Below are 72089 nucleotides of genomic sequence, written 5' to 3'. Positions count from 1 at the left end.
TAAAGAAGATATGGAAAACCTGGAGCCCTCATACATTTCTAGTGAGAATGCCAAATGGTGCTGCCACTTTGGAAAACATTTTGTCAGTTTCTTAAAAATATAAACTTACATCATTGTTGCTAGTTCCACTCTGAGATATCTATCCAAGACAAATTGCTGTACCATGATTCCCACAGCAAGTTCATGGCTGCCAAAACTCGGGAAAAAAATACAAATGCCTATCAACCGGGGCTTGGATAAGAGAAGGTGGTACATCGTAAATAGCTCTGCAGTTCTAATGAGGTAATTTCATTCAACTAACTTTCACAGAATAAACAAGTTATCCGTGTATGGAAAAATGCCAAAGACTGAAGCAGGCCCCGGGTCCCCCGCCGCCCACGGGCCCCGCGAAGGCAGCCCCCAACCACACAGCGGGAGCTTTGGCGGCCCTGCAGCCGGGCGCGTCCTCAGCGCAGCGCGGGGATGGCAGCTCGCCCGCTTTTCCGGGCTGCCGGCGGCCCCCGCAGCCCCGCGCCCCCTGGTGGGGTCCGCACACGTACCGGGCTCCCGGCCAGGAGCAGGCCGGCATCTGAGAAGGGACCGTGCACTCCGCCTGAGGGTTCCGGGCCGGTGCTCGCTGCCCGGCGCGGAGCCTCCGCCAGGCCCAAGAACTAGGACACCGCCGGGACTGGAACCCCCGGGACTGGAACCCTCGAGGGTCTGAAAGCTGCAGCCGCTCCGCCGCGTGCTGGGCGGGGCCTCAGGGGCGGGGCTGAACAGCCAGGGGCGGGGCTGAGCGGTGGGGAAAGCGGCTGCGCGGCCAGCGGCGGGGCTGAGCGCCCGCCACGCCCTTGACAGAAGCCCCACCCCTGCCGCGGCCCCAGGCTGGCCCGCGCACTTAGGGCTCCTGCGCGCTCCGGTCCCACTAGACTTCGGGGCCCCTACCTGCGTCCTCCGGGAGGAGGGTCTCCCCACCCCTGACATCCGGCCAGCGCCTGGCAGCCACACAGATCCTCCTAGCCAGGTATGGGGACGCCTCCCGGGAGGAGCTGTCAGCCCCAACCCCCCTTGTGAGATAAATATTCTTCTTTGTCACAGAAGACTGAAGCTCAGGGTGCAGCGCAATAAAGGGCAGCAGGAGGTGCACTGGGTCGGGGGGAGCGGGGAGTCTCATTGTAAACAGATGGTTACTGGCCCCTTTTCAACTAACAGGTCATGATTCTAGAACCCAAGATTATAAAAATAGTTAAAATGAACAGAATTATTGTAGTTTCCCAAGATACACAGGATTTTAAAGTGGAAAATCTTCAAGGGAAATTAAGACCTATGAAATGCTATGGTTATAAGTGAATCAACACTTGGAATATTTTGGAGCAATACTTGGCACAAACTACCAGTAATTCATCTTTTGGGACTTGTGTAATCTCTCCAAATAGATTATTCCTGTAATGTCAAAAAACTATCATATAAATGCAAACTTTAAAAAATTTTTTATTTAATTGCCTTTTTTTAAGCTACCTTGAGCACAAATGTTACATTAAAAATATGAGGTTCCCACCCCCCTACCCCCCACTATACTATGCAAATAAAGAGAGACAAAACGAGGATTAATGGCTGGCAAGGGTTGAGGGGAGTGGGAAAGGTGGAGTAACTCCTTTTGGGTCTATGAGATTTCCTTCAGAATGGATAAAAATGTTCTGAAATTAGATAAGTTTGATGCGCAACATAGTGAATATACTAAATGCCACAGAATGTACTGTTAAAATTGTTAATTTTATGTTATGTCGCTTTCACCTAACCAAAAATATACAGATAATGTGAAGTGGAGGAAAAAGAAACTCTCATAATTATAATGCTCTTATCGTGCTTGAAAGAAACACTTTCTTACTATATCTCTCACCTGCACAGTTCTGAGTTGTCACCTGCTGATGGTAGAGTTCCATGCCATCCAAAAGGACAAGGTGTGCCTACACTGCAAAGGAGCCACAAAAATCCTGACTGGTTCCTGTACAAGGAATAGGTTTCTCTAGTTCTAAAAATGGCTAAAAGCTAGGGTATTAAGTTAAACAAGTGTTATCAACACAGACATACTCAAGATGAATTAGGAGGAAAAAGGAATTTTGCAATTGAGCAAGTCTCTTGCTAGACTTCATTACTAGAACCAATTGAAGCATTTTTCTTTTCTGCTGTAGTACAGAACCTGGTCAGAGGGTTTTTCTCCTAGCTCACTTAAGCTTCCCCTCTTCTATTAGTGCCTTTGCAGGGTCCTCTCTGACCACATGAACCTTCCCTGGCATTCTTTATGTCCCATTTCTCCCCTCCTCCCTCCAGTTCCTCCTCCCCCTCCTCCCCCTCCTCCTCCTGCCTCTTCTCTCTCTTCTCTCAGGCTTTTCTAAACCACAAGAGGCAGTGGCCTCATTTCCATTGTCATAGAACCCTCAAATCCCAAAGAACTGCAGAATCACTCATCAAAGTTTGCAAGTTTTTTCTTTTACTTGTGTAGAGGACATGATCATTTTTGGTTACTGTTAGCATGGAGTATCTTTTTCAAAGATTTCATTTTCAGGCAGTTTTTATCCTGGATCTAAGGTGAGTCTCTTGTAGGCAGCACATGGATGGCTCATGTTTTTCCATCCATTCTGTCAGCCTGTATCATTTTTTTTTTAAAGATTTATTTATTTATTTAATTTCCCCCCCTCCCCTGGTTGTCTGTTCTTGGTGTCCATTTGCTGCGTCTTGTTTCTTTGTCGGACGGGAAGTGTGGGCGGCGCCATTCCTGGGCAGGCTGCACTTTCTTTTCACGCTGGGCGGCTCTCCTCACGGGCGCACTCCTTGCGCGTGGGGCTCCCCCACGCGGGGGACACCCTTGCGTGGCACGGCACTCCTTGCGCGCATCAGCGCTGCGCATGGCCAGCTCCACACGGGTCAAGGAGGCCCGGGGTTTGAACCGCAGACCTCCCATGTGGTAGACGGACGCCCTAACCACTGGGCCAAAGTCCGTTTCCAGTATCATTTTTTTTAAGATTTATTTTATTTATTCCTATCCCCTTCCCCCTCCATTGTCTGCTCTCTGTGTCCATTTGCTGTGTGTTCTTCTGTGTCTGCTTGCATTATCTGGCAGCACTGGGAAACTGTCTCTTTTTTTTTGTTGTTCCATCATCTTGCTGTTCAGCTCTCCATGTGAAGTGCCACTCCTGGGCGAGCTGCACTTTTTTTCACATGGGGCAGCTCTCCTTGTGGGGCACACTCCTTACACATAAGGCACTGCTATGCAGGGGCACCCCTGCATGGCAGGGCACTCCTTGAGTGCAGCAACACTGCACATAGGCCAGCTTACTGCACAGGACAGGAGGCCCTGGGGATTGAACCCTGGGCCCTCCATGTGGTCTGCTTCCCAGCCTATATCTTTTGATTGGGGAGTTTAATCCATTCACATTCAATGTTATTACGGTAAATGCGTTATTTACTTCTATCATTTTATTCTTTGGTTTTCATATGTCATGTCTTATTTCTGTCTGTATTTTCACTCTCTTGATTATCCTTTCTGCTATTCTTTCTCCTATAATCTCTTCCAAACCTCTGTATCCTGTCTTTTCCTGTCAGGTGGTAAGGCCTCCTTTAATATTTCCTACAAAATGGAATCATTTTCATGAATTCTCTTAATTTCTGTTTTCTTTGTATTTTAAATGCACCTTCATATTTGAAGGCCAATTTTGGTGGATAAAGATTTCTCAGCTGGCAGTTTTTCTCTTTTAGTATCCTAATTACATCATGCCATTGTCTTCTCTTCTCCAAGTTCTGATGAGAAATCCACAAAAAATCTTTCTGGGCATCCATTGTATGTGATAGTTTGCTTCTCCATTGCTGTTGTTAGAATTTTCTCTTTATCTTTGGCATTTGGCAATTGGAGTAGTCCTGTTAGACCTACTATGAATCTGAATAGACCTATTGGAGTAGGTCTATTCACATTTATTCTGATTGGGGTACACTGTGCTTCCTGGACATGCAAGGTCATTACTTTCATAAGGGTTGGGAAATTTTCAGCTCTTATTACCCCAGATACTCTTTCTGCCCCTTTCCTTTCTCTTCCCCTTCTGGAACTGACATGACATGCATGTGGTTGTGTTTTCTATTATCACTCAACTCCCTGCTCAATTTTTCACATTCTTTTCTCTTTCTGTTATTTTCTCTCTTCCATTTCTGCTGTTCTGTCTTCTGCATCACTTATTGTTTCTTCTGTCATTTCAAACTTGCTGTTGTATGCCTCTAATGTTTTTTTTTTGTTGTTTTGTTTGTTTCCTCTTTAGGAGGTACTGACAATTGAACCCAGGACCTTGTGCTTTGTAAGCGGATGCACAACCACTGAGCTACATCTGCTCTGCAGTGAGAGTTCATTTTTTCATTTGTTGTTTTTAGAAGGTGCCAGGGATCAAACCTGGGACCTTGTACATGAAAAGTAGATCCTCAACCACGTGAGCTACAACTGTTCCCCTCTAATTTGTTTTTTATCCCACTATGGTGTCTTTCATTACCATGAGTTCTGTTACTTTTCTATTCAGGCTTCCAAATTCTTCTTTGTGCTCACTTGTCTTCTTGATATCTTTTATCTTTTTATCCATATCATCTTTCAATTCATTAATTTGATTTTGGAAGTTTGTGTGCATCTCTTTGGTTAGTTGTCTGAAATCCTGTGTCTCTTCTGGGAACTTTGATAGATTCCTTTTTTTGGGTCATTTCTTTTCTTTTCTCAGAATGACTTGTAACTTTTTCCTGATGTCTAAGCATCTGATTTGAATGGTGAGTTTACTCAGATGCTCACTTTCCTTTCATAGGGATTTAGTGGCAGGAGACTGTGCATTACTGGTGCTCTTGATTCTTGGTTCAACTTGTTCTGGGTCTTAGGATTGTCCCTGTTAGTTGCTCAGATCTGGGCCCTGAGCAGAGTAATGTGTTGCAGACCTGCTTCCTAGGCCCTTGGGGAGGGAGACTGTAAAGACCAGAAAATGCCTCTCTTGTTTATTTGTGTTCCTTATATGCTTTTCCTTGGTCCAGCAGATGGCACTCTTTGTCAGCCTTCTCAATTCAAAGCCTGGTCAGAGTGTGTTTGCATCCACCATACCAGATCACTGTGATAGAGGATCCTGCCTGGAGGCTAAGAGCCCCCTAATTCAAACCTTCAGTCCTGGTCTATAGAGAGGGCAATTAGTCCCCTGCTAGCTTCCAAACAATAGCAGGGCCCCACCCAGCATGCTGGAGCTCAAGGGCACAGTCGGCCAAAAGCAGCCAGCCTTAGGCTGTGTTGCTCTCTCCTACTTCTGAGAGGTGGGTCCTGGTTTGTAGCCAGTGGCCCTGAGGCCTGAGAATTCAAAGTGTCTATATGGTGGGGGTGGATACTGGCAGCTGCAGCATGTACTCAGAGTTTTGTCACCATGGTTTTTTCCATTGCCCCTCTCTCTGCTTGGTGGTGTCCAGCCTTCTCCTGGGGTCCTGACCCCTAGAAGTTTCTTTCCAGGCCATTTCTGCCTGTCCTCTAGCTATTTTTCTGGAAGAGAAGAGAATCCTCTGTCTTGCTAATCTGCCATATTCCCAGAAGAGTCATTGTAAAGTAATGGAAGCCATTTGAGTTAACAAGATTTCAATAAAGATAATAATAATGTATTCAGACTATTTGTACCCCATCTTTCCATAATGGTTTTTTAGTATATGCACAAATATATATTTATAGAAATAATTATGAAATTCTCTTGAAACTAAAGCCCCAAAGAAGTTAAAGCTATAAAAAAGGCAAAAGTAAACATTCTCACAAAGAGAGTTAATACAAATTGCATCAAATTTGACTAAATTAGTGTTCAGAGCAAAGTGAGAATTGTGGACATTTGAAATACTGATTTCCAAAGTGATTTTTCACTTAATGATTTTTTGATTGCTTTCTGGGTCCCATTGGAAAGGTGAGTTGTCAGAGGGTATCTTTGGTGTTGGGGATTGCATAATGTCCCCCACAAAAGGTATGTTCAGGTTCCAACCCCTGGTCTGTGGGTGGGAACACTTTTGTAAATAGGACCTTTGAATATATGGGCCTTAAATCCAGTGTCGCTGAAGTCCTTATAAGCAAAGCAAATGGATGTGGAAAGGAAGCTCTGGGAGCAGCCTGAAGCTGGAAGTCAACAGAACCCAGAAGAGAAAGGAGAAGATGCAGCCATATGCATCAGCACATGACAGAAAAGCCAAGGAGCACCAACATGGCTGGTGAGTTCTAAGTACTGACTCTGGGAGGAAGCAAGCCTTCTGGCCTCTGAAACCTTGAGTCTGTAAATCCCTGTTGGTAAGCCAACCCATTATACAGAATCCGTTACAGCAGTGAGGAAATTAATGCAAGAGTCATGGAGGAAACTGAGAGTACACAGTTCTGACCCTCAGCCCCTTCCATCAGGGCAGCCATGCTTTTATCATTTTTGTTAAATAGTTTCTCAGGCTAAAAAGCAACTACATAAATGTTTTTCACAGAGAAGAAAACATACCATTCTTAAGAAAAAGTTTTCCTGATGCAAGAATGCTGAAAGTGATAGCTTTTACAGGGATAATTAAATAACATATAACTGTTATTAGAGACAATGAATAAAAAAGAATAATAATAAAAAAGATAATTTTTTAAAGCAAATAAGGACCCTTTCTTGGTAAATAAAAAACAAAACTATAAAGACATTGTGGCAGGAGGTTAAACTGTGGTCCAGGAATATAATATTTTAGTGGTCAGTGGAAAATGAAGAAGCCAATATATATGACTTATGTCAGGGATTCTGAACCTTTCAATTATTAAATTCATTACAGTCTCCTAACAGAAAGGTTCAATCTTTATTGTACATGAAAATCTTGTAGGAAACATATTTAAAATACTATTTTCTATACCTTATGCTCAGATATTTTTATCTGTGATTTGGTGTGGAGAACCAGAAATCTGCATTTTATTTAAAATATATTAGTTTTCTTGATTAGATACATGAACATAATGAAAAATATCTATCTAGAATAATCTCATGATTACTTCTGTCCCATCAGCCTAGTTTACTCCGCCACTCTTTCAAATTATTATTATTATGAATTTCTTAACTCTATCCAGAAAGTTTGTCCTAAGGTAACAATTCATTTTAAACACAACCCTTTTTTCCTACTATTATATGTATTGGATGTTTTGAATTGTACCATATTGATTGCCTTCCTTTTCCTATATGGATATATTGTCATTTCCTTTTCCTGTGTTTTCCATGGGGTTAAAATGCTGGACAGCTCTCCTTATGGGGTGCACTCCTTGTGCATGGGGCTCCCCTATGTGGGGGACACCCCTGTGTGGCACAGCACTCCTTGCACACATCAGCACTGCATGTGGGCCAGCTCCACATGGGTCACGGAGGCCTGGTGTTTGAACCATGGACCTCCCATGTGGTAGGTGGAAGCCCTATCCATTGGGCCAAGTCCACTTCCCTGATTGAGTTATGATTAGGGCATTGAGTCCCCACACTTTGGTGGTTGAGGACTCACAGATAAAAGGTGTGGCAAAGAACAGAGTTGAGAATTTCTGATGTTGGAGTTTAATGCTGAAGACTTAAGCTGAAGTCCCAGGAAGTCAGCATGCAGAGAAAAGAGAAGCCAGCACCAGGAAGAAAGGAACCTTGAGCCCAGAGAAAAGCCCCAGGAATGTAGGAACCCAGGAAGCCTGAACCCTCACAGACATCAGCAGCCATCTTGCTCCAATTAGACTTTGGTGAGGGAAGTAATTTATGCTTTATGTCCTGGTATCTGTAAGCTTCTACCCAAAATAAATACCCTATAAAAACCAACCAATTTCTGGTATTTTGCATCAGCACACCTTTGGCTGGCTAATACATTTTCCAAGGGCAGAAAAAAACACTTAGAATGAGCCTGCCAGGCTGTGGGTATAGGAGTCCTCTATTTGTGTGACTCCCACCATTGTGCCCTGACATGCTCAGTGCAGGGCAGGGATGAGGTCAGGGCACTGCTTGATCCTCTGGGCTTGCTGTAGGCCCAGGTGGGGCACAGAGAGGCCAGAGCACAGGGGCTGGTCTCCTTTGCCTGACATCAGCCAAAGGACTGATTAATGCACAGAACAATTAGCACTTTCTGTTTATACAAAGAGCAAAGCTCGAGAGCCTTGTTGTATAGAGCCTTGCTGGTCTCCCCCATGATGCCCAATAACAGTCTTCCCTGGTGACATCTGGACAGTGTCAGGACAGCTTCCTTGAAGACCCCAACACAGCCTCCTCTGGCTGTCCTTTCAGAGATAAGCCCCTTAGAAACAGTCCCATGCAGTCCCTCTCCAGACCTATTCATTTCTATTTCAGCCCTCTGTGTTTTTCAACTTGCTGAACCCAGCCAACCACTCCAGTGGAACAACTCTCCTATGGGTATTCCAATTACATTCAAATTCTCACATGAAAGGCCACTTTCTTTATCATTCTTGAACTTTCCTTCCTGATTTTCTGTAGTGTTAACAGATTTGATTATGTTATTCCCCTTCTGCTATCTTGGCTTCACCATATTTACCTCTTGGGGCTCCCTGCTAATTTTCTTTCATACATCTCAGTGTCCTCTTCCTCTGTTAACCATTTACATGTTGATGTTCCACAAGGTTCAGTCTTCTCACTTTCCTTCTCATTCACCATAGTCTATTTCAGTGACCACATCCAAACCTATTGTTTCAAGCATGATGCCAAGGGCTCTTAACTTTTCATATCTAGCCCAGATCTCTCTCCCGAGTCCCAGATGTGAACTTCTCACTTGTTTTTCATAGATCCCTCAAACTAAGGCTGTTACCCCACAGTTCTACACCCTTTTCTTTTTCAGTATGAATGTCACCACCCCTGCCCAATTCTCTAAGCCAGAAACTGGAAAATTTCCTATATATCTCCCACTCTATCATTCTGAAATACAATTACTCTGAAGATGTGTCAATACTACTTCCTAAATATATCTTCTCAATTCCACCCTGCCTCCCCATTTCTCATTGTAGACTTAGTCCAGTATTTCATCACTGATAGCCTGGATTATTGTCACAAGCTTCCAAATAATTTCTCCACTTCTGGTCCAGCCTCCCTCAACTTTATCTTCTACATTGTGGCTAGCACATGTGTAAAAATGCAAAATATTTCTTATCTAAAACCATTCAATTATTTATATAGTTTGCATAATAAAATTCAAGTTCATCCAGCATTTTAGAATGGAAACCTCCAAACTGGCCACCACCCACCTCTACGACTCATCTGCAAACCACCCAACAGAATTATCTTACACTAAAGGTCAGCATATTCTAAACAGTGTTCCAAGGAGCACTTCTTTCAGATATTAATAAAATTCTGGTCTAATAAGTTTGTGAACATGGGGAAATGGACTTAAACACCGTGATGGGCAGGGAGTTAAACTACAATGTAAACTATAATACACTCTTAGTGGCAATGCTCCAAAATATGTTCATCAATTGTAACAAACATCTATGAATTATAACAAATATACCAATTGTAACAAATATATGGAGGATGTTGCTAATGTGGGAAAATATGGGAGAGTTGAGATTGGGGCATATGGGAATCCCCTCTATATTTTTTGTAACATTTATGTAGTCTAAGTATCTTTGTTAAAAATTTTTAAAGTATTTTTAAAAAATAGACACTAAAATGGGCATTGGGCATATTCAAATAAGGAACAGAGAAGATAAAGTTTGAGTACTGAACTCCTGTTTTTCATTGAATAGCTATTAACATCTCAAGGCATTCAGTTTGGGGTATGTTACTGAAGGCATTTGGGAAAACCTAAAGTTTCAACAATATGCTCTACTCTCTTACATCTTCACCTCTGCCTGGTGAGCCATCCATTCAGGCATTCATTTGCTCATACATTCCAAGACAATCATTGGAAATCAACTAGTATATGCTGTACTTTCAGGGGGACAACATGTTCTTGGTGAGCCAAACTTTATAAATATATGATTAAAACAATCAGGATGAGTGCTCTGAATTTTGGAGCATAGTGCAAGGACCCGAATTTGGGAGATCAGTAGACATCAAGCTTTCCCCCTCCTCCTTGACAGGGGTATCCCTCAGATAGGTGTCAATTTTTTTTTGCTCTAGGTATTAAATGGAATCTTAGGTGTTAAATGAGCATATATTTACTGGTGTCATATCTTTCCCTTAGGTTGATCCTTTCATTGTTACAAAATCTCCCTGTCTGTAGAGGCATAGGTAAAGTATATGTACATGTCATGAAAGTTAAGTTCATATCAAATGAAATAGGATTTTATATATTTAGGATGTTAAATTTTGACCCCATGGAAAACAGAGGAAAAAGAAATGACAATATATCCATATAGGAAAACGAAGGCAATCAATATGGTACAATTCAAAACATCCAATACATATAATAGTAGGATAAAGGGCTTGTTTAAAATGAATTGTTGTTTCCTTAGGAAAAACTTTCTGGATAGAGTTAAGAAATTCATAATAATAATAATTTGAAAGAGTGGCAGAGTAAACTAGGCTGAAGGGACAGAAGTCATCATGAGATTATTCTAGACAGATACTTTTTATTATGTTCATGTACCTAATCAAGAAAACTAATGTATTTTAATTAAATGCATATTTCTGGTCCTCCACCCCAAACCACGGATAAAAATATCCAGGTATAAGTTACAGAAAATAGTATTTTAAATATGTTCCCTACAAGATTTTCATGTACAATAAAGATTAACCCTTTCTCTCGGGAGACTGTAATGAAATCAATAATTGAAAGGTTCAGAATCCCTGATATAAGTCATATATATTGGCTTCTTCAAGTTTCCACTGACCACCAAAATATTACATACCTGGACCAAAGCTTAACCTCCTGGGGCCCTGCTATTGTTTGCCAGGGAGCCAGCAGGAGACTAAAGAGATCCAGGACTGAGGAGATCTGACAATCTCACTCTCTTTCTCTACTGACCAGGACTGGTTGTTGAGGACAGAGAAGGGAATGGAATTACTGCCTACCTGGGATGAGGGAGAGGACTACCAGCACAGCCTGAGGAACTTTACGCCTTTGAGAAAGTTTAGGATTCTCTATCACAGTGATCTGGTCTGATGGATGCAAACACACTCTGAGCAGACATCAAACTGAAGGCCTGACAATGAGTGCCATCTGCTGGTGGACCAAAGAAAAGCATGTGGGAAGACAGACATAAATAAGTAAGCTACTTTACTGGAAGTGTAGTTGGTGCTGGGGTTTAAGATATATCTAGGGGATTTGAATCTCTGGACTGACAATATGATAGCCAGGCCCTGAGCCTCAACAGACTTCAACTCCTACACTCTGATTTATTGGACTTACCCCACTCAGCTAACATGGAGTTGAAGAATGTCAACCACCACACCATGGAGCCTAGAGGGCCTACAACTGAAAGCAGGAGGATTGCATCCAGTATCCATGTGGAATCTGAGCCTCCTCTTGACATAGAGGTGCAATGGACACAACCAATCCAAGGTCCACAGAGAAAAGGCGGCATTGGTGTGGGGAAAGTGGCCATGGTGGCTGATGGGTATGGGGAATGGGAGGAAGAGATGAGATGTGGAGGCATTTTTGGGACTTGGAGTTGTCCTGGGTTGTGCTTCAGGGACAATTACCAGACATTGTTAATCCTCCCAGGGCCCACTGGATGGAACGTGGGAGAGTATGGGCTATGTTGTGGACCATTGACCATGAGGTGCAGAGATGCCCAGAGATGTACTTACCGAATGCAATGGATGTGTCATGATGATGGGAATGAGTGTTGCTGGGGGGGGGAGAGGTGGGGTGGGGGTGGTGGGGTTGAATGGGACCTCATATTTTTTTAATGTAATATTTTTACAAAATGAATAACATTAAAAAAATAAATAAATAAAATAAAATAAAAAGAAGGAAAAAAAAAAGAGAGAGGCATTTTCTGGTCTTTACAGTCTCCCTCCCCAAGGCCCTGGGAAGCAGGTCTGCAACACATTACTCTGCTCAGGGCCCAGATCTGAACAACTAACAGGGACAATCCTAAAGACCCAGAACAAGTTGAATCAAGAATCAAGAACACCAGTAAGAGCCTTCTGCCACTAAATCCCTATGAAAGGAAAGTGAGCGTCTGAGTAAACTCACCATCCAAATCAGATGCCTAGACATCAGCAAAAGTTACAAGTCATTCTAAGAAAATAGAAGAAATGACCCAAGAAAAGGAATATACCAAAGTCCCCAGAAGAGACACAGGATTTCAGACAACTAACCAAGGAGATGCACACAAATTCCCAAAATCAAATTAATGAATTGAAAGACGATATGGATAAAAAGATAAAAGATATTAAGAAGACACCAAGTGAGCACAAAAAAGAATTTGGAAGCCTGAATAGAAAAGTAAAGAACTCATTGGAATGAAAGACACAATAGTGAGATAAAAAAAACTAATTAGAGGGGAGCAGTTGTAGCTCAAGTGGTTGAAGACATACTTCCCATGTACAAGGTCCCAGGTTTGATCCCTGGCACCTTCTAAAAACAACAAATGAAAAAATGAACTCTCACTGCAGAGCAGATGTAGCTCAGTGGTTGGGCATCTGCTTACAATGCACAAGGTCCTGGGTTCAATTGCCAGTACCTCCTAAAGAGGAAACAAACAAACAAAAAACAACAACAACAAAAAACATTAGAGGCATACAGCAGCAAGTTTGAAATGATAGAAGAAACAAGAAGTGATCCAGAAGATAGAATGGCAGAAATGGAAGTGAGAAAAGAACAGAAAGAGAAAGAATGTAAAAAATGGAGCAAGGGTTCATTGAGTTAAGTGGTAACAGAAAACACAACAACATGCATATCATGGGAGTTCCAGAAGGAGAAGAGAAGGGAAAAGGGGCAGAAAGAGTATCTGAGGAAATAAAAGCTGAAAATTTCCCAACCCTCATGAAAGAAATGACCTTGCATGTCCAGGAAGCACAGTGTACCCCAATCAGAATAAATGTGAATAGACCTACTCCCATAAGTCTATTCACATTCATAGTAGGTCTAATAGGACTACTCCAAATGTCAAACATCAAAGACAAAGAAAATTCTGAGAGCAGCAATGGAGAAGCAAACTATCACATACAATGGATGCCCAGAAAGATTTAGTATGGATTTCTCCTCAGAACTTGGAGAAGACAGTGGTATGATACAATTAGGATATTAAAAGAGAAAAACTGCTAGCTGAGAATTCTTTATCAAGCAAATTGGTCTTCAAATATGAAGGTGAGTTTAAAATACAAACAAAACAGAAATTAAGAGAATTCATAAAAGTGATTCCATTTTATAGGAAATATTAAAGGAAGCCTTACAACTGACAGAAAAAGACAGGAGACAGGGGCTTGAAAGAGATTATAGAAGAAAGAATAGCAGAACAGATAACCAAAAGAGAGAAAATACAGACAGAAATAAGACATGACATATGAAAACCAAAGAGTAAAGTGATAGAAGTAAATAATGCATTTACCGTAATATCATTGAATGTGAATGGATACAGGCTGACAGAATGGATGAAAAAACATGAGCCATCCATGTGCTGCCTACAAGAGACTCACCTTAGATCCAGGATAAAAACTGCCCGAAAGTGAAATCTTTGAAAAAGATACTCCATGCTAACAGTAACCAAAAATGATCATGTCCTCTACACAAGTAATAGAAAAAACTTGCAAACTTTGAGGAGTGATTCTGCAGGTCTTTGGGATTTGAGGTTCTATGACAATAGAAAAGAAGCCACTGCCTCTTGTGGTTTAGAAAAGCCTGAGAGAAGAGAGAGAAGAGGCAGGAGGAGGAGGGGGAGGGGGAGGAACTGGAAGGAAGAGGGGGGTAATGGGACATAAAGAATGGCAGGGAAGGTTCTTGTGGTCAGAGTGATGTGGGCTATGAGTGGGAGGCTCTTTGTCTCTTCAGAGATAACCTAAACTATCTGTGACTTGTGGGTGTGGGATGATAAAAGGCTGCAGTCCCATTGCAAGGACTCTAGTCCCAGGAAATAGTTTAACAATGCAAGGTCTATAAACTTTAATTATTCAGGGGAAATGCAAACAAAATATGCTAAAAGCTTACCTAGAATACCTAAGGTCCATGCTAAAATCTTACCTAAGATGTGGAAGATATATATGCTAATCCAAGCCTATTGAGAACTGAAACAAAAGGACCATTTGGCCCTTTCCTCTCTGTATAAAAAGTACTCAAAAATCTCATTCTGGGCTTGGGATTGAAACAGAAAGCTCCAGATCAAACCTCTCTCAAATTCTACAACAAGAGAGGACCCTGCAAAGGCACTAATAGAAGAGGGGAAGCTTAAGTGAGCTAGGAGAAAAACCCTCTGACCAGGTTCTGTACTAGAGCAGAAAAGAAAAATGCTTTAATTGGTTCTAGTAATGAAGACTAGCGAGAGACTTGCTCAATTGCAAAATTCCTTTTTCTTCCTAATTCACTCTTGAGTATGTGATGTGGGCTATGGATGGGAGGCTCTTTGTCTCTTCAGAGATAACCTAACCTGTCTGCAGTCCTGCCCTTGGTGACCATGGTCACCTTGGTCATGGCAAGGACTCCAGTCCCAGGAAACATTTTAACAATGCAAGGTCTATAAACTTTAAGTATTCAGGGGAAATGCAAACCAAATATGCTAAAAGCTTATCTAGAATGTCTGAAGTCCATGCTAAAAGCTTACCTAACCTGTGGAAGATATATATGCTAATTCAAGCCTATTGAGAACTGAAACAAAAGGACCATTTAACCTTTCCTCTCAGTATAAAAGAAACTTGAAAGTTTTCTGGGCCTGGGTTTGCAACAGGAAGTTACCAAGTCCAGCCGGCCTTCAATAAACCATTTTTCCTTCTCAAAATCCTTCCTGAGTGCTGGCCTCTCTATACACAAATAATCAAACCTCTCTCAAATTCTACTGATATAGCCTGTGCATTAAATCAAAATTATTTCCAAGAGTACCTAGTCTCCAAGATGGCCAGATAAGTAATATAGGCCCTACAGTCTTTGAATGTTCAGAAGGGATGTGAGACTGAGTGTGTATTCAGGGCTGCCTCCAGACAATGTGGAGCTATGCTAATCCAAACTGGCTTGGATGTGGAGAATATGTAACTCACCTAGAGGAAATAACCTATGTGATACTAAGATCAAACACTGAAGAACCTAACCAAAGGTCTGTTTACCATCACTGTTAGTCTTCCTAATCCTATATTCTCTGTATAACAGGGTCTGGAAAAGGCTGTTCGGGGCTCGGTTTTTATTAGGACAAGAGTCCGCCGAGCCCGGCTGGTTGAAATAAACCAACTTCCTTCTCGGTATTCTCATGTCCTGGCCTTCAAAACCACGCATACCCGAATTTCTCCACTACATTTCAACATATGTCTGTGTTGATGATACTTTTTTAACTTAATACCCTAGCTTTTAGCCATTTTTAGAACTAGAGAACCTATTCCTTGAACAGGAACCAGTCAGGATTTTTGTGGCTCTTTTGCAATGTAGGCACACCTTGTCCTTTTGGATGGCATGGAACTCTACCATCAGCAGGTGACAACTCAGAACTGTGCAGGTAAGAGATATAGTAGAAAGAAAGTGTTCCTTTCAAGCACCAAAGAACATTATAATTATGACCGTTTCTTTTTCCTCCACTTCACATCTGTATTTTTTTTTGTTAGGTGAAATTAACATAACATAAAATTAACAATTTTAACAGTACATTCTGTGGCATTTAGTATATTTACTATGTTGTGCATCAAATTTATCTAGTTTCAGAACATTTTTATCCACTCCAAAGGAACCCTCATAGATCCAAAGGGAGTTACTCTACCTTCCCCACTCCCCTCAACCCCTCCCAGCCATTAATCATCTTTCTGTCTCTCTCTGTATTTGCATATTATGGTGGGGGTGGAGTATGGGAACCTCATACTTTTTAATGTAACTTTTTTGTGATCAATGTAGCTTTAAAAAAAGGGCAATTAAATAAAATTTTTAAAAAATGTTTCCATTTACTTGATAGTTTTTTGACATTACAGGAATAATCTGTTTGGAGTTATTACACAAGTCCTAAAAGATGAATTACTGACAGTTTGCCCCGAGTATTGCTCTAAAATATTCCAAGTGTTGATTCACTTATAACCATAGCATTTCATAGGTCTTAATTTCCCTTGAAGATTTTCCACTTTAAAAACCTGTGTATCTTGAGAAACTACAATTCTGCCCATTTTAACTATTTTTATCATCTTGGGTCCCAGAATCAAGACCTGTTAGTTGAAAAGGAGCCAGTCACCTTCTGTTTACAATGAGACTCCCGGCTCCCCCCCACCCAGCGCACCTCCTGCTGCCCTTTATTGCGCTGCACCCAGAGCTTCAGTCTTTTGTGATGTAGAAGAATGTTTATCTCACAACAGGGGGGCCGGCAGCTCTTCCTGGGAGGCGGCCCCATTCCTGGCCAGGGGGATCCAAGGGGCTGCCAGGCCTCAGCCAGGTCTCGGGGGTGGGGAGACGCTCGGCCCAGGAGAACACAGGTAGGGGCCCGGAAGGCGGGTGGGACAGGAGAGCCGAGGGGCGCGAGGGCGCGCGGGCCCGCCTGGCAGGGGCGTGACCGGGCACTCAGCCCCGCCCCCTCGGGCCCCACCCCCTCAGGTCCCACCCCCTCAGGCCCCACCCGGCATGCGGCGCGGCGGCGGCCCTTTGAAGCTCCGGGTGTTCGGGGTCGTCGGACGCGCTGACCTGGTGCTCCAGCAGGGCCGAGGCCCGGTGCGGGGCTCCGCGTGTGCGGGGCGTGTCTGGCCCGCGAGCAGGCGAGCAGCGAGCGCTGGCCCGGAACCCTCAGGCGGAGCGCGCGGCCCCTCCTCAGACGCCCGCCTGCGCCCGGCTCGGAGCCCGGTACGTTTGCGGACCCCACCTGGCGGCGGCGGCGGGGCGGGTGGGTGGGGAGCGCCCGCGGGCCTGTGGGCGCGGCGGGGCGCGGGGCTGCGGGGGCCCCCGGCAGCGCAGAAAAGCGACCGAGCGGCTATCCCCGCGCTGCGCTGTGGGAGCGCCCAGCCTTGCGGCTGCCGAAGCTCCTGCTCGCTTGACGGTTGTGCGCGGCACCCTCGCCGGTCCTGCCCTCTCTGTGCGGTTTGGGACCGGGAGGTTGCGGGCTGCCTTCGCCGGGCCCTCGGCAGCAGGGGGCTTGGGGCCTGCTTCAGTCTTTGGCATTTTTCCAGACGCGGATAACTTGTTTATTCGGTGAAAGTTATTTGAATGAAATTACCTCGTTAGAGCTGAAGAGCTATTTACGATGTACCACCTTCTCTTATCCAAGCCCCGTTTGATAGGCATTTGTATTTTTTTCCCCAGTTTTGGCGGCCATGAACTTGCTGTGGGAATCATGGTACAGCAATTTGTCTTGGATAGATATCTCGGAGTGGAACTAGCAACAATGATGTAAGTTTATATTTTTAAGAAACTGACAAAATGTTTCCCAAAGTGGCAGCACCATTTGGCATTCTCACTAGAAATATATAAGGACTCTAGGTTTTCCATATCTTCTTTAACAGTTGGTATTATCTTTCTTGATTTTAGCCATTTTACTATGTCTATATGATAAGTCATAGCAGGTTTTGATTTGTATTTCCCTAGTTATGAAAAGAATTGAATGTTTCTTCTCTGGTGAAAGTGTTATTTACATATTTTCCCATTTTTAAGTGCTATTTGTCAATTTTTTTAAAAAAATCATTTTATTGGTACGTATCAAGGAAGCATACAGTTCATCCAAAGTGCGCAATCATTGGTATTCGGCAGCATCACATAGTTGTGCATTCATCACCTCTATCATTATTAGAGCATTTTCATAATTTCAATAATAATAAATAAGAAAATCCATCACTTCTCCATCTGTGCCTCCCCTACTCTTCACAACTCCCATTTTTGAATATTCTTGCACAAATACTTTTTTCCCCTTTATAAATTGATTTATATTTACATTTTATATAAATGAAATCATACAGTGTATTATACAGTATATTTAATTCATAGTAATGCTGTATTTACTGTATTTGTCCTTTGTGTCTGGCTTCACTCAACGTAATGTCCTCCAGGTTCATCCACATTGTCAAATGTTTTATGACTCCCTTTCTTCTTACAGCTGCATTATATTCCATCATGGGAATATACCACTGTTTGTTTATCCATTCCTCAGTTGATGAACAACTGGGTTCTTTCCAGCTTTTGACAGTTGTGAGTAGCACTGCCATGAACATAGGTGTGCAGATGTCTGTTTGTATCTTTCAGTTCTGGGTGTAGACCCAATAGTGATATTGCTGGGTCACTGGCAAATCTGTATTCACCTTTAGGAACTGCCCAGCAGTCCTCCACAGGGGCTGTACCATTCTGCATTCCCACCAATAGGGAATAAGTGTTCCTATCTCTCCACATCCTCTCCAACATTTGTAGTTCTCTGACTTTAATAGTGGCCATTCTGATAGATGTGAAATGATATTTCTTAGTTGTGATTCGCATTTCACTAATTTTTACTCATGTTGGACATTTTTTCATGTGTTTTCTTGCCATTTGTATTTCTTCCTTGGACAAATGTCTACTCATGTCTTTTGCCCATTTTTTAATTGAGTTTTTTTATTATTGAGTGGTAACATTTCTTTATATATTATAGCTATTAAACCCTTATTGGACATATGATTTCCAAGCATTTCTTTATGCCGAGACAGCTGCCTTTTTACCCTTTTGACAAAGTCCTGTGAGGTGCACACGTGTTTAATTTTGAGGAGGTCCCATTTATCTATTTTTTCTTTTGTTTTCATGTGCTTTGTCCAAGAAACCACCATGTAGCACAAGGTCCTTAAGATGTTTCCCTATATTTTTTTCAGGTAGTTTTATGATCCTTCCTTTTATATTTAGGTCTCTGATCCATTTTGAGTTGATTCTTGTATAGGATGTAAGATAGGGGTCCTATTCCATTCTTTTGGTTATAGATATCTAGGCCTCCCAGCACCATTTTTTGAAGAGACTTTTTTCCCATTAACATGGACTTGGTAGATGTGTCAAACGCTAGTTGACCATCAAGGTGAGGGTTTATTTCTGGATTCTCAATTCTATTACACTGATCAATGAGTTTTTCTATATGCCAGCACCATGCTGTTTTTATCTCTGTAGCTTTGTAATATGTTTTAAGATCTGGCAGTGAAATTCCCACCATGTTGCCCTTTCTTAGGATGCTTTTGATTATTTAGGTGCACTTTCCCTTCCAAATGAATTTGGTAATTGCCTTTTCTTTCTTTTCTTTTTTTTTTTTTACAGATTTATTTATTTATTTAATTCTCCCCCTCCCCTGGTTGTCTGTTCTCTGTGTCTATTTGCTGCATCTTGTTTCTTTGCTTCTGTTGTCGTCAGCCGCAGGAGAAGTGTGGGCAGCGCCATTCCTGGGCAGGCTGCACTTTCTTTCATGCTGGGCAGCTTCTCCTTAGGGGCACACTCCTTGTGCGTGGGGCTCCCCTATGTGGGGGACACCCCTGTGTGGCAGGGCACTCCTTGTGCGCATGAGCACTGCGCATGGACCAGCTCCACATGGGTCAAGGAGGCCCGGGATTTGAACCATGGACCTCCCATGTGGTAGACGAATGCCCTAACCACTGGGCCAAGTCCTTTTCCCTGCCTTTTCTATTTCTGTAGAGTAGGCTGTTGGAATTTTGATTGGTATTATATTGAGCCTATAAATCAGTTTAGGTTGGATTGACATCTTCATGATATTTAATCTTTCAGTACGTGAACACGGAATGTCATTCCATTTGTTTAGGTCATTTTAAATTTCTTTTACCACTGTTTTGTAGTTTTCTGCATATAGGTCCTGTACTTCTTTGATTAAGTTGACCCCTACATATTTGAGTCTTTTTCTTGCTTATTGTAAATGGAATTTTTCCCTGATTTCTCCTCAGATTGTGCAGTACTAGTGTACAAAAAACACTGATTTCTGCATGTGGCTCTTGTATTCTGCCACTTTGCTGAACTCATTTATTAGCTCAGGTAGCTTCATTGTAGACATTTCAGAATTTTCTAAATATAGGATGATGTCATCTGCTAATAGTGCAAGTTTTACTTCCTCTTTTCTTATTTGTATGCCTTTAATTTTTTTTTCTTCTCTAATTACTCTAGCTAGAACTTGTAGTACAATGTTGAATAACAGTGGTGATAGTGCACATCCTTGTCTTGTTCCTGATCTTCGATGGAAAGCTTTCAGCATTTCCCCACCAAGTACAATGTTGGCTGTGGGTTTTTCACATATCCTTTTACCATATTGTGGCATTTTCCTTCCAATCATATCTTTTGAAGTGTTTTTTTTTATCAAGAAAGAATGCTGGATTTTGTCAAATGCCTTTTCTGTGATGATCATGTGTTTTTTTCCCCTTCAATTTGTTAATGTGGTGTACTATGTTGACTGATTTTCTTATGTTGAGCTAGCCTTGCCTAGCAGGAATAAATCCCACTTGGTCGCGATGTGTAAGTCTTTGATAATGTTGCTTGATTCAATTTGTCAACATTTTGTTGAGAATTTTTGTATCTCTATTTCATTAGAAAGATTGGTCTGTACTTTTCTTTCTTTATACTGTCTTTATCTGGCTTTGGTATTAGGGTGATGTTGGCTTCATAAAAAGAGTTGGGTAATTTTCCCTCCTCCTCTTCATCATTTTGGAAGAATTTAAACTGGATTGGTGTTAATTCTTTTCAAAATACTTGGTAGAATTTATCTCTGAAGTCATCTGGTCCTGAGCTTTTCTTTGTTGGGAAGTGTTTGATGATGGATTCAGTCTCTTTAAATGTGATTTGTTTGTTAAGTTCTTGAATTTCTTATAGTGTCAGTGTAGATTGTTGGTGCATTTCTAGGGATTTGCCCATTTCTAGGTTGTCTAGATTGTTGGCATACAATTTCTCAGAATATCTTCTTTTGATTCTTTTTATTTTTGTGGGGTCAGTCATTACTTCCCTCCTTTCATTTCTGATTTTTTTTTTGCCTCCTTTTTCTCCTTTGTTAATCTTGCTAGCAATTTGTCAATTTTACTGATCTTCTCAAAGAACCAGCTTTTGGTTTTGATTTTCTCTTTGTTGTTGTTTTTCTCAATTTCATTTATTTCTGCTCTAATCTTTATTATTTCTTTCCTTCTGCTTGCTTTGAGGATTGGTTTGCTGTTCTTTTTCTGATTTCTGTAGGTGTTCAGTTAAGTGTGAGTTTAGCTCTTCTTTTTTAATATAGGTGTTTAGCACCATAAATTTCCCTCTCAAGACTGGCTTTGCTGTATCCCATAAGCTTTGGTAATTTGTGTTCTCATTTTCATTTTTCTCAATATATTTCCTGATTTCACTTGGAATTTCTTTTTTGATCCACTGATTATTTAATAGTATGTTGTTTAGAGTCCACACAGTTGTGAAGTTGCCTTTTTCTTGTCTATTATTGATTTCCAGTTTTATTCCATTATGATCTAGGAAGGTGCTTTGTATAATTTCAGTCTTTTCACATTTATTGAGACATGCATTGTGCCCTGCATGTGGTGTATCCTGGTGAAGGATGCATCGGCATGTGTGAAGAATGTATAACCTGCTGCATTTGGATGCAGCATTCTGTGTGTCTTTTAGGTCTAACTCATTTATTATTCTTTAAGGTCTCTGTTTCCTTGTTGATCTTCTGTCCAGTTCTGTCTCATGATGTGAGTGGTGTATTAGAGTCTCCAGTGATTATTGTAGAGATGCCTGTTTCTCCCTTTGGTTTGGTCAGAGTTTGTCTTACATATTTTGGGGCACCCTGGTTAGATGCATAAATATATCTTCCTGGAGGGTTGCCCTTTTTATTAATATATAATGGCCTTCTCTGTCTCATAACTTCTTTTCACTTAAAGTTTGTTTTGTCCAATAATAGTATAGCGATCCCTGCTCTTTTTGGTTTCTATTTACATGGAGTATCTTTTTCCAACCTTTTACTTTCAGCTGGTTTGTATCCATGAGTCTAAGGTGGGTCTCTTGTAAGCAGTGTGTGGATGGCTCTTGTGTTTATTATCCATTCTGTCAATCTATATCTTTTGTTTGGTGCATTTACTTCATTCACAATCAATGATACTACTGTAAATGCATTATTTCCAACATTTTATTCTTTGGTATTCATGTTGATATCATATTTTGGTCTTATCTTTTTACTCTTGGTTATCCTTTCTGCTATTCTTTTTTCTCTACTCTGCTCCAGGCCTCTCTCTTCTGTTTTTTCCTTTCAGGCTCTATGGCTTCCTTATTATTTCCTGCAATTTGGATTCTTTTTTACAAACTCTCCTAGTTTCTGTTTGTTTGTGGATATTTTATACTCACCTACATATTTGGAGGACAGTTTTGCTGGGTGCAGAATTCTTGGCTGGCAGTTTTTCTCTTTCAGTCTCCTAATTGCATCATACCACTGTCTTCTCGCTACCATGGTTTCTGATGAGAAATCCACACTATTACTGGGCATCCCTTGTATGTGATGATTTGCTTCCCTTACTGCTCTCAGAATTTTCTCTTTATCTTTGACATTTGACATTCTGAATAATATATGCTTTGGAGTATATCTATTGGGGTTTATTCAGATTAGGATAAGGTGGGCTTCTTGGACATGCAGGGTCATTTCTTTTGTAAGCATTGGGAAATTTTAACTATTCCCTTAAATACTCTTTCTAATCCTTTTCCCTTCTCTTCTCCTTCTGGAACTCCCATGACATGTACGTTGTTGTGTTTTCTCTTGTCATTCATCTCCCTGAGGCTCTGCTCAATTTTTTTTCCATTTTTTCCCTCCCTCTGTTCTTTTCTCTCTTCAATTTCAGCTGTTTTCTGTCTTTGGTATCACTTATTTTTTCTTTTATCCTTTCAAGTCTGCTTGAAATTGTTGTAAACCTTTAATGTTGTTTTTGATTTCACCTATTGCATCTTTCATTCCCATGAGCTCTGTTGCTTTTCTCTTCCACATTTCAAGTTCTCTTTGTGCTTGCTGAACATCTTCTTGAATGACATTCATCTCTTAAACCATATTGTCTTTTAACTCATGAATTTAATTTTGGAAATTGGTACACATCTCATTAATTAGCTCTCTCAAATCCTGCATCTCTTCTGGGACTTTGATATATTCCTTTTCCTGGGCTATGCCTTCCATTTTCTTATTCTGGCTCATAAATTTTTGCTGATGTCTAGGCACCTGATTAGTATGTAGTTTACTCAGATGCTCAATTTCTTTGTCTTTTATTGGGATTTAGTGGCAAGAGGCTGTGTGTTACTGTTGCTCTTTGATTCTTGATTCAACCTGGATCATTAGGCTTGTCCTTGTTAGTTGCTCAAAAGTGTGCTCTGCACCCAGTAATGTTTTGCAGACCTACTTCCTAGGGCCTTGGGAGGCAAGCTATAAAGGTCAGAAAATGCCTCATTTATTTTTAGTTTTCTCATATGTACTACCAAGTTCTGCCAGCAGATGACACTCTTTGGCAGCCCTCAGTTCGATGCCTGTTTAATGTGTTTTTACTGTAACACAGCCTGGATCAATGTGAGAAGATCCTGCCTGGAGGCTAAGATCCTTGTAATTTGGACTTTCTTATAAAAAAGTCTCTAGCCTTCTCTGGCATCACCCTCCCATTTCCTGGGTAAGAAATAATTCTACTCCCTTCTGCATCTTCAACAATCAGTCCCTGTTCATTGAGGAGATTGAGAGGGTCAGATTTCTTTACTCCCTTGCAGCCCTCTAAGGCAAACAATGGCAAGGCCTCTCTGACCTGGAAGGGCCCATGGGACACAACAGACCAAATTTGTGGGTCCAAAGATGAGTCAGCCTTAGATTGTGTCCCTCTCTCTCCTGTTTCCTGGGAAGGTACATCCTCAACAATCAACCCCGGCTATAAGAGAGGGAGATTGAGAATGTTGGATTTCTCCACCTCTGTTTAGTAGCCCAAGGTAGACAACAGTGTGGTCCCAGTCAGCCTGGAAAAGCTGGTGGGGCACAGCAGACCAGAATTGTGGGTCAGAAGCTGTCAGCCTTAGGCTGTGTCCCTCTCTTTCACCTTTCCCAGGATAGTAGATCCCTGGATACCCCTTTGTAGTCAGCTTAGAGGCCTTTGTATCCTTTTTTAAATTTAATTTTAAAAGATCCTTAGATTACATAAATTGTTACATTGAAAAATATAAGACATTCCCATATGCCCCACTCCCTATACCTCCCACTGTTCCCAACATTAACAACTTCTAGCATTAGTGTGCTACACTCATTACAACTGATGAACAGATTTTGAAGCATTGCAACTAAGCATGGATTATAGTTTACCTTGTAGTTTACATTCTCTTGCATTCAATTCTGTAGGTTATGGCAGAATATATAATGGCCTGAGTATTAATCAGTCAAAGGTGTACTGATGTAAAATGCCAGAAATTGGTCGATTTTTTTAATAAAGGGTATTTATTTGGGGTAGGAGCTTACAGATACCAGACCATAAAGCATAAGTTACTTCCCTCACCAAAGTCTGTTTTCACATGTTGGAGTAAGAGGCTGCCTACATCTGCGAGGGTTCAGGTTTCCTGGGTTTCCTCCCTTCCGCAGTCTTGCTTCTCTGTGAGTTCAGGGTTCCTTGCTTCCTAGGACTCCCGCTTCAGCATCAAATTCCAACATAAAAACTCCTACATTAAGAACCTCTAGGGAAACAGACTTTGGCCCAGTGGTTAGGGCGTCCGTCTACCATATGGGAGGTCTGCGGTTCAAACCCCAGGCCTCCTTGACCCGTGTGGAGCTAGCCCATGCACAGTGCTGATGCGCGCAAGGAGTGCCATGCCACACAAGGGTGTCCCCCGCGTGGGAGAGCCCCACGCGCAAGGAGTGCGCCCGTGAGGAAAGCCGCCCAGCGTGAAAAGAAAGAAGCAGCCTGCCCAGGAATGGCACCGCCCACACTTCCCGTGCCGCTGACGACAACAGAAGCGGACAAAGAAATAAGATGCAGCAAATAGACACCAAGAACAGACAACCAGGGGAGGGGGGGGAAATTAAATAAATAAATAAATCTTTAAAACAAACAAACAAACAAACAAAAACCTCTAACTCTGTCCTTTGCCATGCCTTTTTTCTGCCCACCAAAGGGTTGGGACTCAATGCCCTTCTGGCACAAGTGATTAACATAATTACCTAATCAGGTAATCCTATAAATCCAATATAATCTCATATGCCCAGAGGAAAAGATCATTTTACAAACATAATCCAATACTTCTTTTTGGAATTCATCAATAATACCAGACTGCTACAGCCTGTATCTGTCATTGCAATGTCAGGTCTATTCCAAGTCCTGAAAATGCCCCCATATTATACCTCTTTTTCCCTCTCCATGACTTCAGCACCTCCAGTGGCCATTGTCTCCACATTGGTGATAGATTTTCCATTGATATAACCACAATAAGTCTATAGTGGAATACCAGTAAGTCCACACTCCTGAGGATTCTGGAATAGTGATGCCTACTCTACCAGAGAGGGGACTTTGATCCCCTTTGGCTGATAAATGGGACTTTCTTGCTTGCAGTTGTAGACTTTCTCAGTTCCTTGGTGTGATGGTTGTCCATCCTCACCTCCTTGTTAGTTGACCTAGGTGAGTCCAATGAACTGGAGAGTAGGTGTTACAACTCCACTGAGGTTCAGGGCCCAGCTGGCACAGGAACATTTCAGAGATTCAAGTCTTTTGGATGTACACCTACCAATTCCAGCATCAACTATAGTTTCAAATAAAAGAGATAGAAGAGGCATGTGTAGAGAAGTCACATTTGAGTCCAGCTCTGTCACACTCAGGAGCACAAACTCTGAAGTAGGGCCCAATGGCCAGGCTTCAATCTCCAGAGCTATCTGCCCTGACCGTATAAGCTGGGTGTCTCTGGATCCCTCAGATGTCCCACTATTTGTTTGTGGTAGTATCTGCTTTGGCAGCCTATGAGATCCTGTGGAGACTTTTATAAGGATAACTCTCTGATGGCCTCCTGGCTTACTTTGAAGTCTGTTAACCATATAAACTCATGTATCTTTACCTTTTCCCCCTTTAGTTCAGTGTCTTTTTCCAGTTGCATCATCCTCTGGTGCTTGGTAGTAATCCCTCAGTGTCAGGGAGGCTCATTCCTGGGAGCCACGTCCCACATTGGGGGGGAAGGTAATGCATTTATATGCTGAGTTTGACTTAGGGAGAGGCCATATTTGAATAACATGGAGGCTCTCAGGAAGTAGCTCTTCAGTACCCTACATCACTATGCTAACTTGCAAATTTAAGAGCAAAAAGTGCATAAGCATAGTCATCTATCTCAAGCGTATATCAGTGGACCATCCTTTTTCACTAGTCATTGCTCCTTGGAGGATTGCTGCTATAGCATTAGAGAATGTGGCAGAGCTCCCAAGGATAGGAATTCAGTATTCTTTCAGTTGTTGTGTGAATCTCTACCCACTGTGGCAATGCCCCATGAACATTGGAACATATTTATATACCTTATATATATCCCCACATGAACTTCCTTCCATGTATCTATCCCCCATCATGTACCCCCCACACCAATGATCCTCCTCTATCATAGTTGTAACCCTTCTGTAATCTAGAAGTTCTTCAAAAATGAAGCTAAGAATATTTTCAAATTTGCTTAATAGGAAAATGAAATAATAACGAAAGGCTTAAACATAAGAAAAAATACATGATAATTTAAGAAAACTAAAACTAAAATAAGGTTAAAAAGGGGTATTTAAAAAATGAAAAATAGTAAAAGAATTGTTTTTTAAGTTTTGCCTTTCATCACTGTAATATATGTTGTGCTATATGTACAGTTGCATTTTCTTCCATTACTTCACCAGTACTTTATTTTTTCATTTTGTCTACAAAGAAGTTTTAGGTCACAGTGAAGTCACATACAGAATGGAGGGGACTCTCATATACCCAACATCCTCCCCTTTTTCCCTTTCTTTGTTAATAATCTTTTTACATGTGGATGGCATATATGTTACAACTGATGTACAAGTATTAAAACATAGCTTCAAACTATGGTCAGTGGTTTCTATTATGGTTTACATTTTACACCATTCACTTTTATAAATTTTTGATGAAATTTAACATGGCCTGTATCCATCATTGCAAGATCATGCAGAATTCTTCCTTTGCCCCCTAAATACTCACTCTTCTGTTGATCCCATTCTTTCTCTCTCCCCCCACAGGACCCACCAGGCTTCACTCCTTGAAGAACAAAATTTGTAGATATTTGCAACAGTGCTGCTGGCTTGACACAGTAGTCTGTCCTCTCCTGTTGGGAACCACCCATACTCTCCAGAGACACCCTCCCCTGTGTTTGAGAACATATCAAGACTCCCCTGTATGGGAGCTTAACTCCTTTTCACTCATTATGTGGTTCCCCCTCCACTGATCCAACACACTATGACAAAATCATCACTTGCACCTTCTTTAGAAGACTGCCCCAGGTGTGCCCTCTCCCAAATGTATTTCCATCCAACACCCTAAACCAGTAGCCCTTCCTTGTCATATTGCCAAAACAATTTTCTCAGCATTGTAGTTTCAACCACATACCTGCCAATGTTCACCTGCTACCTCCCCCCTCAACTCTTTCCCCATTTCCATGGACCATCCAACCCATCCTCCCTACCCTAGACCCATCAAGCTTGCACCACCCAACCCAATAGTATCCTTACACCCCTGTCATATCCCTTCACTGCACAACTACTCATACTTTATCATAGATTGCACCCCTGTGGGCATTGGCTTACAACCTTCTCCCTTTCTATTTCCTGTAAACCTATCTTCCAGACTCTAGCTCCCTGTGTTGGCTCAATTAGCTTAATTCTTATCAAAGAAGTCATTCAATATTTGTCCTTCAATACCTGGCTTGCTTCATTTAACATAAGAACCTTCAGATTCATTCATGTTATCCCATGTGTTGTACTGTATTCCTTCTTACAGTTGGTAGTGTTCCACTGTATGTATCTACTGAATTTTGATTATCGATTCATCTCTTAATGGGCATTTGGGTTGATTCCAGTTTTGGAAATAGTGAATAATGGTGCTATGAACATTGTTGTGTATAATCGGTTCTTGTCCTTGTTGTCAGTTCTGGGTATATACCCAGCAGTGGAATTGATGGGTCATATAGCAGAATTATAGTTAGTTTTTTGAGGAAACCCCAAACTGTCATCCACAATGGCTGGGCTGTTCTACATTCCCACCAGCAGTGGATGAAGGTGTCCATTACTCCACATCCTCTCCAACACCTTAGTTCTCTGATTTTTTAATGTCCACCAGTCTAATGGAAGTAAGATGGTATCTTGTTGTAGTTTTGATGTGCATTTCCCTAATAGCTAGTGATGTTGAGCATGTTTTCATATGCTTTTTAGCCTTTTGTCTTCCTTCTTTGGAGAAGTGTCTGTTCAAATCACTTGTCCATTTTTTAAATGGATTGTTTGTCTTTTTATTTTGAGATATTTCTTCACATATGGTGGACATTAGGCTCCTATCAGATATTTGATGTTTCCAAATATTTTCTACCATTGCTGAGGCTGTCTTTTCACTTTCTTCACAAACTCCTTTCAGGTGCAAAAGGTTTTAATTTTGAGGAGGTCCCATTTATCTATTTTTTTCTTTTGCTTCTCATGCTTTGGGATTGAAGTTCATGAAGACATTTGCTATTACAAGGTCCTATAGAAGCTTCCCTACTTATCTTCCAAGGTCTTTATGGTTTTGGCTCTTATAATTAGATCTTTGATCCATCTTTAGTTTTCCTATAAGGTGTGAGATGGTGTTCCTCTAATTCTTTGGTTATTTATGTCCAGTCTCCAAGCACCATTTATTGAAGAGGCCATTCTTTCCCAGCCGAGTGGATTTGGTGGCCTTGTTGAATATCAAATGACTGTATATGTGATGATCTATATCAGAACTCTCAGTTCAGTTCCATTGGCTAGTATGTGTATTCTTGTGACAGTACCATGCAGTTTTGACCACTCTAGCTCTGTAGTATGCTTTAAAGTCAGGTAGTGTGATTGCTTCAATTTCATTTTACTTTTTCAATATGTCTTTGAATACTTGGGGACTCTTGCCCTTCCAAATAAGTTTCATAGTTTTTCCAAGTCATTAAAAAATGCTGTGTTGATTTTTATTGGGATTGCATTAAATTGTAGATTAGTTTGGGTAGGATAGACATCTAATGATATTTAGTCTTCTTATGCATGAGCAGGGAATATTCTTCCATTTATTTAAGTCTTCTTTGATTTCCTGTAACAGTGCTTTGTAGTTTTCTGCATATAAGTCATTTACTTCTTCAGTTAAACTGTTCCTAGGTATTTGGTTTTTTTTAGTTTCTATTGTAAATGGTATTTTTTTCTTGATTTCCTCATCAGATTGCTCATTATTGGTATACAAGAATGCTACTGATTTTTTTTTTTTGCATTGTTCTTATATCCTGTGACTTTACTGAACTATAAGTTCTAGAAGCTTTGTTTCTGAGGGCATTCTATGTATAGGATCATGTTGTCTGTAAATAAACTTGTACTTCTTCCTTTCCAATTTTGAGGCTTTTTGCATCTTTTTCTGGCTGCAGTGCTCATGCAAGCACTTTGAACACAATGTTACACAGGAGCGGTAACAGTGGACATCCTTGTCTTGTGTCCAGTCTTAGAGCAAAAGCTCTTAGGATTTCACCATTTTATATGATTTAGCTGTTGGTTTTTCATATATACCTTATGTTCTGTTGAGGAAGTTTCCTTCTATTCCTGTCTTTTGGAGGGTTTTAATCAGGAAAGGGTGTGTTTTGTCAAATGCTTTTACTGCATCTGTAGAGATTATCATGTGTTTCTATTCCTTTGATCTCTTTATGAGGTGTATTTTATTGATTGATTTTCTTATGTTTAACACTCTTTGCATACCCAGGATGAAACTCACTTAGTCATAGTGTGAAATTTGCTTGATGTGTTGTTGAATATGATTAGCAAGTATTTTGTTGAGGATTTTCGCATCTAGGTTCATTAGATTGGCCTGTAATTTTCCTTTCTTGTAGCATCTTTGTTTGGGTTTGGTTTTAGGTTAATGTTCACATCATAGAATGAGTTAGGCAATGTTCCTTCTACTTCAGTTTTTTGGAAGAGTTTGAGCAGGATTGGTGTTAGTTCTTTCTGGAATGTTTCATAGAATTCACATGTGAAGCAGGTCTGGGCTCTTCGTTCGGAGATTTTTGTTGACTGTATCTGCTTACTTCTGATTGGTCTGTTGAGTTCATCTTTCTTCTTTCATCAACATAGGCTGCTTGTGTGTTACTAGGAGTTTGCCCATTCTAAATTATTCTTGTTGGCATACAGTTTATCTAAGTATCCTCTTATGATAAACTTGATTTCTGTGGGGTCAGTGGTGATATCCTTTTCCTCATTCCTTATATTTTGTATTTGCATCTTCTTTTTTTTTCCTTGTTAGTGTAGCTAAGGGTTTATCAATTTTATTGATCTCTAAGAACCAGCTTTTGGTTTTATTTTTTCTAGTCCTTTCTTATTTTAAATTTCATTTAGTTCTGCACTAATCTTTGTTATTTCCTTCTTTCTACTTCCTTTGGGGTTAGTTGTTGTTCTTCTGGTTCCTCCAGATGTGCAGTTAAGTCTTTGATTTTAGCACTTTCTTCTTTTTTAATATCAGCATTTATAGCTGTGAGTTTTCCTCTCAGTACAGTTTTTGCTGCATCCCAGAGGTTATGCTATGTTGCTGTGTTATTTTTTCATTCATTTTAAGGTAGTTACCGATTTCTTTGCAATTTTCTCCTTGACCCACTGTTTGTCTAAGAGTGTACTGTTTAACTCCCATATCTTTGTGCCTAATCTGCTTCTCAGCCCCTTGCTGATTTCCAGCTTCTGTGCATTTTAGTCACATAAATTACTTCGTGTAATTTCAGTCTTTCTGAATTCATTGAGAGGTGTTCTGTTGCCTAGCATGTGGTCTATTCTTGAGAATGATCCATGTGCACTCAAGAATAATATATATCCCACTGTATTTGAGTGTAATGTTATGTATATGTCTATTAGGTCCAGACCCTCTAATGTATTATTCAGGGTCTTTACTTCTTTATTGATTCTCATTGAGATGTTCTGCCTAATGGTGATATTGGTGTATTAAAGTCCCCCAGAGTAATTGTAGAGGCATGCATTTCCCCACTTAGTTTTTTTCCTTGTTTGCCTATGTATTTTGAGGTGCCCTGCTTCAGTGCATAAGTGTTCATGATTGTTCTTTTTTTTCCTTAAAGATTTATTTATTTTTATTTCTCTCCCCTTCCCCCCCCCACTCTGGTTGTCTGTTCTCTGTGTCTATTTTGCTGCATCTTTTTTGTCCACTTGTGTTGTTGTCAGCGACATGGGAATCTGTGTTTCTTTTTGTTGCCTCATCTTGTGTCAGCTGTCCATGCATGCAATGCATTCTTGGGCAGGCTGCACTTCCTTTCATACTGGGTGGCTCTCCTTACAGGGTGCACTCCTTGCATGTGGGGCTCTCCTAAGCAGGGGACACCCATGTGTGGCACAGCACTCCTTGGCACATCAGCACTGCCCATGGGCCAGCTCCACAGAGGTCAAGGAAGCCCGGGGTTTGAACCATTCTTTTTCAAAAGAGATGAGCAGTACCCACTTCCATCAACACCCATTTTCTGGATTAGTGCATCTACAAATTTTTAATCTGCTCAGTGAGTGAAAGGAAAACATGAAAATGATATCTCTCCAAGTAGAGAATATCAATAAAGGGCTAGAAAGTATAAATTTAGTGGAAATAGAAATTCTGGAGTTGAAAAGTAGAATGATATGCGAACTCTAGAGGTGGTCAACAACAGGTGTTTCCCTGACTAAAGAACTAAACAACTCCCTCAGCATCCTGGAGTGTGCACCTTCCTATTTCAGTCCTTCCTCTCCCAGATCATGTGCACTCCAAGAGCAGTGAGACCTTCTAATTTTCTTATTAATTTTACTGGTCACTACTGATGTTGAGTGAATTTTCATACCCTTGCTCATACTTAACTCACTGCAGATCCTGAGATTTAGGGTATAAAGAGGAGGGGACTTGGTCAATTATTGTGTTTTCAGAGTCCTCTACTTCCTTCTGAGAACCAAAAACTTCACCCAGCCTGAATGAAAATATGGCAATGGAGACATAGCTCTGTACTCAGAGATATTCCACATCCTGGCCTCTGTGTCCCTATGAAATTTACAGAAAAATATTGCCCTCCATTAACAGGGAGAATTAGGACTCAAATTTCTGTGAACCCCAGTATCCCTCAGAGAATCCCACATATTCCTACCCAAGTCAACCAGATCTCAATGAAAGCCCTCCTCATATTATATAAATTAGTCTATCCCAGTCTCACAAGGAAGAAAGGTGATTGTTTTCTCTATTAAAGACACTTATTGAAGCCATTTAAATTAGAGAATCGGTTTTTCCATTTCTGTAAACAAAAATGGTGCTGGGATTTTTGTAACTATTGTATTGAATCTGTAGCTCCCTATGTTAAGTATTGATATTAGAATAATATAATCTTATCATTGAACAATGGATGTCTTGCCATATGTTTAGGTCTTCTTTAGTTTCATTCAGTTTGTTTGCCAGTGTTCATGTGTTTTATCCTTTCATTAAATTCATTCTTAGCTATTTTATTTGTTAGCGGCTGATTGAGTGGACTTATTTTTTGTTGTGCTGTATAAACAAAACTGACTTTTGTGCATTTATCTCATACTATGCAAGTTTGCTTTATGCCTTTATTGTTGCACTAGTATTGTTGTGACTTCTTTGGAATTATGTATTAAAAGGGATATGTCATTTATAGGGATAGCTTTCCTTCTTCCATTCCAGTATGGATGACTTTATTTCTTTTTCTTACCCAATTGCTCTGGCTAGAACTTATAGTACAATGCTGAAAAGCAGTGATGAAAGTGAGTTAACTTATCTTGTTCATGAACTCTTGGGAAAGAGTTTCAGTATTTCACTCTTGAGTGTGATGTTAGCTGTGGATTTTTAAAATGCAGCTGTGAACAGAGTAGAATAACTTCCACAAATGACCATCCACGTAGTGAGCAGCAGAAAGCCCCCAGATTATAGGTATCCTGTGAGTGCATTTTTGAAATCCTGGAATGTGAGTTAATTGTTGGATACCTACATTTTTATGATTTTGAAGAACTTAATTCTCACTAATGTCCATATGTTCAATGTTTAATAATAAGATCATGATAGACTATGCCTGAAATATGTTGATGTGTTCTTAAATTTTAAAAATTCAATAAACCCTATTAAATGAATTTTTCTTTCTAGAGGTTATTTATAAAACAGTTCTTTAACTAGAGTAAGAACAAGTATTAACCAGAATCCTTGAGGACCATGTGTGTGCCTGGTGATAGGTGTAAAGCCATATGGTTGTAATATTGTAGTCCAGATAGAAATGACCCTGAACCTATTGGATTATGAATCTAAAGCAATAAAAATGTTTCAAAATTTGCAGAATATGAATCATGATTGCTAACACCAAATATGTATGAAAATAGGTTGATTTAAAACTAAATAGAAAATTAGTAACTGTAGTCATAAAGTATAAGAAACTACAACTAAGGATTGTAGGAATATGATGCATTAAATATACAAAAACAAGATAATTCAGAAATGATATATAGTATAATGTATTGAAATAACATATACATATTACTTTTGAATATATATAGACTTTCATAGATCATTGATTTTGAAAATCTGTAGACATGTATAGAGAATGACTAGATTTTGGCAACATGGAAATATTTCTCCAGAGAGGAGTACATGTAAAAGGAACATTCAATGGTCAGATGGAGAAAGAAAATAGACCAAAAAAGGTGTGGGAGAGGTAATGAATTGAGTGAAGACCCTTTTGGAAGAGTGGTGGAAGTACAGAATTTGAAAATATCAGGAAGAAAGCATCCATACTTTAAAACATTTCATAAAACATGTAGAAAGAGAAACAGATCTGTATTGTTGGAAAGCTATTTTCAGTCTCAATTCTCTCTATAAAATTTTTTTAATCATATGAAAACCAAGAGAAAAAACAGTTATTTTAAAGTATCAAAGTAATATAGGGAGAAAAGGAGTAAGTGCAGAGTAATCCACAACAAATGAATGAAAGCTCTTTGTCATGATCTATATTATGTACTGAAATATGCTTTCTGAAAAGTAGATAACAGGCATTAAGAAAATGAAATACATGATAAGATATAAATTTTTAAAACTCAAAAAGTGAATGAGAAGAAATAAGAAAAATGGAAATACAGCTCAAAATTGAAGTATAATCTCTAAGAAATAGGGTGACAAGATAATGCTTAAGTAGATAAAGTGAAAAGCTGAAAGGGCTGAAATATTAAATGGAGAATGTTCAAGATTAAAGAACACTCAGAAGTTGAATGGTTCAGATGATCCACTAGCTGAGCACTGGGTGCCTGAAGCAGGAAGTGGGTGGGGCCATCCCCAGTCCAGAGGCCTTGGGTGGGGCCTGCACATGGGCAGTGCAGGAAGCTGCCCTGGCCCTCCTCCCATGATGCTCAGCCCAGGCTGCAGGCCTTGGAAGGTGGTGTTTGTTTGTTTGTTTGTTTGTTTGTTTGCTTGTCTCCCTCCTTTGTTGTGTCACCTTGCTGAATCTGCTCTCTGCAGCATGTGTGGGCCAGGCAGCGATCGGCAGCCTGTGGGTGAGCCTGCCTTCACAAGGAGGCCCTGGAGATGGGCCACAGCCACTTCCCTGGTGTAGGAGAAATAAAAGCGCCCAAGAGCACCCTGTGCACAGCCGACAAGGCATAGCTTATCAGTTGCCAATACGCTGTCTCTAAGGCAACCACACAGCTAAACAAAATAACCACTGACCACAAGGTCAGACAGAATGGCAACCAGGCCCTGTCCAGCTACACCATGTCTTCTTCCTCCTCTCTGAGCCCTTTTCCCTTTGTTTGATACCCACCAATCAGGCAGTATGGCATGAAAAAGCTCAGACTACATGATCAACCTAACCATCCCCCATAGCTTACCCCTCTCCTTGTTTGGGCATATATTCACCAATCTAATACCACCAATCTAATACCACCTAGCCCCCTTCCCTATTGCCCTGAACTATAAATAGCTGTTTCTATGTTATAAAGTTAGACTTGGTCCAGAACCCTGTCTCTGGAGTGAGTGTGCATAGTCTCGGTATCACTCCCCCGGGGCCAACTAGTTTGAGCCCACCGGCCTGAGGGACACCTCAGTCTGGTGAAAACCGGTAGCAGTTGTCACCCTGTGACACCCTGGATTGTTTTTTCATGGTTGAATTTTGAGAATTTTGGAAATTCTTTTAATTTATTCTAGAATACCTGTGTGTTTTTTTTTGTTTTTTTTTCTTGGTATTAAGCCCAGAGGTTGAACCCATGACCTTATAAGTGGGAAGCCAGTGCTCTACTACCAAGCCACATGGGATCCCCTAAAAATTTTTTGTTTGCTTGTTTTTTGTTTTTGTTTATTTTAGCAAGTACTTAGATCTGAACCCAGAACCTCTCTTGTGGGAAGCAAGTGCTCAACTGCTTGAGCCATAGCCGCTCCCAATATTGTAGATACCTATCCAGATATCAGTTTCAGATAGTCTAGGTATGTGTTCTTTCCTTGTCATAGTTAAGTTTGCAAATATTAGTCCCTGTCTGTAGTTTGCCTTTATAGTTTCTTTTTTACAGATCTGTAGTTTTAAAATTTTGGTGAAGAGCCGTGTATCATTTTTATTTTTTATGGATTTCATTCAGTGCACCCTCTCTTCAGAATCTGTTTCCATGTTTTCAAATATCAAATAGTTTTGATGATACCCCAGTCTTTCTCTTGCCTAACATCACAACTCCATTGATACCTCTGCTTAAATGTCACAAATTTAAAAGCATTTTGATTTCTTTATTTTTAAAGGTGCTTTAGATGCCATAGATATTCCATCAAAAATATAGTGGAATCCCATATACCCTACTCCCTCCCCCTAACACAGTTTTCCCCATGAACATCATCCTTCATTAGTGTGGTCCATTTGTTTCATGGGATGAGCACATATTGAAGCATTGCTGTTAAGCATGGTCTATAGTTTGCATGATGTTTCACGCTTTGCACAGCACATTTTTATATGTTTTGAGAAAATGTATAATGACTTGTCTCTGTTATTGCAGTATGCAAAATTATTCCAGTGTTTGAAAAATGCCCCGCATTATACCTATTCTTCCCTCTCCCTCTCCTCAGAACCTCTGTGTCCACTGCCTTTATTTATATCAATGTTACAAGTTCTTACATTATTAGAATAATAATAGTCTACTTTCATGCATAGTTGCATTCCTCCTGTTTGTTCATTCCTCTGTCTTTTGGAGTTGGGATTGTGTCACTTTCTTACCCCACAGTAATCTAGCAACAGCTACTTCAAATATGTGTAAAACCCAACCACCTGGTTTCCCTAACTGCTGCTGCTCTGTCTAATCCACCATATCACTTGCCTGGACTACTGTGGTAGCTCCCTAACTGGTCTGCCTTTGACCTGCTTGCCACTGTGGTCCATTCTTACCTAGCAGCCAGAATGATCCTGTTAAAACCTCAGGCAAGTCTTGGCCCTTGTTTTTCTTTACTGAAACCCCCATGCATTCCCAGCTTACAGTAAAATGCAAGACTATTACACTGGACTACAAGAACCTCCACAATGTGTGCCCCAAATTTTAAAAGCAGTTTTATTGAGATACAGTTACATACCATATAATCTATCCAAAGTGTACTTTAGTATAATTACGGATGTGTGCATTCCTCACCACAATCAAGTTTAGGACATTTTCATCTCTCCTAGAAGGAAAGCCCTATTCTCCTTAGAAGTCACCTCCCAGTCCCTCTGCCATTCCCCAGCCCTACATAACCACTAATTTCATTCCATCTCTATAGACTTATCTTTACGTATATATTAATGAAATCATAGAATATGTGGTACTTTGTGTCTAGTTTCTTTCACTTAGCTTAATGCTTTTTAAAATTACTGCAATTTTTTAAATGAGGGAAGTTGTATGTTTACAGAAAATTCATGTAAAAAAATAATGTTCCTGTGTATACCTCTATTGTTGACTCTGCATTAGTGCGTCAGCTTTGTGAGGATTGATGAATGAATATAATGTATAACTGATAACTATAATCCTTAATTTACATTAGGTGTATTTTTTCCATCTACCTTCCTATTATTAACCATGTTTAATAGTGCCATACATTTGTTGTAATTCATGAAAGAACAATCTTATATTTGCACTATTAACCTCAGTCCATCATCCATAACAGTTTTCACTTAGTTAAACAATCCCATCTTTAGGCTTCTAGCTTTCCTCCTACTAATGTACAAGATCTTAAACAAATTCTCTCAACCACATTCACAAACATATAATTCACAGTAATGTCCTGCCATCACCACTATCCATTCCCAAACATTTACAATCAACCTAAACAGAAATTCTGCACAATTTAAATATCAGCGCTCCATTCTCTATCCCCATTCTATCCCTTGGTAACATATTCTAGATTCTAATTCTGTGAGTTTGGTTCTTATCCTTAGTTCATATCAGTGAGGTCATACAATATTTGTCCTTTTGTGTCTGGTTTATTTTACCAAACTTAATGTCCTGATGGTTCATCCATGTTGATGCATGTATCAGGACTTCATTCTTTCTTACAGCTGAATAATATTCCATCATATGTATTTACCACATTTTGTTTATTCATCTTCTGGTAGTTATTTGACTTCCACATTTTCTTTATTGTGCTCTGAACATTGGCATACAAATACCTGTCTGAGTCCTTGCTTTCAATCCTTTTGGATATATATGCAGAAGTGGGATTGCCAGTTCATATGGTAATTTTAGGTTAATTTTGAGTTACTGCCAAGCTGTTTTCCACAGCCAGTGCATTATTTTATATTCCTACCAACAGTGTACAAGGTTTCCTATTTATATGCATCCTTACCAGTACTTGCTATTTCCAATTAAAAAAATAATAGCCTTTTGAATGGGTGTGAAGGATAGCTCATCATGCTTTTGATGTGCCTTTCCCTAATGGCTAGTGGACTTGAGCACATTTTCATATGCTTATTTACCATTTGTATATCTTCTTTGTAGAAATGTCTATTTAAATACTTTGCCCAATTTTAATGGGCTTATTTGCCATGCCCACCTCCCTTGGAGGTCATGCAGTGATCAAGCTCTGTCTTCCTTCTCCACTTGTCACTAACTATTTCCTTGATGTGGAAATAACCCCTCACCACTTGGCTGCTTTCTCCTCCTCTTTTGATCCCCAGCTCCAGTCTTGTCTTTTCTGACTTTGGTAACATTTTTTTTTGAGGTACCAGGACTGGGCATTGAACCTGGGACCTTGTATGTGGGAAGATGGCACTGAACCACTGAGCCACATAGGCTCCTTTGAGTTGGTTTATTCATTTCTTTCCTTGTTTGTTTTTAGGAGGCACCAGGAACCAAACCTTAGACATCCTATGTGGGCAGCAGGTTGAACTTCATCAACTCACAGCATCTTTCTTACCTGCTCTGTTATCCTACCACTGACCACTCTTCTTCAAGTTGTATTTGCTGATTCTTTATCTCTTGTTCCCTGGACTGTCACTCCCATAAGGTTTAATTAATCTCTCCTTGCCCTGTGCCTAGCACAGGGTCACCTAAACTGTCACCATGCACTCACTGTTTATTTAATAGAGTATAAAAAGTGGAGACAGTGGCTCTTTCCACCATCTCTATGATGTCTCTCCTGGCTGGGGAGGTGGTTTCAGACCATAATATTTGCAGCCCTTGGATGTAGTTGAAGCTCAACCATGGGCTTTGAGGGCAGCCCAATTTGGATGGAATTGTGACTCTTGTGAAGTCATTTCCACAGTGGTTTAGCCTAAAGTTAGACTTCCCTGTACTTACATCCTGACATGTACTTGGTGGGTCACTTCAGGAGAAGTACTTTGAGATCTTTGTACCTATCCCTCATCTGTAAAATGGTGATTTAAAAAAATACCTAATTTTTACTTTGTTTTATAATTGAAATCTAATTTTAGCTTGCCTGACTCCCCAGATAGTCTCCTTCCAGTGCTGTTACCCAGAAAGGAGAGTGATGGACTCAGTGGGTCCCATGATTTAAAAAAAATTTTTTTTAATTTATTAAAGTATACCACTCATACATACACATACATAAACAATAAGTGTATAATAATAGTTGTGAATTTATAAAACAAACATATATAGCATCATACAGGACTCTCATACCTCACCCTACCACCAATACCTTGAATTGTTGTTAAACATTTTTAACTAATGATTAAAGAGTATTGTCACAATATTACTACTAACCAAAATATTTTCCCCAACCCACCCTATTATTATCTTTATATCATTTATATATGATCATTCATAATAAGTATGGTAAAAATTCTGAACTTAGAAAGCAAACATGTATACCATCATGCAGGGGTCCCATATACCACCACCAATACCTTGCATTTTTGTGAGATGTTTCTTACAAATTATGAAAGATTTTTGTCAAAGTCTTATTGTCCTTATCTTACATTTGGTGTATTTTTCCTGCAACCCACCCTATTATTATTTTTTAAGTATATTTTTATGGCAGAAGTTGTAAACTTACAAAACAATCATGCACATGTACAGAATTCCCAAACAACACCCCTCTATCTGAACATTTGTTACAGACCAGATAATATCATCTGATTGTTACCATGACCATAGTGTACATTTGGCACACATTTTCCATACTGCCCCATTATCAACACAGTACATCTTTGGCATAGAAGCAAGAATATTATATCATCAATGCTAACAAGAGTCCATAGCTCCTTCCAGTTGTATTTTTCCCATGCTTCTCCACATTCCCACCACCTTACTGTAGTGATGTACATTTGCTTTAGCTAACAAAGACACTCTTGCATCCATACCATCAAACACAATTCTCATCCACCTCTTGGTTTACTGTGCTATTCAAGTTCCTAGATTATTCTTTAGCATTTTGTCACTTGGCATTTCATATCTAGAATACCATTTTCAGCCACATCCCCAATTATTAACTAGCTTTTACTCACTATATGTTACCATCTACTCTATACATTTCCACACTTTTACAGCAAAACTAATTAAAACTTCTACATATATTAACCATCAGTAGTTCATCTCAGTCCTCCTCTTATCTTCTTTAAGAATCCACCACGTACCACCAAGTCTTGAAGATACTTTCCTACAATTTCTTTAGAAGTTTTATGGTTCTTGCTTTTATTTTTAAGTTTTTGCCCATTTTGAGTTAATTTTTGGATAAGGTGTGAGATAGGGGTCCTCTTTCCTTCTTTTGGCTATGGATATCCAGTTCTTTCAGCACTATTTGTTGAATGGACTATTGTGCCTGAGCTGTGTAGGTTTGACAGGCTAGTCAAAAATGGCTTGACCATACCTGTGAGGGTCTGTTTCGGGACCATCAAATTGATTCCATTGATCTATGTGTCTGTCTTTATGGCAGTACCATGTTTTTTTTAAACCACTATACCTAGAAAATATGATTTAAAGTCTGGAGGTGAGAGTTCACTTTTCCTTTTTAAGATGTTTCTGGCTATTCAGGATCCCTTACCCTTCCAAATAAATTTTATAATTGTGTTTTCAATTAAAAAAAATTCTGGTAGAATTTTCATCAGACTTGCATTGAATCTGTATATCAATTTGAGTAGAATTGACATCTTAATGTTATTTAGTCTTCCAATGCATGAGCATGGAATAGTCTTCCAGTTATTTAGAACTTAAAAAAATTTTTTTTTAACATTGAGTTGCAGTTTTATGAATACAAGTACCTTACATCATTGGTTAAGTTTATTCTTGACTGTTTGAGTTTTATCTGCCATATTTTATTTTCACCATTCTTTTCCACTTTTACTTTTATTGATATAATCTTCATTTCTAGATTCTCTTCCAGGCCTCTCTCTCCTGTCTTTTCTTGTCAGGGTCTAGCACACCCTTTAGTATTTCCTGAAAATCTTGCCTCTTAGTCAGAAATTCTCTCAGTTTCTCTTTGCCTATGAATATTCTAATTTCACCCTCAGTTTTGAAAGACAGTCTTGCTGGATATAAGATCCTTGGCTGGAAGTTTTTCTCTTGCAGTATCTTAAATATATCAGGCCACTGTCTTATTGCCTTCCTGGTTTCTGAAGAGAAATCAGCCCTTAATCTTATTGGGTATCCCTGATATTATGCATTGCTTTTCTCTTGTTGTTTTCAGAATTCTCTTTGTCTTTGGCATCTGATATTCTGGTTAGTATGTGTCTCAGAGTTGATTTATTCAGAATTTTTTTGGATGGGAGTACATTGTGCTTCTTGGACATGGATATCTATGTCCTTCAATAGGGTTGGGAAATTTTCTACCATTATTTCTTCAAATATTCCTTTTCCCTTCTCTTCTCTTCTGGGTCACCCATGACATGTATGTTTGCACATCTTTTCCTGTCATTTAGTTTCCTGATTCCTTGTTCATTTTTTCCCATTCTTTATCTGTTCTTTTGTATGTTCACTTTCCGAGGCCATTTCTTCCAGCTCACCAATCCTTCCTTTCTTCTGCCTTCTCAAATCTGCTATTATATGATTCCAGTGTTTTAAAATTTCATTTATTGCACCTTTCATTCTGAGATCTGCTAAGTTGCTATGTATGCTTTCAAATTCTTCTTTGTTCTCCTTCAATGTCTTCTTAATATCCTTAATCTCTTTAGCCATCTCAGTGGATTTATTAATGAGATTTGTTTGAACTTCTATAATTAGTTGTCTCAACTCCTTTCTGTGATCTGGTGGGTTATCTTGTTCCTTTAACTGGGTCATATCTTCCTATTTCTTGGTGTGGATTATAATTTTTGTTGGTGTCTTGGCATCCGGAGTAGTAAAGTATTTATTCTGGGTGTAGTTTTTCTCTTTAGTTTATGGCTTTCTGCCCTTTCTCCTTTGCTGGTTGTGCAGTAGGAGCCAAGGATGTCATTGGTTCTCTAAGCTGTGGAGGCTTAAGCTGCTCTCATTACTCAGGGACTGATGAAGCTTCTTTCAACTTTCTCCTTTGCCAGGGGTAGGGACAGAATCACAGCTGTGTGGAATAATTCAAGACATGCAGACCTAGACCATAGTTGCCCAGAGAGATTGATGAAGCTTCACACCCCTTTCAATCCTGCCTGGGTCAGGGATGGAGCTGCAGGCGTGGGCAGCAATCTATGCATTGCAGGTCCAAGATGACCACAGTTGTCCTGGTAGACTTCTGATTATTCAGTCCGTGTCAGCTAAAAGTTCCTCCAGTTACCTGTATAGGCTGGTGCAGGACCCACTAGGTTCCTCCCTGCGAGAGGTGGGGCTAAAGCCTAGGATAGGACTGCTGCCTGATCTGGATGAAAGAAACTGGTCCCTATGGTCACCATGATTTTTGGTCAGCTGGCTTCCCCTGCTGGGGGCAGAGTTAAAATGGTGGCCACCAGTCTCTTTCTGACTTGGACAGGTTCATACTTAAGCTGTTCTTAGGGTTAGACTCTAACAAGCTGAATTTACTAATGAGTAGCTGAAATCAGTGGCCAACCATCTCTTCCTCCCCTGTTTTTGGGAAAATGGAGCTTCCATTTCCAGCCACAGGATAGCTCTTGGGGTGGCTTGTGCTATTCAGTGGTGTCTGCAACTTGGCTGGTAATTTCCGAAGAGGCTAATGCAGGTCTCCCAACTTCCTCCCTGCTGGAGATGAGGCTGGGTCCTATGCTAGAGCTGCAGTCTGATCTGGATGGAAAGGTGCTGGTCCCTACTAGCCCTGGGATTTTTATTCTGTCCTGCTTCCCCTTGATGGCAGCTCCCAGCCTCTTTCTGACTTAGTCAGGTTCAAACTTTAGCTGTCCTTAGGAATATATACTGTAGCCCTCTGAATTTACTCATCAGTAGCTGAAGTTGATGCCCAACTACCTTTTCCCTCCCCATTTTTGGGAAGTGTAGCTTTCAATTCCAATCATGGAATAGCTCCTGAGGTACATTGTGCCACCAGTGGAGGATGGGCACCGGCCTCCAGGGCATGATGTGCTCTACTTAAAAGTCTTCTCTGTACATGGGCAGACTCCTCCTTCCATTCCTTCAGGATGTTGCAGGATGCTTTTCTGGTCCCCTGGGGCCCCTAAACAGGTACTTAGCTAGCTCCAGATAGCTCAGGGTGTTTACTAACTGTCCTGTAGCAGGAGCTGACTCTAGGAGCTCCTCACTCTGCCACCATCTTGCTGGTTGTCCGGTCCTATGCTTTTTTTTTTTTTTTTTAAGGCAAATTGTCCAAGAATATTTCATATCTTAGTCATATGCATTTCACTGTTTACAGAGCAGAGGTGAATTTTCATCTCTTGTTCACTCTGGTCCTAGTGCCTTGATGCCAGGCCCACACTCTCTAGGTGAGCTGTGATTTGTCTAAACCTTAATTAAAAGCAAAAAAATCACCAGCTTCAAAACACTGGGTGTATCACTTGTGTTTTATTGTATGTACAAGTGATGATGCAGCCCGTTCCATAGTCAGAGTCCCCTTCCCTGGGCCCACTGTCTTGGGCCTCCACCTGTGTCTCCCCCTCTTCAGGGGAGGAGAAGGGGCCTCTTCACCTTCTGCTCCCCATCTACCATTCCCTTCCCCAGGTCATTTTTACCCTGGGCACCCCATCTATCCTTTCCTTGGATCCACTATATATTGGACTCCCAGACCTTAAAGTCCAAACACATTTTTAATATTTATGTGTCAGGCTTCATACTCAGGTTTCATTTATTTTGCTGCTTTCCCCACCCCGTTACCTGGGACATCAGAAACTTTAAAGAGTTAAGCCTGGCTTCATCCCTCTCCAATTGTGCAAGTCAATGGCTTCTCTGTAGTTGATTTACAGATCAGAGATATATTATGGAAAAGAAAAAGAATTAGGTTTTATTTATAAAACATCTGGAAGCCTGACAAGGAAGATGGGCAGGGCAGGAGGCACCTGTGGCAGCAGTGAGCTCAGCCAGCTCCATGTCTGGAGCAGACAGGCCAAGGCATCCTCTCCTGCCTGAGTAATCTGGCTGCTGGGATCCTACTAGATGACAACCCAAACCCCCAACTTCAGGAACAAACCTGCAGGGAATGCAGAGGAAATGGAAACCTTTATCTTTGGGGCTCCAGCTGGCTCTAGAAGTGAAGAGAGCAGGGGTTGATTTGTATGACACATTTAAACTTGGCAACCTCAGATCCAGCCTGTGGACAAGGCTTTTTTTTATTTTTAATTTTATTTATTTCTGCCCCCCCCTCCATTTTTGCTCTCTGTGTCCATTTGTTGTGTGTCCTTCTGTGTCTGCTTGTATTCTCATTAGGCAGCTCTGGGAACCAATTCTGGGACCTTCCAGAGTGTGAGAGGGTTGATCATTTTCTTGTGCCACCTCAGCTCCCGGATTTGCTTTATCTCTTATTGTATCTCCTCTATATCTCTTTTTGTTACATCATCTTGCTGCACCAGCTCTCCATGTGGGCCAGCACTCCTGCATGGTGCAGCTCCCCTGTGTGGGGCAGCACTCCACATGTGCCAGCTTGCCACATGAGCCAATTTGCCTTCACCAGGGGGCCCTGGGCATCAAACCCTGGACCTCCTGTGTGGTAGATGGGAGCCCAGTTGCTTGAGCCCCATCTGCTTCCTAAGGCTGCTTGAGGTTCCACTCCTCACACCAGTATTCTCCTTTTAGACCCTGAGATGGTGGAGCCCCACCTGGAGAGAAGTGAATGGGCTGAGGGCCTACATTTCTGTCTCATGCAAAGCCCTGCCTCGTGATGACAGAACCCTGAAGACAAGGCTGCTCCTGGTGGGTTGGTAGGAATAAAGGTTGGGATGGATGTGCATGTAAATCCAGTATGGCTCCGAGAGGTGCTGGGCCTCCACCAGAAGAAATAAGGGGACCATGCTGGGGCAGGCCCCTGGGTGTCTGGCAGCTAGTAGGGGCATTAATGCCTCCAAACACAGGGTTCCTCTCAGGGGCACCAGCTGCCACAATGGCTATAGGGGTGCTCTGGCTCCAGGGCCCCAGGGCTTCAGGCCCAAGCTTACCCCATAGCAGTTTGTGGTGTGGGGCCCCACTCATTTCTGCTCTTACACTTAGTGCTTGAATGCTTTAGCACATATTTGTGACCTTCACTTGGCTCCCAGAGCTCTTACATCCTACTGAAACCCCCAACCTGGAGCTGGCTGGGGGGTGCTGCCAAATGTTGAGCATCACTGTCTCATGTTGGGATTGAAATTTGTCACAGCACAGGGCCTGTTGGTGGCAGCTGCAAAGCCAGAGGCATTGGCTGTGCCACAGGACAATATGGGGGGATGGACCCACAGGCCCACTGGAGCCTGGCATGGGTGCCCAAGGTGGAACTTGTGGGTATCAACCCCCCAAAGCTAACTGGTGCTACTCACGGGTGTCTGGCCTTGAGGAGAGGTTGAGGTGGGAGCTGCCAGGTTCACAAACTGGAAAGAATGGTTAGTGCTGATGACTCCATGAGGCTGCCCACCAGGAACTTAGGGTGAAAGGGGTCTTTACACTTTGGGGTGGGGTTGCAGGACCCAAATGTGGGTCGGCTGGGGGTGCCTGGGGCTGAGGCAGTGCTGCCACTTGTGTTTTCTGAAGGGCTTGATCAGGTGGGAAGAAGGCACTGGAGCCAGCGGTTGGCCCACAGAGAAGTAGTGGGGGAAGGGATGTGTATTCATCATGGTGACCCCAAGGTTGGAAGATGGTAGGAAACCAAGCCTACAGATATGCTGGTTGACTTGTGGAATTCTTTTTTTAAAAAAATTTATTGAAGTATATCACTTATACACAAAATATATAAACAATAAGTGTATAGTAATAGTTGTGAACTTGCAAAACAAACATATATAACATCATATGGGGCTCTCATACTTCACTCTGTCACCAGTGCCTAGCATTGTTGTGAATCATGTATAACTAATGAATAAAGAGCATCATCAAAATATTACTACTAACCAAAGTATCTTACATTTGGTATATTTTCCCCCTAACCCACTCTTTTATTTTTTATATGATTTATACATTTACAGGCATAAACAATGTATATAGTAAAAGTGTGAACTTACAAAACAAACATGCATAACATCATACAGGGGTCCCATACATTAACCCAACACTAACACCTTGCATTGTTATGAGACATTTGTTCAAATTATGAAAGAATATTGTCAAAATCTCACTAACTACAGTCCTTATCTTTCATTTGGTATGTTATTCCTCCAACATACCCTATTATTACTTTTTAAATTTTTTTTATGACAAAGTTGTAAGCTTACAAAACAATCATACACATGTGCAGAATTCCCTTATAACAATACACCACACTATGGTGGCACATTTGTTACAAATTATGTGATGATATCATCAGATTATTACCAGGTCCATAGCTTACATTTGGCACACTTTTTCCATGCTTCCCCATTATCTAAACAGTACATCGTAGGCATAGATGCATAAATGGTACATTATTACTGTTAACCACAGTCCGTAGGTCATTCCAGTTGTATATTTTTTATGCTTCTCCACATTCCCACCACCCTGCATTATGTATATCTGCAGATGTGTATCTTCTCTAGTTCACAAAGGACACTCTTGCATCTGTACCATCAACCACAATTTTCATCCACCTCCGGGTTTACTGTGTTATTCATTCCCTAGAATATTCTCTAGCTTCCTGTGAATTGACATATACATCCCTAGACTACACTTTTCAGCCACATTCCCATTTATACACCAACTGTAACTCACTATAATATATTACCATCAACTCTCTATATTTCCACCCTTTTACAGTAGGGTTAATTAAAACTTTTACATACATTAAACATCAGTAGTCCATCTCAGCCCTGCTCTTAGCTCCTTTAAGAATCGGAGGGTGGAGGAAGGATGTGAGCCGATGTCTGCAGGGGTGGAATTTAAGACGAGATGGTGGTAAGTATGAACACAAAGAAGAGATAAAATGGGGGCAAGGGGTTGCCTTTGGTTGGGGCTTTGCGGGTTTGAGGGTGACGGGATGGGCAGATGGGTAATATTGCCCAAAAGTGGGGGGAGGGAGGGGTAGCATATGAACACAGGAGAGTGTCAGGTGTTGATAGAGAGTAAAATGCCAAGAAAATCACATCAAAATATAATAAAGTGGCTTACCTGTTTAGAATGCTCGGAGGGGAGGGTCTGATGCAGGACGGGCTCCTGGGGAATGTCTAAATGCTCATTCTGCCAGAGTGGGTGACACCATGGGGTAGAAACCCAAGTAGTGAGAGTGGGGGTGGACCCACATCCTGGGGAGGACTAATGCCATCAAATAGAGGGCACTGTATCCCTCGAGAGAAAGGGTGGCTCCCAGGGCTTTGGGGCAGTTGAGCAAGTTAGGCCCTGAACACTATTCCATCTATCTCTGGAAGTGGCTCCTCGGGAAACGGAGGTTGGCTGTCACTGTGGGCACCAAGGTGGAAGGGAAAATGGACGTTAAATGTGTGGAACCAAGGTAAAGGGGGGGTAAGAGAGGAGTTTCGTAAGAGTACACAAGGATGGATATAAAACATGTAATATTACACCATAACATATAGGAGATGACAGACTGATAATGTAAACCATAATGTAAAACATAGAATAACTAAGAATTTTTAAAACTGTGTATCCTAAAGTATGCACTACAATGTAAGCACAGATGTCACCTTGTTTGAAAGCTATTGTCTCAGACTCTGTACATCACGTTAAGTATATATGATGTGAATAGGGTGTAAGAGTATCGCTGTGGAAGGGAAAAGGTTTTGTGGTGGATGTATGGGAGTGCTGTATATTATATATCTGCATTGCTGTGGTCTAGGGCTCCTGTGAAGAGAAGTTCAATAATTAGGGGAAAAAAAAAAAAGAAAAAGATAGGATGTAGAATTTTTTCCAAGTCAACACGTATTCTATATCTAACCTTTAAACCCATCACTATATGCCATTTCCTAGTAAGGGACCCTGAAATTATATTGGGCTTCAAATTTCAGGGAGTTCTGGATCACAGAGTGGTTCAACAATGGCAACAGAGGAATACTGGTATAGGATACCATTGACAGGTGATATATGGCTGACGGGGAGCTGTACAGAACATATGTCCAGGGTGCATGGTAATGTTTGGATATACTCATAGTGGCAACAATTAAAAACCACAGCAGGGGGGGTTACTGGGTTCCTGGCCAGTGGTGCTCTGTCGTGGTCCCTGGGGGAGCAGCGACAGTCTCCCAGGTGCAGTGGTGGGGACCGGGAGGGAGTGAGGGTTCAACAGTGAGCCCCTGACGCTAATGACTATGCTTGTGAGCTGATAAGCCCAAAATAAGAACAAGGCCTGGAGCAGCATTGTGCCTGGGAATTTCCTCCTGTCAGCCTTCATGTTACTCAAATGTGGCCAGTCTTGAAGCCAAACTCAGCATGTAAATGCAATGCCTTCCCCCCAGCGTGGGACATGACACCCGGGGATGAGCCTCCCTGGCACCGAGGGACCACTATCAACTACCAACTGATGATGCAACTGGAAAATGACCTTATACGGAAGGTTCAAAGCGGATCAGCAGAATATCCCTGTCTACATAAAATAACATGACTTTAAAATGCTGTTTGACCTAATGTAAGGGGGAAATAGAAAGGAGAAATGAGTTTATGTGGCTATGAGTCTCTAAAAAAGAGTCTGGAGGCTGTCAGAAGGATTGCCCTTATGCACAACTGAGCAGAGTCTGAGAGACAGATAAAGCAGATACAACCCCCAGGTATTGGTTCCTTTGAGGGCTAAAGAGACCCATGGGAGTTATGGTCATGGCAGATGGGGTTAACTACCAGGTCAGATGGCCCCTCTTTGGAACTGGTGTTTATGTGTGATGAATCAGGACTTAGATGGGATCTCTCTTCATAAGACTTTCATGCTAATGTCCTGGAGTTGCAGTTAGTGTTGGGGTTTAAGATATATTTAGGGGATTTGAATCTCTGGACTGACAATGTGATAGCCAGGTCCTGAGCCTCAACAGACTCTAGCACCTACAATCTGATTTATTGGACTCACCACACTCAGCTAAGATGGAGTTGAAGAAGGACAACCACCACACCATGGAGCCTAGAGTGATTACAACTGAAAGTGGGAGGATTGCATCCAGCATCCATGTGGAATCTGAGCCTTCTCTTGACATAGAGGTGCAATGGACACAACCAATCCAATGTCCACATAGAAAAGGTGGCATTGGATTGGGAAAAGTGGACATGGTGGCTGATGGGTATGGGGAAAGGCAGGAAGAGATGAGAGGTGGAGGCGTCTTTGGGACATGGAGCTGCCCTGGATGGTGCTTCAGGGGCAATCACCGGACATTGTAAATCCTCACAGGGCCCACTGGATGGAATGGGGGCGAGTATGGGCCATGATGTGGACCATTGACCATGAGGTGCAGAGGTGCCCAAAGATGTACTTACCAAATGCAATGGATGTGTCATGATGATGGGAATGAGTGTTGCTGGGGGGTGGGAGGTGGGGTGGGGGTGGTGGGGTTGAATGGGACCTCATATATATATATTTTTTTAATGTGATATTATTACAAAGTCAATAAAAAAAAGAAAGTACATCACAGGATTAATTAGTAGAGCTAACATATAGGTAAGACAGTGGTTTGTTTTTTGTTTTTCTTTTTTTGGTGTAATGAGAATACTCTAATATTGATTGAAGTGATGAATGCATAACTCTGTGATTATACCAAATGCCATTGATTGTACATTTTAGATAAATGGGTATTGTTTATGAACAAAAAAAGTAATAGGGTGGTTTGGGAGGATGAAAAACACTTCATCTTAAGATTTATTCAATAAATATTCATTGACCTATAAGGACAAAAAAAAAAAAAAAAAGAATCCACCACCTGCAGCCGTGCTCCAAAATGTGTTCACCCAGTGTGATGAGTGTGCCACAATGATGGGGGAGGTTGTTGGTGTGGGAGGAGTGGGGTAGGGGGTGTGGGGAGTACAATTTTTAGTGTAACATTTTTTGTGATGTATATATCTTCAAAAAATACAATTTACAAAAATGATGGTGTTGGGGCATGGGGAGTGGATTATATGGGAACCTCTGATGTTTTTTATTGTAACGTTCTTTGTGCTCTATTAACTTTAATTTTAAAAAAGTATTAAAAAAAAAGAATCCACCACCAACGACCAGGTTTTGAAGATATTTTCCTACATCTTCTTTTAAAAGCCTTATGGTTCTTGAATTTATATTTAAGTTTTTGTTCCATTTTGAGTTAATTTTTGTATAAGTTGTCAGGTAGGGATACTTTTTCCTTCATTTAACTATGGATATCCAGTTCTCCCAGCACCATTTGTTGAATGGACTGTCTGCCTGCCCTGAATGGGTTTGACAGGCTAGTCAGAAATCTCTTGACCTTAGATGTGAGGATCTGTTTCTGAAACCATCAATTTAGTTCTATCGGTCTCTGAGTCTGTCTTTATGCCAATACCATGCTGTTTTTAACCACTGTAGCTAGGTAATATAGTTTAAAGTCCAGAAGTGAGAGTCCTCCAACTTTGCTTTTCTATTTTAAGATGTTTCTGGCTTTTCAGGATCCCTTACCCTTCCAAATAAATTTCCATTTATTTTTAAAATGCTGGTGGAATTTTTATCAGGAATGCACTGAATCTTTATATCAATTTGAGTAGAATTGACATCTTAGTGACATGTAGTGTTCCAATTAATGAGAATGGAATGTTCTTCCAAATATATAGGTCTTTTTAAAATTTCTTTTAGCAATGAGGTGTGGTTTTCTGAATACAAGTGCTTTAGAATGTTGGTTAAGTTTATTTGTAAGTGTTGGGGTTTTATCTGTCATATTTTATTTTTACCACTGTTTTTAGATTTTCAGTTACTTTGACTGATATAATCTTCATTTTTAGACTCTCTTCCAAACCTCTCTTTCCTGTTTTTTCTTTACAGGCTATAACACCCCCTAACCTTTACTGCAAAGCTGGTCTCTTGGTTATAAGTTCTCTCCTTTTCTTTTTATCTGTGAATATTTTAAACTCACCCTCAATTTTTAAAGACAATCTTGCCAGGTGTAAGATTCTTCTCTGGCAGTTTTTCTCCTGCAGTATCTTAAATATATAATACCACTGTCTTCTTGCCTCCATGGTTTCTGATGAGAAATTGACATTTAATCTTATTGGGTATCCCTTATATATTTTGTGTTGCTCTTCTCTTGCTGCTCTCAGAATTCTTTCTTCATCTTTGGCATTTGACATTCTGATTAATATGTATCTGAGTTGGTCTATTTGGATTTATTCATATGGGAGTATGTTGTGCTTCTTGAATGTGGATATCCATGTCCTTCAATAGGGTTGGTTAATTTTCTACCATTATTTCTTCAAATATTCCTTCTGCCTTTTTTCTCTTCTCTTCTCTTCTTCTTCTGGGACACCCATGTCACTGTTTGCATATCTCTTGCTATCATTTAGTTCCTTGAGACCTTGTTCAATTTTTTCCATTCTTTTCTTCATCTGTTCTTTTGTCTGTTTTATTTCAAAGGCCATTTCTTCAAGCTCACCAATCCTTCTGTCTCCTGAAATCTGTTATTATATGATTCATGTGTGTTTTTAAATTCATTTATTGTTCCTTTCATTCTGATAAGATCTTCTCTTTTTCTATGTGTTCTTTCAAATTCTTCTTTGTGCTCATCCAATGTCTTCTTAATATCCTTAATCTTTTTAGCCATCTCATTGAATTTGTTAAGATTTGTTTGAACATCTATGATTAGTTGTCTCAACTCCTTTATGTCATCTGGAGGCCTATTTTGTTCCTTCAACTGGGCTGTGTCTTTCTGTTCCTTGGTGTGGATTGTAGTTTTTTTGTTGGTGTTTCCACATCTGACTTGTTAGAAGTATTTATTCTGGATGCATTCTTTCTCTTTAGTTTAGGGCTTCCTGCCATTTCTCCCTTGTTGATTGTGCAGTAGGAGCCAAGGATATAGTTGGTGCTGTGAGCTGTGGAGGCTCAGGCTGCCCTCATTTCCCCAGGGACTGATGAAGCTTCTCCCAACTTTCTCCTTTGCCAGGTGTTGGGACAGATCCACAGCTGTGTGTAATAATCCAAGTTTTGCAGGCCTCAATTGTGGTCACCCAGAGTGACTGATTAAGCTTCAAGTCCTTTTCTCCCCTGCCTAGGGGAGATGTAACTGCAGGTGTAGGCAATAATCTATGCCATGCATGTCCAACATGACTGTAGTTGCCCCAGTAGAGTTCCCACTATTCAGTCTCCTCACTGAATGTACCTGCAGTTACCTGGAGAGGGTGGTGCAGGCTCCATCTGCTTGCTCTCTGCTAGAGGTGGGGCTGAAGCCTGGGCTAGGCCTGCAGGCTAATCTGGGTGAAAAAAGCTGGTCTCTAACAGCACTTTGATTTTCAGGTAGCCCAGCTTCATCTCATGCTCAGGGCAAAGTCAAATGATATCTACTGTCCTCTTTCTGACTTGGATAGGTGAAAACTTTAGCTGTTTTTAGGGTTGTACTTCAGCCTGCTGAATTTACTAATTAGTAGATGAAATTGGTGACCAAGCATCTCTTCCTTCCCTGTTTTGGGGAAATAGAGTTTCCAATTCCAGCCACAGAAGAGCTCCTTAGATGGCTTGCACCACCAGTGTAGGAGATAACTGGCATCAATTGTGTGGCCTGTATTTTTCCAGAGAGGCTGGCAAAGTTCCCTCCAACTTTCTCCATGCTGGAGGCAGGGCTGGGGCTTGGGCTAGAGATGCAATCTGATCTGGATGGAAAGAAGTTGGTCCCTACCAGCACTGGGATGTTCAGTCCATCTGCCTCCCTTGTGCCTGGGGTGGAGTTAACATGGTGGATACCAAAATCTTCTGACTTGGATAGGTTCAAATTTTAGCCATTCTAAGGATTATACTTTCACCTGCTGAAATTACTAATCAATAGCTGAAGCTGGTGTCCAGTCTTATCTTCCTGCCCATTTTTGGGAAATGGAGCTTCCAATTCCATCTGCGGAATACCTCCTGAGGTGGCTTGTGCCTCCAGTGGAGGATGGGCACTGGCCTCCAGGGCATGGTGTGCTCTACTTTTGAATCTTTTCTGCAGATGGGCAGTCTCCTTCCTTCCATTCTTTCAAGGATGCTGCAGGATACTCTTCTGGCTTCCTGGAGTCCCCAAACAGGTGCTTTAGATAGTGTTGTGTGATTACTAACTGCCCTGTAGCAGGAACTGACTCTAGGAACTCCTTACTCTGCCACCATCTTGTTAGTTTTCCTTGAATTTTGGATATTTTATATATAGGTCTAAAGTTTCCTTTTACATTTTTGTTATTTATGTTTCTTTGTTGAGAACTATCTTTTCTTTCATTCCAGGAGGATTTACCTTTCTCATTGAGCAGACTGCTTTGTCAGATAATTCCTTCTCTGGTTCATTTGGGACTGTATTGGCTGATTGTTTTTTCCCCTGGAGAATAGATGAGATTTTTCTTGTTCTTTCTACATTATGTTGTATAATTTGGGATGATATCTTGGTTGTGTGTGCTTATTATATAGTTAGAGACTTCTGAAAGATTGTTTTGACTAGTTGGTCTACATTATGTTGTATAATTTGGGATGATATCTTGGTTGTGTGTGCTTATTATATATTTAGAGACTTCTGAAAGGTTGTTTTGACTAGTTGGTGCCTTGCTATTCCATATGAATTTGAGGATCTTTTTCCATTCCTAAAAAAAGGTTGTGGAGATTTTGATAGGTATTGTATTTAATCTGTAGATTACTTCAGATAGTACTAATATTGTAACAATATTAAATCTGAAAAAAAGGACATATATCTTGTCATTTATTTAGGTCATCATTAATTAAAATTAATTAGGTCAGATTTAATTAAGTGCTTTGGAGTTTTCAGTGTATGAGCCATTCATCTCTTTATTTAAATTCATTATCAGGTATTTTATTATTTTATTCTTTTAGAGTCTATAGTGAATGAAATTTTATGTAAGACAGTTTTTATTTTTTCAAATGTACTTAGATTACAGAAAATGTTACACAAAAAATAGAAAGGATTTCTAAATGCCCCATTCCAAACACCTCCCACCCTTCCCCACATTAACAACTTCTTTCATTAATGTGGTACATTCATTGCAATTGAACATTTGGAGCATTGCCATGAAGCATGGATTATAGTTTATATTCTTTATACTCACTTTCACTCAATTCTTTAGGATATATAGTGGCCTGTATCTGTTTTTGCAGTGTCATTAAAGACAGTTCCATGTTCCAAAAATGCCCCCATATTATACCTCTTTTTCCCTTTCTCTGCCTTCAGCACCTCCAGCAGCCACTGTCTCCACATCAATGATATAATTTCTTCCATTGCTGGAATACCAATAAGTCTATGGTAGAATAGCAGTAAGTCCACTCTCATCCATATTTTATTCCCCAATCCTAAGGATTCTGGGATGGGGATACGTACTCCACCTCTAATTGAGAGGAGGCTTCAGTCCTATATGGCTGATGGATGGGACTCTCTTGCTTGCAGTTGTAGACTCTTGTTTCCTTGGTATGGTGGTTGTCCATCCTCGCCTCCTTGTTAGTTACCCTGGGTGATGCCAATGAACTGCAGAGTAGGTGTTGCAGCTACTGGAATTGATGTTTAATGCCCATTTCAGATTGTTCTTTCCTGGTATGGAAAAACAAAACTGATTTTTTTTTTAGTGTTTATCTTATACCCTGTAACTTTTCTGAATTTATTTCCTGTAGTAGATTTCTTGTGGATTCTTTGGGATCTTCAATATGAAGGATCATACCATCTGAGAATAGTGGTAGTTTTTGATTTCTGAATTGAATGCCTTTCTCTTTTTTTGCCTAATAACCCTGGCTAGAACTTCCAGTTTAATTTTGAATAGAAGTGGTAACAGTGGGCATCCTTGTCTTGTTCTTGACCTCAGGCTTCATTCTTTCATTGCAAGCTTTCATTCTCATATTGACTATGATGCTAGCTGTGAGTTTTTTGTATTTACTTGTTATGGTTGTTACCTTTCATTTCTGTTTTTCTGAGCGATTTTATTATGAAATCATGGTAGCTTTCATCAGAAGCCTTCTCAGTGCTATTGAAGTGATCTTAGGTTTTTCCCTCCTTTGTTTTAATGTGGTGTTACTACAGTGAGTGATTTTCTTAGGTTGACCCACCACTGCATTCTGGGGATATGTCACCCTTGGCCATGGGGTATAATCCTTATAATATATGTAGTTTGATTTGATTTGCCAGTGTTTTGTTGGGAGTTTTTGCTTCTATATTCATATGGAAGTTATTCTTTGTCTTTTGATGTGTCTATCTGGTTTGGGTATTAGAACAATAGTAGCCTTAGTTTTTTGGAAGAGTTTGGGAAGGATTGGTGTTAATTCTTGTTTGAATGTTTGTTACAATTCTCCCTGAAGCCATCTGGACTTTGACCTTTCCTTGATGGGAGGTTTTTGATTATTTATTCAATCTCTTTGCTTTCATATGTCTGTTAAGATCTTTTATATCATCTAGTTTGTTGACATATGAATGTTCATAGTATTCTCTTATAACCCTTTAAATTCTGCCTGGTGACTGTTAATGTTCCCACTTTCATTCCTTAAATAGTTATTTGCATCTTCTCTCATTTCTCTTTGTTTGCCTGGATAAAGGTTTGTCAATTTTATTAATCGTTTCAAAGAACCAAAGTTTGGTTTCATTGATCCTCTCATTTGTTTTTCTATTTTTTATCTCACTTGTCTCGGTCTCCACTCTATAATCTTTATTATTTCCTTCCTCCTACTAATGTTAGGTTTGGTTTTCTCTTCTTTCCTCAACATATGAAATTAGGTTATTGATTTTAATATCATTCTTCCTTAATATAAGAATTTATAGTTATTTTTCCTAGTGAGTACTGTCTTGCTCCTTTCCATAGTTTTTTGCATTTAAAAAAAAGTTTCTCTAAGAATTTTCTGGTTTTCTTTGTAGGTGGATTTCAGAAAATTAGCCCATTAGTTATTTAAAAATGGGTCATATATTTTCCACTTAATCGTATAATTCCAGTTTTCTTTCTATTGATTTTTATATGAATCCATTGGGGTAGGAGAGGATTTTTTGTGATTTCTATCTTTTAATTTTTGTTGTCTTGTGCCTAGCCTGGAAAATGATCCATGGACACTTTAGAAGAATGAGTATTCTACTGTTGTTGAGTGGTGTTCTATATATATTAGGTGCAGTTTGTTTTTAATATTGTTCACATCCTCATTTTCTGTTCTGAAACTCTGTCTTAATGATTGACTCATTCTTTTTTTTAAGATTTATTTAATTTCTTTCCCCTTCCCCTCAGTTGTCTGCTCTCTGTGTCCATTAGCTGTGTGTTCTTTTGTGTCTGCTTGCATTCTTGTCAGGTGGCACTGGGAATTTGTGTCTCTTGGTTGCATCATATTGCTGTGTCAGGTCTCCCTTGTGTGTGGTGGCACTCCTGGGTGGGCTGTGTTTTTCATGTGGGGTGACTCTCCTTGAGGGGTGCACTCCTTGTGCATGGGGCACCCCTACACTGGGGGCACCCATGCATGGCATAGCACTCCTTGCACATGGCAGTACTGTGCATGGGCCAGCTCACCACATGGGCCTCAAGGCCCTGGTTATGGAACTCTGGACTTCCTATATGGTAGGCAGACATTCTATCAGTTAAGGCACATCCACTTCCCTGATTCATTCTCTCTCTCTTTTTTTTTTAAGATTTATTTATTTATTTATTTATTTCTCTCCCCTTGCCCCCCCTAGGTTGTCTGTTCTGTGTCTATTTGCTGCGTCTTCTTTGTCCGTTTCTGTTGTTCTCAGCGGCATGGGAATCTGTGTCTCTTTTGTTGAGTTATCTTGTGCCAGCTCTCCATGTTGACGGTGCCATTCTTAGGCAGGCTGCACTTTGTTTTGCACTAGGCAGCTCTCCTTATGGGGCACACTCTTTCCGTATGGGGCTCCCCTGCGTGGCACGGCACTCCTTGTGCACATCAGCACTGTGCATGGGCCAGCTCCACACAGGTCAAGGAGGTCCGGGGTTTGAACCGTGGACCTCCCATGTGGTAGACAGACACTCTAACCACTGGGCCAAGTCTGCTTCCTGTTGATTCATTCTTGAAAGTGGTGCTTTGAAGTCTCCAACTATTACTGTATAACTATTTTGTCTTTCAGTTTTGCCAATGTTGTTTCATGTATTTTGTGGCTCTGTGTATATATGTTGTCTATTGCTATACCTTCTGGTGGATTGACCCTTTTCTTAATATATAGTGTCCTCCATTTTCTTTTGTTGTAGTTTTGGACTACAAGGCTATTTTATTCTGCTAGTAGTTTAGCCACCCCTGCTCTCTTCTAGTTACTCTTAGTATGTAACATTTTTTTCTTTTAAAAATTTCCAAACTATTTGTTTCTTTGGATCTAAAGTGAGTGTCTTGAAAATAACATAGGTGTTTGAAGTATTTTTTACAATACATTCTGCCAATATGTGTATTTCGATTGGTGAGTTTAATCTACTTCTTTATTTTTTAAAAGATACTTAGATTACATAAATTATGTATAAAAACATAGGGGATTTCTGTATGCCCCCCTCCATATACCTCCCCCATTTTCCAACATTAACGTCCTCCATCAGTGTGGTACATTCATTACAGTTGATGAACACATTTTGGAGCATTGCCTCTAATCATGGATTATAGTTAACATTGTAATTTATATTCTCTCCCACACAATTTTATAGGTTATGGGAAGATATATAATGGTCTGTATCTGTCATTGCAATGTCATTCAGGGCAATTCCCAAGTCCCAAGAATGCACCCATTTTACATCTCTTTTTCCCTCTCCTTTTCCTCAGAACCTCTAATGGCTACTGCCTTCACATCAATGATATAAATCTTCCATTGCTAGAATCACAATAAATCTGTAGTAGGATACCAGTAAGTCTACTTTAGTCCATAGTTCATTCCCCCAGTGCTGAGGATTCTGGGATGGATGCCCATTCCACCTCTAATTGAGAGGGGGCTTTCCTCCCATAGAGCAAGATGCATGAGAATATCTTGCTTACAGCTGTAGACTCTTTATGTTTCTTGGGACCATTGTTGTGTCATCAACCCATCATTATTGTGCCATCATTTTCTAGTTAGTTGTACTGGGTGAGTCCAATGAACTGTTGAGATTCAAAGCCCAGCTGTGACATGGACAGTCCAAAGACTGAAGTCTCTTGGGTGTACACCTTATAATCTATTTATTTTGAAGCAAGTACTTTGAAAAGCAGGATTCATTTAGGCATTTTAAATTCATTTTTTATACATCTTATACTTTTTCCCCTCATTTTCTCCATTCCTGCCTTCTTTTGTGTATAGTTGATCTTTTGTAGTGAAACAGTTTTTTCCCATTCTTATTTCTTTTTCTGAAATTTTTTAGATATTTTATTTGTAGGGTTATGTTGGAGTTTATATTTAACATCACCAATTGATGATAATCGTCTTTGAATTGACTTGAACTTACCTTCAGTTTCAACAGTAATAAGAAACTAAAGGGAAGCAGATTTTGCCCAATGGTTAGGGCATCTGCCTACCACATCTGAGGTCCAAGGTTCAAACCCAGGGCCTCCTGACCCATGTAGTGAGCTGGCCTACATGCAATGCTGATGCATGCAAGGAGTGCCGTGCCACGCAGGGGTGTCCCCAGCATAGGGGAACCCCACAGGCAAGGAGTGCATGCAATATGGAGAGCCACCCAGCATGAAAAAAGTGCAGTCTACCCAAGAATGGTACCACACACATAGAGAGCTGACTCAGCAAGATGACACAAAAAAAAAAAAACCACACAGGTCGGTGGAGACAAGATGGCGGCTGAGTGAACTTCCCGGTTACTAGCTCCTGGGGGGAATCGGATGGGAGGCGTCGGAGACTCTTTGGGACCGGGCTGTTTCGGGATTTTTCCTGGTCCGGAGGTGCCTGGACATCGATTTTGAGGGAAGGTAACAGAGAGGATCCGTCTGTGAAATATACACGGAGATCCCAGCTACGTGTGGAGGATTCCCTCCTTGGGTAGGCGGAGCCGAGGCAGCTAGCACCGCACTGAGCCCCGGCAGGCAGCGGCCAGGATAGCCTAGCTGGGCCACGGTGGGCAGTGGGCGGGGGATCCGAGCCACGCCGCGGCAGGCGGCGGGTGGGAGAGCCGAGCCGTGCTGCGCCGCGGCAGGCGGTGGGCGGGGAAGCCGGGTCCGGCTGAGCCCGGCTGAGCCGCGGCGGGTGGGGGGGGCCGGGCCCGGCTGAGCTCGGTCGAGCCCAGCCGCGCCACGGCGGGCGGCGAGCCGGAGAGCCGAGTCGCGCTGTACTGTGGCGGGTGGCGGGCAGGGAAGCCGGGCCCAGCCGAGCCGCGGCGGGCGAGGGAGCCGAGCCCAGACGAGCTCGGCCGAGCCCAGCTGCGCCGCGCCGCGCCAGGAGGGAGAGCCGAGCTGCGCTGCGCCGCGGCGGGCGGCGGGCGGGAAAGCCGAGCCCAGCCAAGCCGCGGCGGATGGGGAAGCCGAGCCCGGCCGAGCCCAGCCGAGCCCAGCCGAGCTGCAGCGAGTAGCGTGCAGGGGACTGGAGCCCAGCCGAGCCCAGCCGAGCCCGGCCAAGCCCGGCCGAGCAGCGGCGGGTGGTGGGCGGGGGACCGGGCCCCAGCCGAGCCCAGCCGAGCCTGGCAGCTGGGTTTCTGTTCTTTGTTTTTGTTTTTTTTTATTTTTTATTTTTTATTTTTTATTTTTTGTTGTTGTTGTTCTTTTCCTTTTTTTTAATCCTCTCTTTCTTGTCCCCAATATTCTTCTTATACTACTTTACCTTAAGAATACAATAGGTCCTGCAGGAAATACCTCACATTTGCTGGGTTTCCTCACCCTCCACTGCCTCATTTCTCTGTGAATAGATTTAGCCTATCTACACTATCCCCTTTCCCCTACAACTTGATATCCTCCACCATCTGCTATCTCTCCTATATTCCATCTCCCTTTCTTTGATCCACAAAGTGTCTAACTCTTAATTTCTAATACCTTTGTTTAGTTTTCCATCTGGTATTCGTCCCTGAAACTATTACCATTCTTTTCTCTTTCCCTCTCTCATGAAAACAATAGCCTCTTAGTACGTACCACATTCCTCCCATATTCAGTCGTCTACCTCATTATAGGTACTTTCCTACTACTATAACTCTACACAATTTACATAATCTAACCTCCATCCTCCCAGAACTCATATTGTTGCTTTGTTAACATATATCACCAATACTACTTCACACTTTTTCCTTCCTTACACAATTGACTTTCCCCAGCACTAATACTTTCCTTTAAAGTGAGCTTAACTAGCAATAAGAAATTGGAATAAGAAGAACAAAGTGACAAAGACAAGATATAACACTTACACAAAAAGAACAGCTAATTAATCTCCAAGACTAGACAAAGAAGCTAAGGAACTGATTAAACCCGTCAAGAAAAAATGTTGACAAGACAGCAACAAAAATCTACAAACCAAACCAGTAATCAGGAAAACATGGCTGAATCCAATGAACAAACTAAAAATCAGGAAGGGGGGCAGGACTTCGCACAAGCAATGAAAGATCTCAGAACATTTATCACCGACAAATTTGATGAAGTAATGAAAGAGGTTAACAGCGTGAAGACAACACTTGGAGGGGAAATTGCAGACATGCGCAAAAAAATAACAGATATGATGGAAATGAACACCACAATTCAAGAAATCAAAAATACACTTGCAGCAAATATCAGCAGACTAGAAGAGGCAGAGCAGAGAATCAGTGATGTGGAAGACAGTGCATTGGAAATCAAACAGATAGTAGAAGTGGTCAATGAAAAGGTAGAAAAAATCCAGATAGGACTTAGGGACCTGAATGATAATGCAAAACGCTCAAACATACGTATTATAGGCATTCCAGAAGGAGAAGAGAAGGGAAAGGGGTCAGAAGGAGTGTTGCAGGAAATAATGAATGAAAACTTCCCAAATCTACTGAAAGAGACAGAAGTACATATCCAAGAAGCACAGCGCACTCCACTGGTCATAAACCCCAACAGGCCCACCCCAAGACATATACTTGTCAAATTATCCAATGCTCAAGACAAAGAAAAAATTCTAAAAGCAGCAAGAGAAAAGAAAACCATCACATACAAGGGAAACTCCATAAGATTAAGTGCTGTTTTCTCATCTGAAACGATGGAGGCAAGAAGACAGTGGTATGATATAGTCAAGGTACTAAAGGAAAAAAATTTCCAACCAAGAATACTCTATCCAGCTAAACTAGCATTCAAAAATGACGGGGAGTCCAAAATATTCACAGATAAACAGAAACTGAAAGAGTATATCAACAAGAAACCTCCCCTTCAAGAAATTCTTAAGGGAGTTCTGCAGGAAGAAAGGAAAAAACAGGACAGTCAGAGATGGAGGAGAGTGTAAAAGCAACAAGAAAGACAAAAATAGAAGGGGAAAATAAAATAATACAAACAAATATAACAAACACAAATCCAACCAAAATATGGCTACCATAAATAACTCTCTAAACGTAATAACACTGAATGTCAACGGATTAAACTCACCTATCCAAAGATTCAGACTGGGACACTGGATAAGGAAATATGACCCATCTATATGCTGCCTACAAGAGATACATCTTAGACCCAGAGACTCATGGAGGTTGAAAGTGAATGGCTGGAAAACAATCATACAAGCAAACAAAAACCAAAAAAAGGCAGGAGTAGCTATATTAATATCAGACAAAATAGACTTTAAATGTGAAACAATTGTGAGAGACAAAGAAGGATACTATATTTTAGTGAAAGGGACAATCTGTCAAGAAGTTCGAACAATCATAAATATTTATGCTCCTAACAAGGGCGCCTCTAAATATGTGAGGCAAACACTGGAAAAACTAAGTGAAAGAATAGATGCATCTACAATTATAGTGGGGGATTTTAATACACCACTATCAACTCTGGACAGAACATCTCAAAAAAGAATCACTAAAGAAACAAAACATTTGAACAGTATATTAGAAGAGCTGGATCTAATAGACATATATAGATCATTACACCCAAACACAGCAGGATATACATTTTTTTCAAGCGCACATGGAACATTCTCCAAGATTGACCATATGCTAGGCCACAAAGAAAGGCTTAATAAATTCAGAAAGATCGAAATCATACAAAACAGTATCTCTGACCACAGTGGAGTCAAGCTGGAAATTTGCAAGGGACAGAGACCCAAACTTCACACGACAATTTGGAAATTAAACAGCACACTCTTAGAAAAACAGTGGGTCAAAGAGGAAATCTCAAAAGAAATCAATGACTACCTTGAAACAAATGATAATGATAACACAACATACCAAAATTTATGGGATGCAGCCAAAGCGGTACTGAGAGGGAAATTTATAGCCATAAATTCATATATCAAAAAAGAAGAAAGAGCAAAAATTGGAGAACTAACTGCACTTTTGACGGAATTAGAAAAACAACAACAAAGTAACCCAACAGGAAGAAGAAGGAAGGAAATAACAAAGATAAGAGCAGAACTAAATGAAATAGAAAATAAGAAAGCAAAGAAAGCACTTGAAAAAATAAACAAGACCAAGAGCTGGTTTTTTGAGAAGATCAACAAAATTGACAAACCTTTAGCAAGACTAACAAAGAAAAAAAGAGAAAAGATGCAAATACACAAAATAAGAAATGAGAAAGGTGATATCACCACTGACCCCACAGAAATAAAGACTATCATAAGAGGATACTTTGAAAAACTATATTCCAACAAAAATGACAATTTAGAGGAAATGGACAAATTCCTAGAAACACATAAGCAGCCCATACTGATGAAAGAAGAAATTGATGATCTTAACAAACCAATCACAAACAAAGAGATAGAATCAGTCATTAAAAATCTCCCAACTAAGAAGAGCCCAGGGCCAGACGGCTTCACAGGTGAATTCTACAAAACATTCCGGAAAGAACTAACACCAATCCTGTTGAAACTATTCCAAAAATTCAAAAAAGAAGGAACACTGCCTAATTCCTTCTATGATGCCAACATTACCCTAATACCAAAGCCAAACAAAGACACCACAAGAAAGGAAAATTACAGACCAATTTCTCTAATGAACCTAGACTCAAAAATACTTAACAAAATACTTGCTAATCGTATTCAACAACACATTAAATGAATTATACACCATTACCAAGTGGGATTTATTCCAGGTATGCAAGGATGGTTCAACATAAGAAAATCAATCAATGTAATACACCATATAAACAGACTGAGAGAAAAAAACCACATGATTATATCTATAGATGCAGAAAAGGCATTTGACAAAATACAGCACCCCTTCCTGATAAAAACACTCCAAAAGATCGGAATACAAGGAAACTTTTTGAACATGATAAAGAGTATATATGAAAAACCTAAAGCCAACATTGTTTACAATGGCAAAATCCTGAAATCCTTCCCTCTAAACTCAGGAACAAGACAAGGATGCCCATTGTCTCTGCTCCTATTTAACATTGTCTTGGAAGTACTTGCTCGAGCACTGAGACAAGAACCAGATATAAAAGGCATTCAAACTGGAAGGGAAGAAGTCAAAATTTCATTATTTGCAGATGACATGATCCTATATGTAGAAAACCCTGAGAGATCTACAACAAAGCTCCTAGAACTCATAAATGAGTTTAGCAAAGTCGCAGGTTATAAGATCAATGCGCAAACATCAGTAGCATTTCTGTACACCAATAATGAGCAAGATCAGGAGGAAATCAAGAAACAAATACCATTCACAATAGTAAATAAAAAAATCAAATACTTAGGAATAAATTTAACTAAAGAGGTAAAAAACTTATACATCGAGAACTATACAAGATTGTTCAAGGAAATCAAAGAAGACCTAAATAAATGGAAGAATATTCCCTGTTCATGGATAGGAAGACTGAATATTATTAAGATGTCTATCCTACCAAAACTGATCTACACATTCAATGCAATCCCAATAAAAATCAACACAGTCTTCTTTAAGGAACTAGAAAAACTAACTATGAAATTTATTTGGAATAAAAAGAGGCCCCGAATAGCCAAAGACATATTGAAAAAGAAAAACGAAATAGGAGGAATCACACTTCCTGACTTCAAAACATACTACAAAGCTACAGTAGTGAAAACAGCATGGTACTGGCATAAGGAGAGACACACAGACCAATGGAATTGAATTGAAAGTTCAGATATAGAACCTCATGTATATAGCCGTATAATATTCAATAAAGCCACCAAACCCTCTCAACTGGGAGAGAATGGCCTATTCAACAAATGGTGCCTGGAGAACTGGATAGCCATATGTAGAAGAATGAAAGAGGATTACCATCTCACACCTTATACAAAGATCAACTCAAGATGGATCAAAGACCTAAATATAAGAGCCAAGACCATAAAGACCTTAGAAAGCAGTGTAGGGAAACATCTACAGGACCTTGTAATAGGAAATGGCTTCATGAATATCACAGCAAAAGCACGAGCAGCAAAAGAACAAATAGATAAATGGGACTACCTCAAAATTAAAGCCTTCTGCACCTCAAAGGAGTTTGTCAAGAAAGTAAAAAGGGAACCCACACAATGGGAGAAAATATTTGGCAACCATATATCTGATAAGAGACTTATAACTTGCATATATAAAGAACTCATATATCTCGAAAACAAAAAGATAAACAACCCATTTAAAAAATGGGAAAAAGATTTAAACAGACACTTCTCCAAAGAAGAAATACAAATGGCTAAAAAGCAAATGAAAAAATGCTCCAAATCTCTAGCTATCAGGGAAATGCAAATCAAAACTACAATGAGATACCATCTTACTCCCATAAGATTGGCAGCCATGAAAAAAACAGTAGAATACAAATGCTGGAGAGGATGTGAAGAAAGGGGAACACTCATCCATTGCTGGTGGGAATGCAGAAGGATCCAACCATTCTGGAGGACAGTTTGGCAGTTTCTCAAAAAATTATCCATAGATTTGCCATATGACCCAGCAATACCACTGCTGGGTATATACCCAGCAGATCTGAAAACAAGGACACAAACCGATATATGTACACCAATGTTCATAGCAGCATTGTTCACTATCGCGAAAAGTTGGAATCAATCCAAATGTCCATCAACAGATGAGTGGATCAATAAAATGTGGTATATACACACAATGGAATACTACTCAGCTGTAAGAACCAATACACTACAATCGCACGTGATAACATGGATGAACCTTGAGAATCTTATGTTGAGTGAAGCAACCCAGGCATTGAAGGACAAATACTATATGACCTCAATGATATGAAATAAGTTAACTGCCTCAGAGAGCTAGAGTCTGGAAAAGTGGCTTACTGGAAATCGGGGGGTGGAGGAAGGATGTGAGTTAATGTCTGCAGGGGTGGAATCTGTGATGAGCTGGTGGTAAGTATGAGCACAAAGAAGGGACAAAATGGGGGCAAGGGGTTACCTTCGGGTGGGGTTTTCTGGGTTTGAGGGGGGCTGGGGATGGGAAGAGGGGTAATATGGTCCAAGAAATAGGTGGGAGGGAGGGACAACATACAAACATGGGAGAGTGTCAGAAGTTCATTGAGAACTAAATGTTGAGTAAAACGTATCAAAGTATAAGTAGGAGGGTTACCTGGTTAGGACACTCAGGGGGTATGGTCTGATGTGGCACGGACTCCGGAGGGAATGACTGAAGGCTCATTTTGCCAAGGTGGGTTCTACCATTGGGTGGGGTGGATCCATATCCTGGGGAAGACTAATGCCGTCGAATAGAGAGAGCTGTATCTCTCGTGAGAAAGGATGGCTCCCAGGGCATTAGATTGGCAGGCGTTGTGGGCCCTAAGGGGAGGGGAAAATGGATGTGCAATGGATGGAACAAAGGTAAATAAGGGGGCAAAAGAGGAGTTATGTGAGAGTACACGAGGATGAATATAAAACAGCTAATATTACACCAAAAACATATAGGGGAAGACAGACTAATAATGAAATCCATAAGACAAAACATAGGATAACTAAAAAATTTAGAAAACTGTACAACCTAAAGTATGGACCACATAGTAAGCACAAATGTTACCTTGTTTGAAAACTATAGTTTCGGAATCTGTACATCAGTTTCAGGAAATATGATATGAATAAGTTAAAAGATTATTGCTGTGGAAGGGAAAAGGTTTTATGGTGGATCTGGGGAAATACTGTATATTGTATATATGAATTTCAGTGATCTAAGACTCTTCTGAAGCTGACATTATGTTGGGATTCACTTTACGGGAAGTTTTGGATCACAGAGTGGTTCAACAATGGCAGCGGAGGAATACTGATATGGGATGTTATTGACAAGATACATATGGTTGACAGGGAGTTATACAGGGCATACGCCCAGGGTATATGGTAATGTCTATATATACTCATAGTGGAAACAATTAAAAACAACAGCTGTGGGGGTACTGGGCTCCTGGCTGGGGGGTCACTGTTGTGGGCCCTGGGAGAGCAGCGGCAATCCTCCAGGTGCAACGGCAAGAACCAGGAAGGAAGGAGGGCCCAACAGTGGGCTCTTGATACTAATGGCTACACTTTTGAGCCTATACACCTGCAATAAGAACAAGGCCTAGAGTAGCATTGTGCCTGGGGGTTTCCTCCTGACAGCCTTCATGTTACTCAAATGTGGCCACTCTCACAGCCAAACTCAGCGTGTAGATGTGATGCATTCCCCCCAGCGTGGGACACGACACCCAGGGATGGGCCTCCCTGGCACCGAGGGATCACTACCACATGCCAGCTGAAGAAGCAACTAGAAAATGACCTTGAATTAAAGATTCAATGCGGAACAGCAGAATATACCTGTCTACATATAATAACATGACTTCGGGAAGCGGTTTGACCTAATGTAAGGGGGAAATGGAAAGGAGAAATGAGATTATAAGGCTGTGAGTCTCTAAAAAAGAGTCTGGAGGTTGTCACAAGGAATACCCCTATGTACAACTGAACAGAGTCTAAGAGACAGATAAGGTAGATACAACCCCAGGTATTGGTTCTTTTGAGTCTGCGTGATGGAATTGGACTCAGAGGGGATCTCTTTTCACAAGACTTGCATGCTACTTTATTGGAATTGTAGTTGGTGCTGGGTTTGAGATATATGTAGGGGATTTGAATCTCTGGACTGATAATATGACACCCAGGCCCAGAGCCTCAACAGACTTCAGCTCCTATACTTTGATATATTGACTTACTCCATTCAGCTAACATGGAGTTGAAGAAGGTCAACCACCACAACATGGAGCCCAGAGTGTCTACAACTAGAAGCAGGAGGAGTGCATCCAGTACCCATGTGGAATCTAAGCCCTCACTTGACATAGGTGTGCAATGGACACAACCAATCCAATGTCCACAGAGAAAATGTGGAATGGGTGTGGGAACGGTAGCCATGGGGGCTGCTGGGTGTGCGGAACGGGAGGAAGAGATGAGATGTGGAGGCATTTTCGGGATGTGGAGTTGTCCTGGATAGTGCTTCACGGACAATTACGGGACACTGTAGATCCCCCCAGGGCCCACTGGATGGAACGTGAGAGAGTCTGGGCTATGATGTGGACCATTGACTATGGGGTGCAGTGATGCTCAGAGATGAACTTTACCAGGTGCAATGGATGTGTCATGATGATGGGAGAGAGTGTTGCTGTGGGGGGAGTGGGGGGCGGGGGCAGTGGGGTTGAATGGGACCTCATATTTTTTTTAATGTAAATTAAAAAATAAATAATTAATTAATTTAAAAAAATAAAAGAAAAATAGAAAAGAAAAAAGAAAAAACACACAGATTCCTGTGCTGCTGATAACAACAGAAGCAGACAAAGAAAAACACACAGCAAACAGACACAGAGAACAGACAACAGGGGGGAGGAAGAGAAATAAATTTTTAAAAATCTAAAAAAAAAACCAATAATCATATGCAGAATGGAAACAACAGGGTACAATAGAGGCAGAGAGAACAAAGACCTATATTTAAGAGTGGGAAAAATATGGAACCAGGAAATACCCAGAATTAAACTGCCATATTTTTTAGCATTTTACAGAAACTACAGGAGAGACAGCTCTGTGAGGTTGGGAAAGCTATTCTGAATCATAATACTGCCTACAAATTCAAGGGGGAAAATCATATAAATTAACCAATAGAAAAAATACTCATGTCAATCGACATACAAAGGTAATAGAGGGCAAAAAAAAGGAATAAATGCAGAGTAACAGCATAGAATGAAATGAAAAATCTTCATTTCGGTGTCCTTTATGTTGTAGTTTTTCAAAAAAACATGGCATAAGGCATTAAGAAAATGAAGGAAGGTATGAAAAGACATCAGATAAGAAATAAAAAATGAAGGGACAGAAATGTGGAAAGAAGATGGAAAAGAAGAAGGAAAAATCACTTCAAAATGTAATGCAAGCTAGAAGAAACACAGTGAATGATAATGCCTTATAAGAAATAGAAATTGATGAAGAGAAAAAATATTCAAGAGAAATAAAAATTTGTTTAAAGATTTGAGAAAAAGTGTCAAAAGCTAATGATAGGTACAGAAGAGCCAGTATGTTAATAACTGGAGTGCATGAAAAGACAAAACCAAAGCAGAGACCTGAAACAAATTTTAAGATGTCATTTTTGTCTGTAAATAGAAGGAATGCTTTGAAGTTTCTTATTGAAAGTACATACTGAGCACTGAATAAGAATGAATATAATGACAATATATAGTGTAGTAGAATTGATGGGCTTTGCAGAAAAAGAAAAATCATTTGTGCGTTTAGCACAATAGATAGAAAGAAAATTAGATCCCCATCAAGGTTTTTGAAGACAGTGCATTGTGTCAGAAGAAAATGGAGCCATTAATTTTATGCCCAACAAAATTAATTTGCAAGTATAAAAGACAGGAAGTCCAAGTTATACTGTTAGACCCTGGGTAATATTGTTCCCACATTCCCTTCCAGCTGAGTGAACAAAGTTCAGTAAAGGTATGTTTAGAAAAACATTGACCTGAGGACAGATGCTTAACTAAGTATTACATTTACACTTGTTCCACTATGACTAAATGAGGGTTGTATGAGAGAGAGTGTCTTTGGTGAAAGCTACTAGGGAAACAGACATAGGATAATTCAGGAAGTTCTAACTCTCTTTAGGGTGCTTGATAAATATTAAGAAAACTTGTAGGAGATAAATATTGTTTAATATAATAATACCTAACATTAAAAGTAAAGTCTATAAACCTCACTTTAAATCTGTCAAACTAAAAACCAGACTTTCACTAAATCAGCTGATTAGAGAGTGGGTATAAGGGGTTGAGCACTGAGGTTTCTCCATTTCATGGAATTATGCCTTTCAGTCTGCAAACACCAGCTCCTCTGAGGCTCTGGCAAAGACCTTCAGTTCATGCATGGTCTTTGTAGCTGTTGATACTAGGATCTGGAACACAAACACAAGTTCTAGAATCTGGAAAGGCACAGATTAATGGAAGAGGAAGCTGTATACAGTGACCCTACATGCACCTACAGCTCTCTTGCCCAAATTAAGGGGCCATTGGATGGATGGCCAAGCAACTAAAGGGCTTTTATGGAAAGTGTTTCTGTCCCCTGGGTAGAAGTTGTCAGGGCCTCTTTACCTCCTGTGACTATTTTTACCAGCTAGTTCCCAGCTCCACTTGCATGTTCACATAAAATGTTAATTGCAGTTACCTAGTGTTCCCCTCAGTTTTGCTGAATTTCCTGAAATGCCAAAAAGAAAGCTAGAAAAGCAGTGGATTCCATATACACTTATTTCCCTTCCCTTCTTCTGACCTGCTCCACATTTCCTCTTCTTTCTCTTCAACTCTTCATTCTTCCCAAGTCTCTTCTCTTGAACCAGTGCAGAATAATTTTTGGAACCAGACTTGCTCTGGAACAGTGTTGACAGCTGGGGGAAGGAAGAAAACATTTATGCCTGTTGGAGTGACCCAGTGCAGGAAAACTATGGCCTGAGGAAACTTCACAGGGAGGGGCATTGGTAGAGTCTGGGGGACAAGGCTGACCTGTCTCACTGGAGTTGTGGGTTCTGAGAAGAGCAGGGAGCCCTGGGCCCTGTGGTCCAGAGATTCTGTGGTGGGCCTGGTTCATTCCAGGAAACCATGTCAGCAGGAGTGTGAGAGCCAGTGTGTGGAACAAGCCAGGCAATAGCCCCTTCACACAAGTCCTCCAGAAAGCCTGCCAGGCCTTGGGAAGTATTGAGGAGCAGCTGGACAGCAATCCCTCTCAACTGAGAGCAAGTTCAGGTTTTATTCCTAATCCTTGGATTTTGGATCTGGGTGTAGAGTGGAGGCTAGAAGTGTGTTCAAGGATATGCATCCCACTGTCCCTCTCCAGGACACACACTCACACCTCCTCCCCTGCCCCCACATTCACAAGCACACCACTCAGACTTGCACATAGACAGTCCCCAGTCCCTGTACACAGAGTCCATGCCATCTAAGGGAACATTGATGCTTGTAAGACCTAGTTCTTTACCTGGAAACTCTCTTTTCTTTAGCCATACCCCAATCTTCATTTCTTCTGGGATATGGAAACAGAATGACTCTCCAGACAAAGCCAGTAAGAATGCTCTGATTTTCTTATGCAGATATTTCCTCAAACATGAGTGCTTCCAAAATATGTGCTGTTTTTGCTTCTGCTTAGTGTCATTCCCAATTACAGAAATGAAAACTCCATAGTGGATCATGCTGTGTAGTGTTTGCTCAGGTACTTTGTTCCCTTGGTGCTTTAGAAGAACAGATGGGAAACTTGTGGTCAAGTCGAAGGCCCCATAAGCAAGTGGAGGGACATCTGTGGTAGGGCACATGCTTTGCTTGAACATAAATCTCTCAAGTCTGTTTTGCTTTGTGATTACAAAATTCTTAATCAGTGGAGGGAAAAATTTTGCTGAGGTAAAGACCCCAACCACATAGTTTATAATCTGCTGCCTTTTGTGGATGCTCTTTTAAAGAAGGGGTCAGTTTGAAGAGGACCGCACTTGACACTTGCCTCTCCTAGGAAATTGTATGTATGAAATATATTATACGTAATTACATAACCTTATCTGAAGTCAATGGAAAGAGAAAGAAACAAAAAGGGTAACATTTATATCTTAGACAAAGAATAGTGACCTCACCTCAGCATTAGTTGGGCTACCTTATCTTCTTGGTTTTTGGGAAGCTCCACTATCATTTATTCCTTGGGAGCTTGGATGACACAGAGTATCTGTGAGCACACTAATTGTTTAACCATGAATTACTCAAGTAGTATTCTAGCCTTGGGCAGGAGGGTAGAGTGGAGTTTGTGGATTAACAAGTACAGTATGAGCTGCTGCTGGGCCATCCTTCTTACTGTAAGAAGAATAGCAAAGACAATAGAAGAAAAGAATTGTAGTTAATGGCAATCTAAAGTAACTTGTAATAATCAGCCTACAAATGGTTCTAAAATTCAGTGACAGGTTTCCATGGTGCCTCCCATTTGTTCTGTATTCACCTAAATTTCCAAAATTGGCAGTGTCTTCTTGACATCTTCCAGATCATTTCAATCTCCATGTATCCACAAATGCTGACCCTGCAGATATTGTATGTTCTATAGGAATTTCCCTAATGAATAATGACTTTGAATATCTTTTCATGTGCTTATTGGTACTTGATATATCCTCTGGAGAATTATCTATTCAAGTCCTTTGCCCATTTTTAATTGTTTTTTTTTTCTTTTTGTTGTTGAGTTATAGGTGTTCTTTTATACATACTGGCTATTTAAGCCCATACTAGAAATAAGATTTGCAACTTTTCTGTAGGTTCTTTACACTTTCTTGATAATGTCCTTTGACAAAACTTTTGACTTCTGATGAAGTTCACTTCTGTTTTTTTGTCATTGTTGCATGTATAATT

The 72089-nt window shown here is 40.6% G+C and overlaps 1 long non-coding RNA gene across 1 annotated transcript; it reads left to right on the top strand.

The window, feature by feature from the left end:
* The first annotated feature begins 16820 nt into the window (after positions 1-16820).
* On the top strand, positions 16821-44954 carry LOC131277501 (uncharacterized). Its single transcript, XR_009184663.2, has 3 exons — positions 16821-16899; positions 17356-17442; positions 44795-44954. It is a non-coding gene; the product is annotated as an uncharacterized lncRNA (long non-coding RNA).
* Positions 44955-72089: the final 27135 nt, after the last annotated feature.

The sequence above is a fragment of the Dasypus novemcinctus genome, unplaced genomic scaffold (assembly GCF_030445035.2).
Source record: "Dasypus novemcinctus isolate mDasNov1 unplaced genomic scaffold, mDasNov1.1.hap2 scaffold_119, whole genome shotgun sequence".
Taxonomy (NCBI): domain Eukaryota; kingdom Metazoa; phylum Chordata; class Mammalia; order Cingulata; family Dasypodidae; genus Dasypus; species Dasypus novemcinctus.
This window is presented reverse-complemented; position numbering and strand designations above follow the sequence as displayed.